This window comes from Miscanthus floridulus, chromosome 18, assembly GCF_019320115.1.
Source record: "Miscanthus floridulus cultivar M001 chromosome 18, ASM1932011v1, whole genome shotgun sequence".
Taxonomy (NCBI): domain Eukaryota; kingdom Viridiplantae; phylum Streptophyta; class Magnoliopsida; order Poales; family Poaceae; genus Miscanthus; species Miscanthus floridulus.
The window spans coordinates 54,596,768-54,666,933 of NC_089597.1; the positions used below are offsets into that span (position 1 = coordinate 54,596,768).

The window sequence follows — 70,166 nt, forward strand, 5'->3', positions numbered from 1 at the left end:
TGCAAATCGATCTAGGTCACCATTAGGATCAAGATTGAGAGAAAAAAAAGATATTTCCTTACCAAACAAGGAGATAGAAGGGCTGGGGCACACAAATTGATGACCAACAGATCGGCGCAAGAGGCAATGGCGGAGCGGCGAGCTAGGGCGTGAGGTGGCCGACGTGGTGCTAAGCAGGTGCAGTGGCACGCGAGACGGCGGTGCTGCGAGATGAGCAGGCGCGGGGCTCGGTGGCGCGCGAAGCCGGGGCACGTAGTGCGGCTGGGGGCTCGGCTGGAGCGCTGGCGGCGTGTGGCTGGCGACTGCTCGGGCTAGGTCACAGCGGCGGCTTGGGTTAGGTCAAGGAAGAAGAACACGAAGGCTTGAATATATACTCCCCCAAACGCGATAGAAAAGGAAACTGAAAAGAGTCCTGAAGTCGCGCGAGATCCATAGACCGGACGCTCCGGTGGTAGCGACCGGACGCTACCACCCAGCGTCCGGTCGATTCCAGAGAGGTCCAAATCCTCTGGAATCGGGACCGGACGTGTCCGGTGGTCCATGACCAGACGCAGGCAGGGTCCGGTCAGTACAACTTGATCTTCCTCCGATTGACCGGACGCTGAACCCTTTCTGACCGGACGCACAGACGCAGCGTCCGGTCACTCCTTCAACAGCAGTTCTCCTCCTATGAACTGACCGGACGCTGGACAGCAGTGTCCGGTGCAGCGTCCGGTGCACCTTTTCCAGCAAATCTTCAAACTTCCTTCGTGCTGCCTGTTCCCAATCAAGTCCCAACTTGAAAAAGATCCAAATAAACACCAATTGGGACTGATGTGAGTGACCTCTCTCAAACCCTCATATTTTTCAAAATATTTTGCCTTAGGCTATAATTCTTTTTAAGAAAATAGGCAACAAGAGAGCAAATGGAACAAAACGACAAAACAACATTCATGCATATGTAATACTTGAAAGTAAATCTAGTTGATTGTCAAGTTTGATCCAAGGTTAAGCTTCTTCACACGCTTTTCGGCGGTTATCTTAACCATGTTAGACAAGCCCTATATGCATTTCCACAAATTAAACATGTTGTATATTACAATGAATGCAAGGGACAACACAAGCTTAATTTTTAGTGAAGTTACTAAAATCAAGTACATTGAGCTTGTTCTGCAATCTACAAAATGTAGCCTCATCTAGCGGTTTAGTGAAGATATCCGCTAATTGATCTTCGGATCTTACACCTTCTAGTGATATATCATTTTTAGCTACATGATCTCTTAGAAAGTGATGGCGGATATCTATATGCTTGGTGCGAGAGTGTTGAACCGGATTATTAGCAAGTTTTACCGCACTTTCATTGTCGCACAAAAGAGGTACTTTCTCTAGAACTACTCCATAGTCTAGTAAAGTTTGTTTCATGTATAATATTTGTGCACAACAAGCACCCGTGGCAATGTATTCCGCTTCGGCGGTGGACAAAGCCACACTATTTTGTTTCTTGGAGGACCAAGATACAAGTGATCTACCAAGCAAATGGCACCCTCCGGATGTGCTCTTTCTATTAACTTTGCATCCGGCGTAATCTGAATCGGAATAGCCAATTAATTCAAATAAAGCTCCTTTGGGATACCAAAGGCCAATGCTTGGCGTGTGCTTAAGATACCTAAGGATTCTTTTTACGGCAATTAAATGTGTTTCCTTAGGACTAGCTTGAAACCTAGCACACATACACACACTAAACATGATGTCGGGCCTAGATGCGGTTAAATATAACAAGCTACCAATCATAGAATGGTAGAGAGTTTGATCAACCGAGTTACCTCCCTCATCTAGGTCGAGATGTCCATTGGTAGGCATTGGGGTCTTGATTGGCTTACATTCATCCATCTTGAATCTCTTGAGAAGATCTTTTATGTATTTCTCTTGAGAGATGAAGATGCCTTCTTTCATTTGCTTGACTTGAAAACCAAGAAAGAATGTAAGCTCACCAATCATTGACATCTCAAACTTCTTAGACATCAATTTACCAAATTCTTTGCATGAGTCTTCATTTGATGATCCAAAGATAATATCATCAACATATACTTGACAAATGAAGATATGCCCATCAAGCTTCTTGGTGAATAGTGTGGTGTCGACCTTCCCAATGGTGAAGCCCTTCTCAATAAGGAAATCCCGAAGGCGCTCATACCAAGCTCTTGGGGCTTGCTTAAGCCCATATAGTGCCTTGGACAACCTATAAACATGATTAGGATATCTAGGGTCTTCAAACCCGGGAGGTTGATCAACATAGACTAGTTCATTAATAAAGCCATTTAAGAATGCACTTTTCACATCCATTTGATATAGTTTCATTTCATGATGTGATGCATATGCAAGAAGGATACGGATGGCTTCTAATCTTGCAACCGGTGCAAAGGTTTCTCCAAAATCTAAACCTTCAACTTGAGAGAACCCCTTTGCCACTAGTCTTGCCTTGTTCCTCACAACAACACCTTGATCATCTTGCTTGTTGCGGAACACCCACTTTGTTCCAATCACTCTTGCACCTTTTGGTCGCTCTTCAAGATTCCATACTTCATTGTGAGTGAAGTTGTTCAACTCTTCATGCATGGCATTGATCCAATCCGGATCTTTTAGAGCTTCTTCTACCTTGGTAGGCTCATAGCAAGAGACAAAAGAGTGATGAGCAATAAATGAGGTAAGTTTTTGAGATCTAGTCATCACCCCCTTTATTGGACTCCCTATGATGAGATCTTGTGGATGATCTTGTAGGAGAGGTGTATTTCTTCTATTGACCACTTGAGGAGGAGGTTGTGGAGCATCAACATCTTGTGCTTGTACCACCATTTGCTCATGGGAGATATGAGTATCTTCATTTTCTACTCTCCCAACTTTATCACCATCTTGTGGTACATTTGATGAAGAGGGTTGGTTAATGACTTGTATATCATCTTCATCATCTTTTGGCTTGATGTCTCCCATCGGAATATTCTTCATAGCCTCCCTCAATGGTTCATCACCTACATCATCAAGATTCTTATATGCTCCTTGGGAGCCGTTAGATTCATCAAATTCCACATCATATGTTTCTTCAACCAAGCCGGTGGCATGATTAAATACTCTATATGCTTTGGACTTCAATGAGTAACCAACAAGAAAACCTATATCACAACACCTTTGAAACTTCCCTAGGTGTTGCCGCTTCTTGTAGATGTAGCACTTGCAACCAAACACCCTAAAGAAGGAGACGTCCGGCTTCTTCCTATTGAGCAACTCATATGGTGTCTTGACAAGGAACTTTTGAAGAAATAGGCGGTTGGATGCATAACATGCGGTGTTGATTGCTTCCGCCCATAGAGCTTCGGGGGTGTTGTACTCATCTAGCATTGTCCTTGCAAGAGTGATCAAAGTCTGGTTCTTTCTCTCAACTACACCATTTTGTTGAGGAGTATAGGTTGCGGAGATTTCATGTTTGATTCCAACTTCATCACAATAAGCTTCTATGTTTGTGTTGTCAAACTCTTTGCCATTGTCACTTCTTATCTTCTTGAGCTTCACTTCAAATTCATTTTGAGCTCTCTTGGCAAACTTTTTGAAACAAGATGCAACTTTGGATTTGTCATGAAGGAAGAACACCCATGTATATCTTGAATAGTCATCCACAATCACAAGACAATAGAGATTTCCTCCCAAACTCTTGTATGTTGTTGGTCCAAATAAATCCATGTGTAGGAGTTCTAGCACTCTTGTGGTTGACATGAAAGCTTTGGTTGGATGAGTGTTTGCAACTTGCTTGCCGGCTTGACATGCACTACAAAGTTTGTCCTTCTCAAACTTCACATCCTTCAATCCTCTCACCAAATCATTCTTCATAAGCTTCTTGAGTGAGCTCATCCCAACATGAGCAAGCCTTCTATGCCATAGCCACCCAAGTGTTGTTTTGGTGAATAGGCAAGTCTTCAAGTTTGCATCTTCGGAGGTAAAGTCAACTAGATATAAATTGTTGTATCTAAATCCATTGAATATCACTTGATTGTCATCTACCTTAGATACAACCACCTCCTTCTCAGTGAACAAGCATTGGAAGCCAAGATCACACAATTGTCCAACGGATAGCAAGTTGAAACTCAATGAAGCAACATAGAGCACATTTGAGATGGAATGATCATTTGATATTACCACTTTGCCCAATCCTTTGACCTTGCCCTTTGAATTATCTCCAAATGTTATTTTCTCTTGTCTATCTACCTCTTCATCTAGTGAGGTGAACATACGAGGATCACCGGTCATATGTTGAGTGCAACCACTATCAATAACCCAATGACTTCCACCGGTCTTGTAGTTCACCTACACACAAGAGATTCAAGCTTTAGGGATCCAAGCTTGTTGAGGGCCCTTCACCTTCTCAACAAGTGACTTAGCCACCCAAATTTTCTTAGGCCTACTCTTGTTGGGGGGACCTAAGAACATGACTTTCATTTTTCCACTCAAATCTTTTCTAAGCATGTAGTGAGCATTGAAAGCAAAGGGTCTAGCATGCTTGGGCAAGGGTTGTGGTGGTGGAGTTTGACACTCATGAGCAAAATGGCCTTCTTGTCCACATTCAAAACATTTCTTTGGCTTTGGCTTTGGCTTTGATTATTGGTGTTGAGCTTGAGCCTTCTTCTTCTCTACACTTGCCATATATCCAATGCCACTTCTATCCACCTTCATGACGGTATTCATGAGTAGCTCACTTTGGAGATGCTTGCCTCTAGCAAACTTGCTCAATCCCACCTTGAGATGCTCTTTCTCCATCTTGAGCTTCTTGTTCTCTTCCTTGAGAATATCATTGTTCTTCTCCTCCTTGAGTTTCTTGATTTCTTCTTTTAACTTCTCATTCTCAAGAATCACCTCTTTGTCATGATCAAGAGTTTCTAGCACAATGGTGTTGTGACTCTTCATCTCTTCAAGATCTTTCATGAGCTTCTCATTGTTACTCTTGAGCTTGACATACTCATTATAGTCATTGCATTCAACCACTTGCTTGCCCTTGCTACTAGATCCATGCTCAATGCTTTCATCAATTAAATCATCACATGAGGTAGCTATATCAATCTTAACAACATGGTTAGTAGCATCATGTGGCTCATTTGGTAAGAATTCTTGTGCAATAATAAGGGTATCATAATTGATCTTTAGAGTTGCATATTCATCTTTTAGCTTATTGTGACTAGTGATAAGCTCATTGTGTACCCACTCAAGTTTATCATTTTTATCTTTAAGCTCTTTCTTAGAAGAATTGAGCTCCTTGAGTTTGGATGATATAGAATCATTTGTTTCCTTTAGCTCATCATTAGCCTTTTCTAATGTATCACACTTAGCTAAGAGTGAATCATTTTTAGCATCAAGTTTTTCATTTGTAGCTCTACTTTTTCTAATGATCTTAGTGTATTTTCTTAGTATTTTGACAAGATCATCATATGTAGGTGAGTCATCATCATCGCTATCACTATCATCATCACTAGCATGTTCATCATCACTACTATCATCACTCTTAGTTACCTTGCGTTCACCTTTGGCCATAAGGCATATGTGTGTAGAGGATGATGGCGATGGTGGCGATGAAGATGCAAGATCAATAGCAATGGCGGCCACCTTTTCATCGTCACTATCATCATCGGATGATCCACTTGATGAATCAATGTCCGTGAGCCAATCACCGACAATATAGGCCTTGCCACCCTTCTTCTTCTTGTAGAACTCCCTCTTTTTGCCATCTCTCTTCTTGTATGGCTTGTTCTTCTTCTTTTCATCTTCATCACTTGAATCATCTTTCTTGCCCTTGTTCTTGAACTTGTCTTTCTTGGGCTTTGTGCATTGATGAGCTAGATGACCAAGTTCACCACAATTGTAGCAATCCATCTCAGAGATTGGCTTTCTTCTTGAGCTAGTGAAGAACTTCTTCTTCTTGCCATCAAACTTGATGCCACTCTTGTTTAGCCTTTTTAGCATCTTGGTGGTCTTTTTCACCATGAGGGCAAGGCTTTCTTCATCATCTTCATCACTTGAGCTCTCATACTCAAGTCTTGCTTTGCCCTTGTCTTGGCTAGCTTTGAATGCTAAGTCCTTCTCTTTCTTCTTTGTAGAGGATGAGCCATCTTGTGGTGTGATGTGCATGTACATCTCATGAGCATTGATCTTTCCCAAGATTTGTGTCGGTGTAGTGGCGGAAAGATCACCTTGATGTAGCACGGTCACAATGTGCCCATATTTGTCAATGGGGAGGACACTCAAGATTTTTCTCACAACGTCGAATGGTGACATTTGAGTGAGTCCAAGCCCATTGACTTCCTCTACAAGAACATTTAATCGAGAATACATCTCATTAGCACTTTCTTTGGGAAATATCTCAAAAGAATTTAGCTTTTTAATCACAAGATGATAGCATTCCTCACGCTCACTCTTGGTTCCCTCATGGAGTGCACAAATGTCCGACCATAGTGCATGAGCGTCTTTGTGGTTCCTTACACGATTAAACACATCTTTGCAAAGGCCTCTAAAGATGGTGTTGCGAGCCTTTGCATTCCATTTTTCATAATTCACTTCATCGCCTTGAAGTTGTGCGGCATTCCTAGGTGCTGGGAACCCTTGAGAGGCGGCTTTAAGAATTCCAACATCTAGAGCTTCTAAGTAAGCCTCCATGCGGATTTTCCAATATGGAAAATCATCTCCCTCAAAGATAGAAGGAGGTCCATCCCCATGAGACATCTTGCTCTAAGCGATTAAGCTTAAAAACGTGAGCACGAGGCTCTGATACCAATTGAAAGGATCAAGATGCCCAAGAGGGGGGGTGAATTGGGCTAATTCTAAATTCTCTTGCAATAATCAAATCCTACGGATAGCCCAATTAACCCCTTGTGCCTAGAAAAGTGTTTATATCAAACTAATGCACAACAACCTCGCAACCTAAGTTCCAAACTTACTCTAGCAAGCAATTCTATGGATGTAAAAACAAGTATTGAATTGCTCAAGATAAATGCTCAAAGTAAGTGCTCAAAGTAAATAGAGAGAGAAAAGAACACGGCGGTGTTTTGCCGAGGTATCGGAGAGTCGCCACTCCCCACTAGTCCTCGTTGGAGCACCCACGCAAGGGTGTAGCCCCCCCTTGATCCACGCAAGGATCAAGTGCTCTCTACGGGTTGATTCTTCGACACTCCGTCGCGGCGAATCACCCAAAACCGCTCACAACTTGAGTTGGGTCACCCACAAGCTCCGCCGGGTGAACACCAAACTCCCAATCACCACCAAGCCGTCTAGGTGATGGCGATCACCAAGAGTAACAAGCACGAACTCTCACATGACCACGCGAAGCCTAATGAGAAGATGGATGCACACTTTGCTACTCTTGATTTGCTAGTGAGGCTACTCTCTTGGATTCTCAAATCACAAACACCTCACTAGGACCTTGCTCTTCTTGGCACTCACAAACGTGTTTCTCAGCTGTTGGAATGAGCAAAAGATACTCCACTCGTGAGTGGAGCCTCTATTTATAAGCCAGCCTGAAAAACGAACTGTTATGAGCCTCTGCGGGACGACCGGACGCTCCGATCGCTATGACCGGACGCTCCGGTCAGTTTAACCCGCGAACAGTTTTCAAGTGATGACCGGACGCTGTCAGGGTCCGGTCAGTACCGACCGGACGTGTCCGGTCGCTCTTGGATGCTTATTGTAAACGACCGGACGCTGGATACTCAGGGTTCGGTCACACTGACCGGACGCGTTCGGTCACTTTTTCCCAAGTCTGGACCCTTGCTGGAGTCGACCGGACGCTGGCCCTCAGTGTCCGGTCACATGACCTCCTAGCGTCCGGTCACACCAGACTTGATCTTCACGGTCAAATGAACTGACCGGACCCTGCGGCCAGCGTCCGGTCGCACCGGAGCCAGCGTCCGGTCAGTGTTTGACCCTCCATTCACTTCCAACTTCCGAACATATGTGAATGAAGTTTGCTCCAAAAGATCTTAGGCATTCATAGGAGCTACCTAGAGCTAGTTTAAACAAGTGTGCACCACACCTAACTCACTACACTTAACTAGGTCAAGCTACCCGTTCATACCCCCCTTCATAGTACAGCCAAAGGAAAAACAAAGTCCTAAACTACTCTAAGTGTCTCTCCAACTCCAATTGACACTTAGAACTAGTTATCCTTAACCTTGTCGTCCATCCTTTGAAAATCGAAACGATTTCCATCGTAGGGGCATGACAACCTCGATTGCCCAATCGATCTCCATTACCATGACCTAACTTAATTGTCTCTGCAAAACACACGTTAGTCATAGTAATTTTGTATTGACATTAATCACCGAAATCCAACTAGGGGCCTAGATGCTTTCAGAGGTCATTGAACACCCTCCCCTCCTCAATTACCATGTTAGGACCAGCCTCAGGAGCTTCTAGGAGCTCATCATCATGTCCTTCTACAAACGCCAGATCAGAATGAGCAAGATCACTGAACTCATGAACTCTAGGATCACGACGGTCGGGAAAGATACGCCTCATCATCTCAACATCACTCTCCGTCAGCTCTCCAACAGGACGATCATCATCAGAATCAAGAGCCCTAGCTATCTCATATGGCTCTGAATCATTCATAATTTCAACATTATTGGAGCCACGAAATCCATCTCCAAAGTGCACTTGCGTAGCAACATGGGGCACATCCATATTCTCATGAATGTCTCCTGCAACGTCATTACATAAATGAGAAAAGAATGAAAGAAATAGATGTAATGAACGGAATAAGCTCCCAAAAACCATGCGGTTAAGACACTTACTCGGATGATTCTGTGTCAAAGGGATCTCATAAGGAGGATCTGCCACGAAAACATGAGTATGACAACCATCTCCAAATAACGCATTGGGGGTAGATTGAGCATCAGGAACCGTAGGCGCAATCTGCACATGCAGGTAAGGTTCCAGAACGGGAGGGTCGATGTGTGCCGGATGATCCATTGCTGGGGTAAACCCATGAGGGATTGGATCAACTAATACCCGACGAACAACCACGTCCAAACATTGCAGCTGGCTCTTCATAGCCGATCTCACATAGTTGTCCCACTGATCCGCACAACCAATTGAGATCATTCGCCTGAAGATGTTCGGAGGACAACCTAGGTGCAGTACACCATCAACTGCAATGTCATCATCTCCAAAGCAATGCAGCTCCTCCCGAGCCCTTGCAACCATCTCACTAAATGAAGGCCTATCATTGAATAGCACAGGCACACTTTGCATGTCAAGAAACTCAACATATCCATAACGATCGCTTTCAACCGTGCCTCCATGATATATAGTCACTAGGTTGTCCATCTATTTCAAAAACGTAACGAAACACATGTCCTTTAGTCCAAATTAGACGATAGATAGTACCTAACAAGTACTTTCTAACTACAAACTAAGTAATCATGATAATAACTACGTATATATTTATAGTGTACTCACTAAATAGCTAGATCATATATAGTTAACTACAAATATAACTACATATCTAAGTAGCTATCTAACTATATCTATTTACCAATGTATCTATGTTTCTATCTATCTACATATATATCTCACTAAATCAACTAACTAAGTCATCACAGTATAACTAGTAAATAACAAACACCAACTAAATAGGTACATTGCATATTCATATTTTTTACCTTTCCGGGTGGACGGACGATGGGCGTAGGTCAAGGCGAAGATCCGGGCCTACGGTGGCGCGGCCAACGACAGAGGTGGTGCGCGGCGGTCGCGGGGTGCCCGGCGCTTCGCGTGGCGAGACCGGCTCGACGGGCGCGGGAGGCGGGGCGAGGCGAGGGCAGCGGTGGACGTCGGCAAGGCGCGGCGAGACCAGCTCGACGGGCGCGGGAGGCGGGACGAGGCGAGGGCGGCGGTGGACGTCGGCAAGGCGGGGCGAGGCCGGCGGTGGAGGGGGCAAGGCGGGGCGAGGCCGAGGCCACCGGTGGAGACAAAGGCGAGGACGGCGGTGGAGGGCGTGGCGGCTCAATGCTGCAACCAACCAATAGGCAACAACGCGAGGGCATGGCGGCGCGATGTGGGCTCGGGCGAGGGAGCGGCGGTGGCGCGGCGTGGGCTCGGCCGCCGGAGCAATAGCGGCGCGGGTAGGCGGAGCAGCAGCGGCGCGGGCAGGCGCGCGTGGCGCGGCGTGGCGCGGTGGCGCGGGCGGGCGTGGGCGCGGGCACGGCGGTGGAGCGGCGACGGCGCAGGCAGGGGCGGCTAGGGCGAGATGGAGAAGAAGAATGGCGGCAGGTAGATATTTAGGGGGCTCGACGCCAGTCACTCTGGCGCCGAGCCCCTGGCAGGCCATTTCCCCGTGCCCAGGACCTCGGCGCCAGTGACCGTGGCTCCGAGCTCGGCGCCAGTCACTCTAGCGCCGAGCCAAGGGTCCATTTCCGGAATTCTTTCCGCCAGGGGTCTATTTGAGAGAAACTTTCGAAAAAAGGGCCAAATAGTAAAAAATTCGGCGCCTTGCGTGCCTAGCGTGCCGACCTCCGTGCCGTGCCGCGGGGGACTGATCACGCCCAACGTGCCCACTGCCACTAGATACCGTGGGTGACACTGGCCTGACTAGTGGGGGCGCTCGTGGGCCGTGGTACCAAATAGTGGCCCACGAAGAAAAGAATAGAGTTGATACTTTGTTAAGTTGCACGTGATGCTAAACGACATATACATGATCCTTGATCCGGACGAATTCGGGCCTCGGAAATCTTTGAAACGGAGGCAATTACGGTAAGGGGCTGTTTGGATTTTTTTTAAAAAATTGAAATCTACTTAATAAATTAGGTTATTTGGTTTGGAATTTGACATTCCAGCATTTTTCAGAGTTTATATATAAGGCTATCTCAAATTCATGAGGTAGAAGATGGAAATTGATTCTATCATCATTCTATGTTTCTACTTTGCAATTTATAACATATTCTTCAACTCGCCCCCTACGGTAGAAATGCAACACATAGGTATATCTCTCGTATAATGAATAATAATATACAAATATAATCAATATACAACCATATTATCTTAATTATTATGTGTCTAAACTATAATTATCAAAATGAATTCAATTCCAAGGATCCAAACGGGACAAGTAATTTCCAATGTTGACTATTTATGTTTAGTAAGTACTCCCTCTATAAACTCTCTACGAGATCTTATTAATAGTTGTAGCATCAAAGTCGTTAAGAAATTGTTTTGAATACAAATCCAATGGTAAGAATTCTATGGCATACTAGTTCATCAACCTTATTTGCTCATGCTGGAGTGACAGATTTAAGTGACACACATTAAAAGGTTCACGAAGGAATTCGATGTGAGCTAATCAAAAATTGTTTTCTTTTCATATATATATATACCATGCATGTAAGTTTTATCCGGTATGATAAACTTTATTTACTACTTACTTTGTATTATTTTCCATTCCATTCATATTTTTCCCATTTTCGCGGCACTTATATGTGTCATTTTGACATGTGTTTAGCACAAAACTTAGCACGGATTTTGTTGGGTCTTGCAATAAACTATTGCATCTATCAAGACTTCATTAATCTAGACTTTGGCTCCACAAATTAAGTCTAGATGTTTAAACTCGTAAGAAAAGTTCCTCCTCCGCATGTTATGCTGAGCGGTGTGCTGGATGTATAGACGGTACGATGACGGAGCCGGAATAAACACAAATGGGAAGGTGGCGTCGTAATTACTCGTGGTCTATCCGAGGCATCATGCTCACGCGAGACGGAGTCGATATAAGAAGGAGCACCTCAGGCGATAGGGACTATTGGATTTATTATTATTTTTTTGCTTAAACAATGGAGACTTTTGGACGGGGGAGTTTGTCTCAAGTATTTTGTATCAAAGCAAACACAGGTAGAGCCCGTTTGAATCCCTAGAAACTAGTTATGTGCTAAAAGTTTGTTGAAAATATGTTTGAATCCTCAACTAATAAGCTCAGCTAATGTCTTACCTACCACCCAACTATCAGTTAGCTATTAATAAAATTTTCTATCTAACATAGCTAACAATTACAAAGTACTCCATCCATTCTAAATTATAAGACATTTCAAAGTTTTTTTGAGAGCCAAAGTATTTTAAGTTTGACTAAAATTACAGAGAGAATTACAAAGATTTATAACATCAAATATATATACTATAAAAAATATATAATTAATAAAGAATCTAACGATACTTATTTGGTATCATAAATGTTATTATTTTATTATATAAATTTAGTTAAATTTAAGATGTTTTGACTCTAAAAAAATTAGAATAACTTATAATTGGGGACGGAGGAAGTGAGTATTAACAGATTTCTCTAACGCAGGGAACAGTTAGCCGGTGGATCAAGCTGACCTAGCTGTATCGACTAATTGCCTAGATACAAAGATTTTTTTTTTCGCTAACTGCTCGCTCCAAAGGCTGTGCATGCACACATCCCAATAGGCCCATGGCCAACAAAAAGAACACGTTGCGAAATCGTGCAGCGGCCAGCTGAAAACCCACTCGCGGCAGGCCGGCAGCGGCGCACGCACGTCCGGGTCAGGCGGAATCCACCTCATCACGTGGACTCGGCAGAATCTCCGTGCGCGGCGCGGTCCAAGATTCTGACCAACCCCGCTCCCAAACCCACATCGAATTTACGCACCTTCACCCAATGGCAAAGGGCCCCACATACATCGGTGCCCCACACGTCAGTGTCTCTCTACAGCTGCACGGCTCGACCCACCGTACGAGCCAAAAGCACCAGCCGCCCTCTTGGTGGGGGCGCCACTAGAGCCGCCAACTAAGACACAGATCCGACGGCCGAGATGCCGTGATTACCCTGCAAAGCCCTAATTAGATTCCCCTTCCCTGCCTAAACCTCCCATTTCGCCGTCCGTGACGCGAGAGACCTCTTCGCATCCCAACGCGGCGCGGCGCTTTTGGGGGCGGAAGCGACACGGGCGCCGGGCGCGGGTGGTGGTGCTAGCAGGCAGCAGCAGGCGACGCTAGGCGAGAGCCCGAGCCGGAGCAGGCCACCATGTGCGGCATCCTCGCCGTCCTCGGCGTCGCCGACGCCTCCCTCGCCAAGCGCTCCCGCATCATTGAGCTCTCGCGCAGGTATGGCGCGGCACCCCACTGTCTCGCCGTCCCATCTCCATCTGTGCCTTTTATGTGGCTTAAACGCGGCCCCGCCCCGCCCCCGCGCCCTGGCCCCGGGCGGGTTATTGGCTTATTGCGGCCGTTTGAGGAGAGGGCGGAGGAAATTTGGTGGCGGGTTGGGATAGTAGAGTACATACAGCACCTTTGGGCAAACGGGATATCTCTGGTTTTTCGAACCCTCTAGTCCACTTGTCGTTTCAATTTATATTAACACCTGTAAAGGACCAGCGATATGTGGTCAGCTTTTGCAAAACGTAGTATCTGTCTCCGAGAATTTAGGAATGAGCTGTGGTGAATGATAGATGCTTAATTTTTCCGAGGGCCCCTGTAGCGCGACAGGGCGTGTCTATGTCGTGAGAGAAATTGGGAGGACCAGATTTTCAAAATGCAACTGGTATCTGCCTACATAGATGTATTTCTGTGAGGTTACAGTCCTTCAAGTGTTCACTTCGAAATGAATATGTGTTTATTCAACAATAGTAATGGGTGTGTACATGCACGTTTCATCTGCAGAAAATGCATGTTGATGGCTTTAAATGTAAATTGTTTGAATTTGAGTAAAATGTAGCATGTATAGATACACTTGATGTCCAGCAACAGGCTTCTGGGGTTTATCTAGCTAGTGCTTGTGGTGGCAAGCGTGGAGGTTTTGGTTCACGATTCCTCTTGTGGAGATTATGATTTCAAACACAAAACATCTCCTTCTAATTGCAAATATAAATTATTGTAAACTTGCGTACATAAATTACAAATTTAGAGGATATGGCTGGGTTGCCTAAAATTTTCTTTGTCAACGATTTATATGACTCATTTAGCAAGTTAGAAGAGGAGTAAAAGAGAAAAGTTGCCTAGAAGTTCCACAGTTGGCCTATGATTAGAGAAAAACTGAGAAGCAGCAGTTTATAGAGGCAATTACTGTGCAGCTTTGGTCCTGCTTCTGTAAGCACACAATTGTAGAGTTACCCTTTTTGAATTTGACTTAATCTTCTTTTAGACTAAATAGCTGTTGATTGTAGAACACAAATTAGTGCCATCTTACTGAAATCTGAAATGAGAGCCAGATGTCTCTTTACTTCAGTGAATATAATTTCTTTGTGCCTTTTTTTTGTGGCAGAGCGTTCTTAGGAATTACAGGGTGCTTGTTATAAGTTTGTTATACACATGCACCCCACTGAAATGAACTTCATAATTTTGTAGGTTACGGCACCGAGGGCCTGATTGGAGCGGTTTGCACTGTCATCAGGATTGCTACCTTGCACACCAGCGGTTGGCTATTATTGATCCTACATCTGGAGACCAGCCGTTGTACAATGAGGACAAAACAGTTGTTGTAACGGTCTGTATCTGGACTAGAAATACAATTTCACTGTATCCACTCATTTCTTTATGCTAACTGCAGAGTTTGCAACAAATTGTTTAATTGTTCTGCCTTTGGTAACTGTCATTTGTTTCCAAAAGTCTGTCATGCCCATAAATAGTGATCAAAGGAATCGATCAAAGGATCCCAATGCCGTGAAAGAGAAACTTCCCAGATCTAGGGAGGCTTAGCAAATGCCCTCATTGAGCTGAGTGCAACTTAATGTGGCATGATATTAACCCACCAGAAGTCTTGATTTAATTAAATCAACTAGAGGAAATATGCTTTTATTTTTGTATAGTTACTTCACCATTTTATCTTCTGGTTGTCATTTCCAGGTGAACGGAGAGATCTATAACCATGAAGAATTGAAAGCTAAGTTGAAAACTCATGAATTCCAAACTGGCAGTGATTGTGAAGTTATAGCCCATCTTGTAAGTTGCATATCTATACCCATTTAACAGTGGCATAGCTTTTACCAACAATTTCATTATCCATCAAAGCATCACCCTCTGTTATAAAGTTATTTAATCTTGGCATTGAGACCTTTTAATATTTCCTTTACACAGTACGAAGAATATGGGGAAGAATTTGTGGATATGTTGGATGGAATGTTCTCCTTTGTTCTTCTTGATACACGTGATAAAAGCTTCATGGCAGCTCGTGATGCTATTGGCATCTGCCCTTTATACATGGGATGGGGTCTTGATGGTATGTAAAGCAAATCAGCTGATTGTTTTGTCCTTCCGAAGAAAATCAGGCATGAATTATGTTTTTGATTCATTTCACAAATAAAACTTCTAGGATCAGTTTCATAAAACTACTACTTGAGGCATCCATTTCATAACTCACAACAATTTGCATGAGCCTTCTATTTCTGTGACTGGCAGGTGGGTCCAATGAAGGTTTGTGAAACTGAGGGCACAAGTAGTAGTTGTACCATGAAACTGATCTTAAAGTTGTAGTTCTTTGATAGTTTGATGCAATTAGTTGTAATTTTGTGAAATGAATTCTATGCTTTTCCTTCTCAAACATAATGTTCTGGAATTTGTCAATGGCTTGCTTTGGTAACTACTGTTGCAGTGGTCAATCATCCTTGAAGTTATGGTCCACATTCGTAACGGGAAATGTCCAGTTACTGCCTAGAACCTCCTGGCATGTTCTCTAGTTCCTGTTAGAGAGATACCACACAGAACACTTAATTTAAGTTTGAATGCTGATCTCTTAGTAAACTGAAATATAGAAACTCCGTTAGCAAGCCCTTAGGCAACGATGAACTGTGTTGTTCGTGCTGGTATGAGCCTACTTTCTTCATGCAAGAAAGATGACAGACTGGCTCTTTTGGAAGTTCTGGTTTTGATTACCAGTCTGGCAGCAGGTTTCTCCTGAATCTGATGTAGAACCATGTTAAAGTTCATTCTGTCATCCAAAAGCAACAGCAGGTAAAATGACTATTATGTCATTTAGGGGGCTATGTACTTATTTGGATAAGTGTTCATTCCTCTGATATTTGATATGTCTGGAACTTTCCTTTTCTTCATCTTGGAAAATATGCAGTGTGGTGTTGACACCAACTCAATTCGTAACTATTTGTCTTTTCTGGATTCAGATTAGCTGCTACTTGAGATTAATTCATAGTGTGCTATGTTATCAGGATCAGTTTGGTTTGCTTCAGAGATGAAGGCTTTGAGCGATGATTGTGAACGCTTCATAACCTTCCCCCCTGGGCATCTCTACTCCAGCAAAACAGGTTGAATTATCTAGCAGACTGTCTCATCCTGCACATAAACCCGAATAGAGTTTTCAGATCCTGAAGCAAAACTGCAAAAGTGCAATCTAAGCTTTTTGTATCCTTCCTAGGTGGTCTAAGGAGATGGTACAACCCACCATGGTTTTCAGAGACGATCCCTTCGACCCCTTACAATGCTCTCTTCCTCCGGGAGATGTTTGAGAAGGCATGTGTCTTTCCTAATACCATGTACTACTTTCATACCCGTTGATACATAAAATATAGTTGATATCTATCTGTTCACTCGTCTTTTTCTCTGTCTCCTTGTTTTTTTACATCTTTTGACACATAGTAATAATGCATTTGATATATTTATGTATGCAATATTTGTTGTCAGGATAACTATTTGAATTTTGTTTCGTCACTTCATGCTTATATTCTATGTTAATGCCTCTGATTAGGTAATGCCTAATTGCTTATCCATGTATTAGTTGATTTTGTTGTGCAATGGGAATTCCAGTTGCTGTGTTGTGCTGTAGTCAAAATGATGATTCGACGTGTTCATTTCTGCACTAACAGTACGATTTTATATAGCTGACATGTTCAATGTCTGTTTGTTTTTCTAAATTATTTTGATTACTGATATTATCTTTCACTTCTGCAGGCTGTTATTAAGAGGCTGATGACTGATGTGCCATTTGGTGTGCTTTTATCTGGTGGACTTGATTCTTCTTTGGTTGCATCTGTTGCTTCACAGCACTTAAACGAAACAAAGGTTGTCAGGCAGTGGGGAAATAAATTGCATACATTCTGTATAGGCTTGAAGGTAAGTTTCTTGTTTACCGTCATTACAGAGCATCGTGTTCACTTCAGCCATCATTCCAGTTCTAACTTGTTTTCTTGTTGCTATGAGTATTTTGACAAAATAAGGAATATCTACTGGGAGTGATATAAGCAGTGGGGACAATGTGATGAAATTCTTCTGTTTTTGTCCTTTGTAGGGTTCTCCTGATCTTAAAGCTGCTAAGGAAGTTGCAGATTACCTCGACACTGTACATCATGAGTTCCACTTCACAGTGCAGGTTCTCAATTTGATTTTCTGTACACTACAGGGAAAAAAACCTTTTAAATTGTATATTTATTGTTTTAAAAAAATACCAGGAGGGGATTGATGCCTTGGAGGAAGTCATCTACCATGTTGAGACATATGATGTTACAACAATCAGAGCGAGTACCCCAATGTTTTTGATGTCACGCAAAATCAAATCTTTGGGGGTGAAGATGGTTATTTCTGGAGAAGGTTCAGATGAAATTTTTGGTGGTTACCTTTATTTTCACAAGGCACCAAACAAGAAAGAATTCCATGAGGAAACATGTCGGAAGGTAAAGATATTTTTTACTGGTGATGTTATGACCAAAGTTTTGGCCAATCATTTAAAGCAGAGTAGCACATGCATGTTGTCTCTTTCATTTCAGCTGCTTAGTCATTCAATCTTGCTCACAAGATCTCTTTTGAATGCTCTTTAGATAAAAGCACTACATCTGTATGATTGCTTGAGAGCTAACAAATCAACTTCTGCCTGGGGTGTTGAGGCTCGTGTTCCATTCCTTGACAAAAGTTTCATCAATGTAGCAATGGACATTGATCCTGAATGGAAAATGGTATGTTGCCATGTGTTACAATAATATCAAGATATCTAATTTCACTGTAATTCATTTCTTTGATTCTAACCAGCATGATTCCTTTCTTGTGACTATTGCCTTGTAAAATTTTAGATAAACCGTGACCTCGGTCGAATTGAGAAATGGGTTATCCGTAATGCATTTGATGACGAGGAGCGGCCCTATTTACCTAAGGTTGGAGAAGTTGCTCTTGATATTTTTGCAATGTTACTTGAATACTTTCTAAATCCCATATGCTCTAACTTATATAGGTTCTATTTTCTGCAAATAGCACATTCTTTACAGGCAAAAGGAACAGTTCAGTGATGGTGTCGGGTATAGTTGGATCGATGGATTGAAGGACCATGCCAACCAACATGTATGCCATATTTTCTTTGTTGAACCTCTCAGGAAGTTGGTCCTTGTTGAACGTGCAGTTGATGTTTATTATTGCATTTCAGGTCACAGATTCCATGATGTTGAATGCTAGCTTTGTTTACCCAGAGAACACACCCACAACAAAAGAAGGGTACTACTACAGAATGATATTTGAGAAATTCTTCCCCAAGGTTTGTAAGATATACATTGCACCTGTAAAGCTATTTTGGTCTGCGTTAAAAAAAAACCTTTGGTCTGTAATAATCCATGCCTTGCCAAAAAAAAATATACCTTGCTGTTTGGGTCTGGAATAATCTTCACCATGAAATAATTCTTTTGATTATTACAGCCTGCAGCAAGGTCGACTGTTCCTGGAGGCCCTAGTGTGGCATGCAGCACCGCCAAAGCTGTTGAATGGGACGCATCCTGGTCCAAGAACCTTGATCCATCTGGGCGTGCTGCTCTGGGTGTTCACGATGCTGCGTATGAAGATACTCCAGGGGAAGCTCCTGCCTCTGCTGATCCGGTCTCAGACAAGGGCCTTCGTCCAGCTATTGGTGAAAGCCTAGTGACACCCGTTGCTTCAGCCACAGCTGTCTAACCTTCTGTTTACACACAGCAATGCTCGAACAGCAAAGGTTGTGCATTACTTGTTTCAGTTTCCTTCAGATCATGTTGTTTGTTCCATCAGCAAGCAATGGAGACATGCTTGTGCTCCATGCTTGTCTGCATCATGTTTGTTTTTTTTATTATGGACTGAAAAGACAACACAGCTTTGTAAATGTTCGTCACTGTGACCAATTTCCTTTGGTTGTTTATGTGATTTGCAGATTGCAGTGGTTAGTATATCTTCCAGACTCCAACACTTGGGATTGTTTGTGACGTGTGCGCACATTTATCTTTTCTTTTCTTCAATCAAGGTTTACATTTCCTAATCTGGAGCGGTGATAGAAAACTACCCAAGAACAGAACCTAAGTAGAATATGAACTTTTCCGTAGATAGAAGTATCAATACTATGGATGAATAGTCTAAAAAAAATACTATGGATGAATACCCATCACCTTGCAGGAGTGAATGCATGCACATCTAGAAAAAAAAAGACACTTTATCGAAAATCCTTTTTTGCTTATTTTTTCCCCCACGCTTCGCTAGCCCTACCAGTTTGTATAACAAAGTCAACACTAGAGCAAACGACGCGCATCGTGCTCTAATTTCTGTACTTTAAGTTTGTGACACATGAATTTCTTTTTCGCCCACCTGGACTATCTTGAAGCTTTTTTTTTTACGATATTTATTTTACTGATGATCCCTGAAGAAGGCCAAGGGATTGGGTGATGTAAATTCTGTAGCATATTGTGGGTCTTGTTTGGCTTGCTGAAACTTACTGAAAAATACTGTTCTTACATAGAAAAATATTGTTTCGGCTTAAAAAAAAAAAAAACACGCCGAACCCGCCATTTTCTGGTAAGCCGAACGGGGCCGTGGTCGACTGGTCGTCATCGTCAATCAAAAGATGCACGGGCCAGATCTGACAACCCTAGCAAAGCAAGCCCGTCAATTTCCATCCCCTTCGCCCGCGCAACCGCCGCGCCATGTCTCGAAGCGGGGCAATGTCATCCACCGCCTCCCCGCGCGCGCGGCTTTCGCCGCCGGCGCCCGCCTCCCACCCGCCGCGGAAACGCGGCCGCTCTCCGTCGGCTCCTGGAAGCACGGCGTCGTGGCGCGCGTCCGCCGAGAACACCGTGCCCCTCGACCACCGCCGCCGCTGGCACAACCCGGAGCGTGCCCCTGGTCGCGTCTGGCAGCGGTTCCGCGCGCCCCAGCCTGCCTTGCCCTCCTCCAGGCTTTGGGTTTGCTCGGAGGACGCCTCGAAGTGCTCCTCCTCCGGAGGTATTCGTCGTGCTTAGTTATCTGACATCGCTTAAATTTAGCAGAAAATAGTTCCCAGTTGCCTTTGCTCACCATATGTTTGTCTATATGCCTGAGTATGCTCGCGGTGTTGCTTTCTTACTTTTTTTTTTTTTTAAAAAAAGAGCTTTTCTTACTATATGTTAAGTGTTGCTCCTAGGAACTGACTAGGGCATTGTCCACTTAGTGCAAGTAAGAAAATTTGTTTGTGTCAGTGTTTTTTTTTAGAACATGCACCCCCCACCCCCCGTGAATATTGTGATTGTTGTCGGACCTTTGCCATGCATCTGTATTGTCTATTTCATGTGGAATGTTCTTGTGAGCTGGACGCAATTCTTTCATGGTTGATTCAGTGCTCGTGCTTTGTTTTTCTAGATGCCTGCACTATCATGTCATACAACATCTTGGCTGATTACAATGCCCAGAATCATCCTGACCTTTATTTGGATGTCCCCTGGGATGCATTGAGATGGGATTCCAGGAGGCGACTTATTATCCGTGAAATTAGGCACTGGGATCCTGACTTAGTGTGTCTTCAAGTAAGAATCCAGTCTCAATGCTAATGATGACATTCTCGCACTGTACTATGTAACGCTTCGTTATTTGGAAGCTAGGAGGTGGATAGGTTTCAGGATATTGCTGCAGGAATGAAGAGCAGAGGGTATGAAGGTATATTTCAGGTACATCACTTCCTTCACAAAGACATTTTCTTTCAAATATTTCTGTGTTTCAGTTCTTAAGTGACAGTTTGTGATCATCAGAGGCGAACTGGAGATACTAGAGATGGATGTGCCATGTTTTGGAAGTCAAAACGGTATGGATGATGCATTGACCTTTATTATATTGATTGATCTGAATAAAATGGTATTTTCATTTCATCTTTGTTTCCAAATGTAGGTTACATCTGCTTGAGGAAGATAGTATTGACTTTAGTGAATTCAATCTGCGAAATAATGTTGCTCAAATATGTGTTTTTGAGGTACCTGAAGTAGCACTAGTTAGTTCAATGGATAATTCCATATGATTGTACATTTTAAACAAAATCATAGAAAAAAACCATGTGTATTATAAATTACAGAAACTGTCCACTAATTACCGTAAGCTGTAAAATCTGGTAGTATTTTTGTAGCTCTCTTCATCCATTTACAGCTAAGTAACCATTGTTTCATTGCTGGTATATTGAACATTATTTTCTGAATGCTTCTTACCTATTTATTTTTCAGCTTAACGGAGCACACAAATTTGTACTTGGGAATATTCATGTTTTGTTTAATCCAAAGCGGGGTGATATAAAACTGGGCCAGGTATTAATTTCAGCCTCGTTTATTGCCGTGTGTATTCTTTGTACATATATCTATTCTTATGGACATGGCCTATTGCGAATAGAATTTATATTTTTGACAATTAGCTACTTTCTGTTTCACCACCATAGAACTTTATCCAATTTATTGTTCTCCATTTTGATTCTGCCTGCAGATTCGCATGCTACTTGAGAAGGCAAATGCTCTTGCTGAAAAATGGGATAAAATTCCTATCGTGCTTGCTGGTGATTTCAACAGCACACCTGATGTATACCTTTATTGCTTCTTGACACATGATTTTTTACTTATAGAACAAAATTATGTGTAGCAAGTTTCTTGTTATACAACTGCAATGCTAACATAGCAATATTCAGAAGTGATATACTATAAAATAGTTATGTGTCCATGGTAGTGCGGTGCCACTAGGCCATCTTAAGTTTGTTATGATATCTAATTTGAAGAATGTGGGAGCCTTTTTGATATGTTACTGACATTTTTTATTTCTTCTGTTATTTCTTTTTCTTATTTTATGAGAGCAGAGCGCTATCTACAAGTTCTTGTCGACAATGAAGGTAGAGTGATGCCTTAGAACTTCTTGAGGAAATTATAGTTATCCCTAGTTATTACAAAATTTAACCGACAGTGCACATTGCGTTTGTTTTTTGTGTAACCAGCTGAACATTTCTTTGCATGATAGAAGGCAGTTATCTGGACTTGATAGCTCTGAATTTGGCCTGTATGAGCTTTGTAGGTCAGCAGTCTTTCTTGTCAGATCACTATTAACCTAGTGCATGTCTTCTTTTCCTCTACTGAAGACTTATCCTGATATTTCTCATAGTCTGCTCAAGTATCAATGGACTGATGAAGAAGTGAGAAATGCAACAGGGTGTTCAAATGTCATGGTGGCTGAACATCCATTGAAGCTCAGTAGTTCATATGCCATGTTAAAGGTACATGGAACTTCAATTGGGAGAACGACGACTTTTGACATTTAGATTACGGCTTCAAATGAAACTACTGCCTATTATTCTAGGGAAATTCAAACAATAGGGGTCTTCATGGTGAACCCTTGGCGACTTCCTATCACAAGAAGTTTCTTGGAACTGTTGATTATCTGTGGTATGCTTTTAAATGTTTGCCTGATTCTTGTTGTATGTATACACAATGTGACAGATTCTTTGTTGAAGGCACACTCGTGGAATTGAATGCTCCAGAGTTTTGGACACGTTACCTATAGGTGTTTTGAGGAGAACGAGGGGTCTTCCAACCAGGGTAATACCCCATCTGTTTTGCTCCGTAGTAATTTAAATAAATACTTCTGTGGAACAACAGCTTAATCTTAATCTTAATCTTTGGTGATCCTGAAATGTGGATCTTTTTATGTACTATATCTGTAACTGCTAATTTGTGCCATAAATCTTTTTCAGGAAATTGGCAGTGATCATTTGCCCATTGTTGCTGAATTCGCTTTCCCGGAATCAGGTGAGGATGATTCTGGTGAAGAAGATGAATCGGAGCAAGATGACGAGTCTGATAAAGAAATGAGCAAAGCGCAGCACTTATTTTTCTCCTCAGATAGTTCCGTTGAAGTGACTGAGTGATTCAGTATTAAGTTGGTCAAAAAGGTTTAAGTTATTCAAGAAGAGGGAGTACGGTGCACCAGGGACTACATTGCATCTTTCGTGGCCCATAAACAGATCGTCTCTGGCTTCAGTGCACAATGAATTTCTCGATACCTTGTCCGTGTACGGCACAGGATCCTGCTGTGCACAGAATCAAGTACCACATTGAGCAGAATCAAGCAAGTACGGGCAGCTGTGTGAAATGCAAGATTGCAACGAAGTAGTCTGTACGAAGAAGAAAAGGCAATTTTGTGACGTATTTACTCCGTGTCAGATGGTTATAACTATATAATTTTTTAAATAACTGGCAAATGGCCCTGTCCCATTTTCCATAAAAATGTACTTATAAAACACTATGGTACACCCATAAAGGGTTACAACCTAAGATCTATAACTATATTATGTTTACTGTTTGTACTTTGTTCATTCCATCGGTATGCTAGGTTAAAAAATGTACCTAGGAGCATACTATGTTTCTAGGTACCAGTAATTGTGATATGTTTGCTAGAACCAAGGGGTCTTTCTGCGGAAACCTTCATGAGCAATTGCCTTTTTTTTTTAATGTTTTTCCGCTTATCACAGATAGCGAAAAGTGTGGGTTCCTATTTTTGACATCCAAATAATTTAGGTGGGTTTATGGGTGATGCTGGAGATACTGTAAGATTTTATGTTTTTTTACAACGCATACTGGGAGCTTTATTAATTAAAGACAGTTACATCATTTAGTACAAACTCAACAATAAAGCTAGGGGGCTCATCGTCCCAAATACAATTTGTCTTGGTTTGTATAGCTCGCCTTGCCAACTTATGTGCAACATGGTTTACATCTCTGTTACAATGCTCAATAGAAATATCATGAAAACCACTCCAAATAGTGCTACATTTTTCCTTCCACCCATTAATTCTAGTTATTACTATGTCAATCAAATGCCGAAAATAATCACTCCGATCTGATCTGCACCCACTAGCGCTGACAATCCCAAATATTTGTCATTCAACATTTCTGTCGTGGTGTTAAGAATTTTGCACACCTCCAGCTTACATCAACATCTGTATTACTTGAGAAAAAAAATGCTAGACTTAGCCTCACTGATCTTCTGTCCTGACTCCTGAGCCTGCGCAATAGCGTGTCAAGATGTCCGATAGACCGTCCGCGTTCTTTTTATCAGCTTGCATAAGAATGAGCGAATCGTTTTCCCGGTAGTTACTAGACGTTATGTTTTAGTACACGAGTCTCTGGCTCTTTGCCGGAAGCTAAGAAACAGTCCGTCGGTGGGCCTGCCGTTCTAGTACAATCAGTCCCCGGAATGAGAGGCCATACATGGATTTTCAAGATAGGGAGGCAGCCAATCACAGCCAAGCATATGGCCACGTGTGCACTCACCACTCAGGGCGAGAGGACACAACAGGGCACGGGCGAGACCTACGTGCACAATAACCGTTCCACTTTGGTCCATAGCAGCGCATAGCCAGCACACCACAAAGAGAGCGAGAGGCCGAGAAGCGCTTTAGCCGTAGCGATAAGAGTGAGCTGGTGCACCGGCATGGCGGCCACGGCGTACTCCGTGGCGCTCCTCGGCGGCGCACGCCTGCCGGCCGCCCCGTGCTCCGCCCTCCTCCCTCGGCGCAGCGTCTGCCAGCTTCGCCTCCAAGGTAATAACTAGCTGGCTCAGCCGGTTTTGTTCGTCACAGCAGATTGCTCATCTGACGTCGTTTTAGAGGATTATTCACCCGTGCTTTGGCGATTCTCGCGGCGTTGCAGATGCACAGCTCTCCCTGCTCCGTGTGAAGGCCGCGTCCGAGGACACATCGGCCTCCGGCGACGAGCTCATCGAGGACCTCAAAGCAAAGGTACATGCCAATTGCCGGCCGTCCACATATCTGGCATGTATCTATTGGCCATCAGGCAATGCGCGCATGCCTTCTTAACCTCACCCCTGCTGTGCTTTATTTGACTTTTGACTTGCAGTGGGACGCCGTTGAGGACAAGCCCACCGTCCTCTTGTATGGCGGCGGCGCCATCGTCGCCCTCTGGCTGACGTCCGTGGTCGTCGGCGCCATCAACGCCGTGCCGCTGGTATGTAGTTGTAGTGTCCGTGTCCGTGAGGGAACACCTGGCTATTATTCAACGGCAGCGCTGACGCCCGGACGTCCGATGGATCGGGCCCTTCGTACCGCGCCTCGCCCTCTCGCACAGGATCACGTTCGAGATCGAAACCGCCCTTCCTTCGCTCCCCGCGCACGGAACCCGCCCGCCCCCCGCGCACGGAACGGATCGAATAGAACGGGTTTCCCATTCGCCCCAACCTCGCCCGCCCCCAACGCACTCCCATCATAAAACTGTTTGCAACATCAAACAAAGCACAATGCAAGGTGAAACATCAGAACAAGTCTACTGCAACATCAGAACAAGAGCGACTGCAACAACACAACAAAGCTACTGCAATACGAGATGCAACATCAGAAAAAATACTAATGCAACAAAGAAAAATTACTTGTTGTAACAACAAACCAAAGCTACTGCAACAACAGAAACAAAAGCGCAATGTGAGATGCAACATCCGAAAAAAGACTAATGTAACAAAGAAAAATTACTTGTTGTAACAGCAAACCAAAGCTATTGCAACAACAGGAAATAAAAGCGCACGCGAGATACAACATCAGGAAAAAAGACTAATGCAACAAATAAAAAAACTTGTTGCAACAGCGAAACAACACTACTGCAACAACAGAAAAAAAACGCAATGCGAGATGCAACCTTAGAAAAAAAGACTAATGCAACAAAGAAATATTGCTTGTTGCAACAGCAAAACGACGCTATTGCAACAACATAAACAAAAGGCTCAATGTTAGATGCAACATCAGAAAAAAAAACTAATGCAACAAAGAAATATTGCTTGTTGCAATAGCAAAGCAAGCCTACTTCAACAGAGCTCACCGAAACCCTAGCCACCGCCGCGTCCCTCAGATCCAGATCCAGAGGAGGAGTAGGAGGAGGAGAGCTCAAATCCAGATGAGGAGAAAGGAGATAGAGGAGGAAGGCTCAGATCCAGAAAAGGACCCACCTACCTCGCCGGAAGCCACCGCTGTCGCCCTCCTCTCCGATTGCATGGAGGTCACGGAGCAAGGGAGGGATGTAGGGAGGGAGGGAGGGAGGGGCGGCTCGCCGGAAGCCACCGCCGCCGCCACCCTCCTCGGGTCATGAAGGGAGGGTGGGAGGGAGGGAGGGAGGGAGGGGCGGCTCGCCGGAAGCCGCCGCCGTCGCGACATGGAGGTCACGGAGGGAGGGAGGGGCGGCGGCGCACGAGCAGAGCGAGAGAGTGGATGAGCCGGGAGGAGGAGAGGGTGAGAAAAACGAGAGAAGTAAAGCGCGCGGACACGGGATGGGGATGGGGAGGGCATCGAGTGGGCGGATAAGACGAGACGCCGATCGAATCGTTTTTTGACGCGTGTCCAAAAACGTCGGACGTTCGAGTAGGAGCATTACCGATTATTCAAATTCCAGTCCAACGCTCTAAATTGCGTTAATCGGCCGTGGTGTTCTTGAGCAGCTCCCCAAGATCCTGGAGCTTGTTGGGCTCGGCTACACCGGCTGGTTCGTGTACCGCTACCTCCTCTTCAAGGTAACCGAGTGCTAGAGAGAGCGTGCATATAAAATTGTTTTGCACTTTGTCTTAATCTTGTTCAGATTTCTTAGCTGTTTTATCTTGAACTTGTGCGTGCATCTCTACGTGTTATACAAAGAAGCTCTCTTACAAAAATGTCTTTGGTTCTTCTTTTACTCCAATTACAGGAAAGCAGGAAAGAGTTGGCCGCCGACATTGAGACCTTGAAGAAAAAGATAGCTGGAACAGAATAAACTCTCATGGAAAGCTTTAGAGGGTCCTTTCTTCTTTGGAAAGATATCTAATCGGAGAACCGTACCAATGCAACTACTTGAGTACTACTGCCCACCATGTGTTGTGTGCTGTATATCTTCTGTATACAAAGGAAGCTTCGTTTGTTGTGTAGAAGCATTGTAGTTTAAATGTATCGTATTACCTATCTGCTAAATTCTTCTTTTGATTTAGCAAATAGTGTGTGTAATCTATATCAGTATTAAAAACCTTATTCGTTAAGATAAATAATATATATAATTACAACATAAACAAATATCCCCTTCATTCAAAATTCCAAATTCTAGGTCACCTTAGTTTTGTTCTAAGTCAAAATCCTTCAATGTTGACCAAGTTTTTAGAAAAAAAAATACATTAATATCTACAAGTTCAAATAAATTATCAAGATATATTTCATGAAAAATTTAATAAAGCTAGTTTTTAGTTACATGGTACAGACATAGATGCCCATCATAAATATGCAAGCACACTCAACTCTATGAACACACACAAAAACCCTATTGATATGAGCACATTCAAAATACTAAGTCAGTGAAGTCACCACATGTCCGTTTTTGTCAATGGGCACATTTTCTACTACCAAAAGAATAGCTCTGATAACTTTTTTGAGGGAAGCTCTGTTAAATTTTGACAATAAGAAAAATGCAAACACTCGTGCAAAGTGGAGGAGGCTTCGTTTGAGCAAAGTGGAGGAGGCTTCGTTTGAGAACTATTGCTCGTGTGAGCTCTGTTTGTTGTGTACTGCATATATGTGTACAGAGTTATCTTTGTTGTCTAGTAAAATGATGTAGTTTGTTGTAGTTTAAAAAAATATGTAGTTTGTTGTCTAGTAACGATGTAGTTTAAATATATTAAATATATTGTACTACTTACTATTAAATTCTTCTTTTGAATTAGCAAATTTGCGAGTACTTTTGTACATACATAAATAAGAAAGTTAAATAAATAGTGTTTGTAATCTATACATTTACAAAAAATCTAATCTTTGATAGGTGACAAAAAATGGTGATCTGTAATAAAAAAGTGGCAAATCATATTTCATGATATTGTAACGCTTAAGCAATTTTGACCAAATTTAGCAACTGCTATTTTGGGACATGCCTATCTAAAACTCATGTTTTTGAAGGCTTTCGACGCTCAAGTACTCTCTCTGTCCACAAAAGAATGCAATTCTAGATGTATTGTTGGTTATCGTGTCTAAACTTTAATCAAATATATAGGTAAAAGTATTAATATTTATGACACCAAATACATATAGTATGAAAATATATCTCATGACAAATATAATAATACTTATTTGATATTATAAGTATTATTTTTTTATTTATAGTTAGTCAAAGTCAAGATACTTTAACATGGTACTTTGTTAGAATTACATTCTTATGTGGATGGAGTGAGTAATTTGTAGGGTCCAAACACTATGAAATATGATCGACAGGCATTAGTATAATTTAGCTGTTTCTTGACACTTGGTTTTTGGTCCATGGGATTAAAAAATTAAGGATTTAGATGTGACTTGTGGCTTTAAGTGATGCTCATAGATCAACGACACATATTAATGAAAACAAATTTGCTATATCACACCTGGGTGAAATCATTTCACCCACATCCAAATTTTTAATTGCCAAGTTCCCCTTCTTCTCTACCTGTTGCGAGCTCTAGTGATGTTTTAGGGTGGGTGGGTGGGTGGGTCGTGGGTGATGTAGGGGAGAGGGGGTTAGCGTTTGGAGGAGTTATACATGTTTTCGATAGACCTAAAGGGAGCTTCAAGATGAGCGGTGGTGGCGATTGAGATTAAGATGGCTGGCTGACGAAGCGGTAGTGTGAACACATTAAGCCCCTAAATTTGGTTTTAGTGATTGATGAACATATGCCTATATGAATGATTGATGAACACACTATATAACAGACGTGTATTTTACAAGGGGGTAATTACTATTATTAGTGATATTTATGGCTACATGGTATTCTTGGCCATGGATTTCAGATTCTATATATACATTGGACCAAAGGATATGCACAAAGGTTAGGACACTATCGTATCTAAGTGCAAACTTGATCTCTGTAAGTAGTACATATAGGTCATTGATTTTCTTCGACCATTCGATTTAAGAGGGGTTGAGATGCTTGATCTAGTTGTTGATTTAACGGTGCTATGCTTTCAGTGGTAGACGACGTCCCTATTGACAGCGAGATGCCTGTGGTGACTTTGTGAATCTCGAGATCAGTCAGCTCAGTCATTCGGAGGTGCTCATAGGGATAGGGTTTGCGTACGAGTAAATGTTTACTGTATAATTAAAAAAGAAGAAGAGATGCACATGCGTTACGGCAAAAAAGAAGATCCTAAGGGAAAAAATACAAAGAAGATCCAAGGAAAAAAACAATCTCTTTAAAAAAAAAAGGGAAAAATACAACTATCCTCCCGGTTTTGGCCAACTCAACTGTTGGTTCGGTCCAGTGGGCTACCTCGACACAGGCCAACTAGATCGTTCAGACCTCAGACTCAGCCTGTCTCCGAAAGTCCGAATCAGTCCGTGGTCCAACCATCGCATCGCATCGCATCGCAATCTCCTTGCCTGCTCCAGAATGTTCCCCTCCAGCTCCGCCTCCACCACGGAGCCCCGCTTCCTCCGCCCCTTACACCGCCACTTCCACCGCCATCGCACCCCGCCGCGCCATGGCGGCAGCATCGGCGGGCGGCCCAAGCGACCCGCCGCCGACGCAGCAGCAGTCTTCTCCCACCAAGGCGGTGCGCGTGGTGGTGAAGGGCCGCGTGCAGGGCGTCTTCTTCCGGGACTGGACCGTGGAGACGGCGCGCTCCCTGGGGCTCGCTGGGTGGGTCCGCAACCGCCGTGACGGCACCGTGGAGGCGCTGCTCTCAGGGGACCCCGACAAGGTCGACGAGATGGTGTCCCGGCGGATCCCCGTGGGCCCGCCCGCCGCCGTCGTCACCGCCGTCGTGTCCTCCCCCGCCGAACCGGTCGCCCCCGACGAGGGCTTCCACCGCAAGCCCACCGCCTGACTGGTGGGCTGGTTCGTCGGCCATCCGTGCGGCGTGGTCATTGGCGAACGGCGCCACTCGCCTGTGGTAATCAATCTGCGGAAGAACACGTACGTTCTTTTCCTGGAGATTGTTAGTGCTAATTTACGGCGTTGAGTCAAATAATCTCAATCACGACGAGGAGCTGCTTCGATGAGTGGACCAGGATGGTGACTGCTTGATGCATGCACTCGGTTCTTGTGATCATGTCTTATGCAGCCCTGTGAACTGTGGTGTTTCTGACAAATATGCCGTGCCTGTAATTATCTGTTCTGTTCCGAGAGAGAACGGTTGTGGATGGCGCATTGGCGCATAGATTTGCTTTCAATATTTCTATGGATTGATTCAAAAAGGAAAAACTATGGAGATTGTCAGTGTCCACGCTACAGTTCATGAGAGATGTGAGAGGATCATCGATGTCCGTGTTGCATCTCTTGTTGGTGATGCAACAAATGAATTTGACTCCAACTTAATCCGGTGACTACAATTTAGGAGATATATCGGAAGGATGTTGTGTAGGGTGTTTGGATACTAATAAAAAAAATAAATTACATAATCCGTCAGTACTCTAAGAGACAAAATTTTTAAGCCTAATTAATACGTTGTTGGCATATGTTTACTGTAGCACCACGTTGTCGAATCATGAACTAATTAGACTTAAAAGTTTCGTCTCGTAAATTAGTCACAAACTATGCAATTAGTTTTGTAATTAGTCTATATTTAGTACTTTATATATGTGTCCAAATATTCGATGAAACAACCAAATTTAGGAAGGTAACCAAACACATTGATTAAACTACTCGCTCCGTCCCGGTATATTTACACGTTTGGAGTTAAAAAATTTTCGGCCTGAACCAGCAGCGGACGCGTGCAGCAACGGCAGGAACCATCCGAGCAGTGCAGCCCTAGACAGTCATCCAGTCATCCGTATGCGACAGCCTATAGCCGCACAGCGCTAGCGTGTCCGACCAAAAAAAAATAAAAAAAGAACTAAAAAACAAAAGGAAAAAAATCAATGGAGGCTCCATTGGGCCATCTAGATGCCCGGGGCCGCGTGACCCATCCTGCAATAATAAAATAAAAAAGGGCTGCCGTCTGTGTGAAATGACGCTTCCCGTACTGGAGAACTCTCTTGCTTCTCCAGAGTCATCAGTCCACCATCACAAGCGGCTGAGACGTTTAGTTGCATGCCGAATCGGTGCCGCCAGAAAGCATGTAACACTGTAGTGTACTGTATTATTTTGTTTGTATTTGATAATAATTATTTAATTGTTGACTAATTAGGCTTAAAATGTTCATCTCGCAAAGTACAACCAAACTGTGCAATTAGTTTTTGATTTCGTCAACATTTAGTACTCCATGCATGTACCGCAAGTTTAATGTGATGGGGAATCTTCTTTTTGTATAGTGCCAAAGTTTGGATTTTGGTGGAACTAAACATGGCCGTATTTTGGTAATTTTCCATCTGTCTTGGTTGTCGTACCCAATTATAGAAATACAGATATTTTGGGATGGAGGGAGTAGACACCTAGAGGATATTTTCCTAAATGTCATGATTTATTGTGTTTAGCTTATTTTTAAAACTCATGTAGAAATAGAGTCGTTAAATACTTGGCTAAATGTTTGGCAAATTAGATTCAATTTTAGTGAAACCTATAATGCAATTGTCAATCTTTGTCTATTTTTTTTCACATAGAATTTTCTCTCTTGTCACTAACTCATGTTTCCATATTCATTTCAAAGGTTTTTTTTACAACACATTTCAAAGGTTGATGTACTTGATTTGCGTAGCTTAGGACTTAAGAGATCAAGCTAATAGCTACCACAAGAGAAGCAATATCTCACCCAAGTAATCTCCAGCGTCTTCTTAACACTACTTGGTGTACATTGTGTGCCTTCCTAACACTACTTGGTGTACATTGTGGGTGTAAGTAATCTCCTAACACTACTTGGTGTGTGTAAGTAATCTCCGGTGTCTTCCTAACAGTATTTGGTGTACATTGTGTGTGTAAGTAATCTTCAATGTCTTCCTAACACTACTTGGTATACATTTTGTGGGTATACTACTTGCGGTGTTTTTTTTTTTTCTGAACACTTGTCTGAAATCTTACCCATAGGAAACTATCACCCAGAGCTACTGTAAAATTTATAACTTGTATAAACTACATGCATTTGAAGAAATGAACTAAAGGGTCTCTTGAATACAAGCCATTAGTATAGCATACCAAGACTGACCTTGCAATAATATAATCCAAACCAAAGAAACAATACAACCTGAAAAGGAACAAGAAGGCCATTAGCTTAGTAATAATGAAGAGGTGATGTTTATAGGCACAAAGCACTACAAAATGTTGCATATATAAATATTTGTATCTCCAGTAAGGATGGATTTTTTTTGGCCAAGACTCACAAGAACATGGGTTTTTTTTAGACAAGATTGAGGATATGCATGATTATGGTGTGTGCACTGATGCTATGGAGATAGCCCTTGATGCAGGACTCATGTTGAAGATGTACATGCAAATGAAAATAATGCACATCGACGTAGAAAATGACACAAGCTGAAAGGCAAGAAATATATGCAGCATTGCTTGCGAGAAGTAACCATGGAAAAGGGACACTGCGAACATAGATAAATAATACCACATTTTTAAAAGAATGTAAAACAAAACAGCCCACAAAATTTATTGAGCCGGGCTTGGGCTTGCCGGGTGGGTCCGCAACCGCCGCAACGGCACCGTAGCCCATCACACCCTCTGCCACGGGCCGCGAGCGCGACCCAGCCGAACAGGGTCACTAAATTTATTGGGCCTGGCTTGGGCTGTCCTACTAGGGCAGGCCTTGGCTTTCCAGAATCTCCCAGTTCCAGCAGTTCGTTGCTTCGGCCGTCTCGTCTCGTTCCTCTCCAAGTCTCCAGTCTCCACGGCCCGCTGCTTCCACAAGTCCACAACCGTACCACCACCACCACCGCGGCCATGGCCTCCTCAGACGATCCCGACGCCTCCACGCCACCAGCCGCGCCGCAGCTGGAGCCCGCACGGAAGGCGGTCCGCGTGGTGGTGAAGGGCCGCGTCACGGGGGTGGGGTTCCGCGACTGGACGGCGTCCACGGCCGAGTCGCTCGGCCTCGCCGGTTGGGTCCGCAACCGCCGCGACGGCAGCGTGGAGGCCCTCCTCTCCGGCGACCCCGCGAAGATCGAAGACATGATAACCCGCCGCCTCCCTGTCGGCCCCCCACCCGCCACCGTCACCGCCGTCGTCCCGTCCCCGGCCGAGCCCGTCGATCCGTCCGCCGGGTTCGAGATCAAGTTCACCGTCTGATCCGCCCATCCCGCGACAGGGTCGCGTCTCGCCGCGCGTCCTATTATGTACTACTACTAGATCAGAGGCGACAGTGCACTGTAGTTTGTTTACCTGAAAAACTCTGCTTGGGGGAATTCGTGTCAGATTGTGTGTGCAAACCTGTTTCCTACTACTAAGTCTGATTATTAATAATCTGTAAGCTATGCCAGGATTGGAGATCGAATTGTTTCTGGCACCGAGAAATGTGTTGCATAATTTGCCTTGACAACTTTCAAAGACTGTTGTCTGAACAATCTCTGTGTTTATCCGTAGACCCTAATGTACAATCAGATTCCTATATGTATTAACGTCAAGGTTCAACATGTGCCTCATGCTTGCTTCCTAGTTACAAATATATATAGTTGATTTGTAATTTTTAGCTGTGCCAAGTCTCAGGACCAGACCAGATAGCTTCTACCAGACTGCCATTGACAAAGCTGTCAACTGTCATTTGACCATTGACAATGAGCCTGTTCGCCAGTTGGTTTCTGGCCTGATAAGCTCGGCTGGTGCTGATTTGTTGTGAGAGGAAAACACTGTTGGCTAGTTGATAAGCCCTGACTGAAACCAACAAAGAAACATGCTGATTATGAGGTTGCTTGCCTGAACAACCTCCCTGCATTCCTTGATCTACCTGCAATATTATGAGGATTTTAATCCAGATGCTCACATACATATAGTAAAGACTTGGAGCTTCTGACAACCTTCATAAAACTAATACCGTCTCCAACAAGGAATTCATGTGGGCACCCAAACCTAAAATGGGTAGTAAAAGACCTAAAATCAGCCTCCAATAGAGTATCTATACGGGAGACCTATTTTGGGTTGTCTGAAAGGCACAACCCAAATATGGCCATCCTCTCTCCTGGAAACCCATTTGCAGAAATGATTCTCTTTTGGGTCTTGTTGTTAGAGAAGATGCCGAATAGGTATTGAACATTTTGCCTGTAATGCTACTCAAAGGATAAATTAATCTTGTATTTTGGGTGGTGTTGTTGGAGAATTACTACTGGTAGTACCTTCTTTCTACCTGCGCATAGCTGAAAGGGTACGCTGCTCAAACCTTCTCTTGCAGCTCCACAATTGCCTTGCCGCCTTCTTCCTCCTCTTCCTTGTGGAGCTGCACAGGCTTGAACCTGAACCGCTTGGCGCAAATGGCGTAGTACAGCAGGTTCATGACCTGCAGCATCGTGACGACCCAGTAAAAGTAGTCCAGCCTGCCGTGGTTTATGTTGTCCGGCAGCCAGTTGGCGCCGCCGGGCCCCGCGCTCCAGTGGTGCACGACGTCCACCAGCAGCGTGCTCGCGTAGCTCCCCAGCGAGATGGAGAGCCAGAAGAGCGCCGTCGCCGTGCTGCGCATGCTCTCGGGCGCCTGGTCGTACATGAACTCGAGGTGCCCCACGGAGGTGAAGGCCTCGGCCACGCCGTGCAGCGCGTACTGCGGCACCAGCCAGTAGGCCGACAGCGGGGACGTGCCGGCGTCCGTGGCGCCGGCCGCCACCGCCGCGGCGTCCCTCCGGTGCCGCTCCACGAAGCCGGCCACCAGGGTGGCGAGCACGCTGATGGCGAAGCCGACGCCCATGCGGTGGAGGAAGGAGATGCCGCGGTCCAGCCCCGTGAAGCGGCGCGCCACGCGGACGAGCGCGCGGTCGTAGATGAAGAGGGTGAGGAGCATGGCGAGCAGCCCGAAGACGGTCATGGACCCCGCGGGGATCTGGAACGTGGACAGGCCCGGCGCCAGGCGGCGGTCCATGGTGCTCGCCTGCTGCAGGGAGAAGGTGTGCTGCGTCGATGACCCCGTGATCACCAGGATGCCCGCCGCCCAGATGGGCGCCATGCGGATCACCGACTTGAGCTCCTCCACGCGGTGCACGGTGCTCAGGCGCCACGGGTTCGGGACAGGGACGTCCGTCAGCGTGACCAGGTCGCCGTCGGTGACGATCGCCGCGCGGTCAAAGAAGCTGCATGCCCGGGGAACGGTCTCAGTTGAGCTCAAATTTGGAGTGACAGTTTAGTATCGAAATTCGAATTTATGTTATGGGCGAAACATAAATTTGGAGTGATATGGTTGAAATTAAATTTGTAGTGACAATTACAATTAACCGAGACTGCAATCACGCTTGTTCCTTCAGGAAACAAACGTGGACCCGTGCGTTGTGATCTTTTTCTCTCATCAGTGTTAAAGTCAAGACCGGACAACACGAGAAATTGTACCGTTGCGGGCTTGCAGCATGGCACGATGTCCATTTTTGGCGCCACTTGACATGGCCTTGTGATTAGATCTGCCCTGTCCGTGATCCTTTCTTGGCAATTTCTTATGCTCTATCGGCTAAAGATTGTGGGTTGTCGCCAGTCGATGCAGTGCACGGCAGTGGAAGAACAGAGCAAGGCAGCGGACGCAGGTACGTACCTGAGCTGATCCGTGTGCACAAGCTTGCCGTACATGGAGATGGGCGCGTCGAGCTCGTCGTTCTCGTACAGCCTCGCGGGGTCGACGTCCGCCGCCGGCAGCCGCCGCTTCTTGACAGCGGCGACGACCACCTGCGCTAGCCGCGTGAACGGGCTCCCCGCGGGCTCCAGCCTCCGGTACATCGGGTACCCGGCCACGAAGGCGGCGACGGAGACGCCCATGCAGAAGGCCGGCACGCCGAGGCCCCAGCCCCAGCCCACGTTGTCCTGCACGTACACCACCGCCGTGACGGCCAGCAGCATGGACGCGCCGTTGCAGAAGTAGTACCAGTTGAAGAAGCCCCAGCTCCGCACGCGCTCCGCCGCCCGCGACTCGTCGAACTGGTCCGCCCCGAACGCCACGATGCAGGGGCGGTACCCGCCGGCGCCCACCGCGTTCAGGAGCAGGGACACGTACAGCACCGCCAGCTGCCACGGCGCGGCCTCCTGGCACGTCACCGCGCCGCCCGGCTTGCACGACGGCGGGCGGAACCGCGGCAGCGCCGCTGACACCGTCAGGAGCGCCATGCCCTGTGCGCCATCCATCCGGCAACGTCAGTGATCATTCATTCGCAGCCTCAGTTCACCACCGGCCCACGTATGCTGTATGCATTGCTTGGCAATTGGCACGTACGACTTGGTAGACGACGGAGGCGGCGGCGATGGTCCAGAAGCGGCCGATGCAGGCGTCGGCGAGGAAGGCGCCGATCAGGGGCGTCGCGGCGGAGGTGCCGCCGAAGTTGGTGAGCGTGGTGGCGGCCTTCGCCAGCGGCATGTGCAGCTGCGTGGTGAGGTACGTCAGCATGTTGGTCGAGAAGCCCACCACGGCGAGCTTCTCCGCCACCTCGTTGGCTGCGGGTGTAAGTGCAAACGCAAAAAATCAAACCAATTGAGATTAAGACCACCAGAAAACACAATTGCTGTTGATTAGTAAACTCTCTTACCGAAGATGAAGGGCATTGTTCTAAGACCACCCTTCTCCCTGCCCGTCATCTTGCTCGTTTCCTCCGTGGCCATGGCCGCCTCCTTCTCCGTTCGTGGTGGTGGAGGCGAAGCGCTCTTGTGCAGTTCTGCACAGCCACAACTGTGCCTAGCGTACGTAGCAGCCATGGCCATCTCCACTCCACTTATTTATAACGTAAAACAGAGACCATACCACTCCGCTACACTATACATTAATTATTTGGGTTCTCTATATCTATATGCACTTTTTTAGTATTAGGCTTAATCCCCATAAGTGAGAAATACTAAAGTTATTACAGAACACAAATGATTACAATAAAAACAATCTATATCTATATACACATACATTACTCTATTATTACTACTTTATAATTATAATCTAATATTAAAAGGAGAAAATTTCTTTCTCCGCCTCTCGGGCAGTCACTTTCTCCCGGTTCATCTATTCCTTTACTTCCACGAGTGTAATAGTCATATCCGATTTTATTAAGAGTAGTAGTACATGACAAATCAGCACGATCTATGCTCATACTAATTAGAATAGCACGCGCCCAGTTTCGAAAGAGAATTCGAATCGAAGACGTATTTGAATGGATGGCACAAACTATATGCCTCGCTCTATAAAAGGGAAGTGTTTTCGGCCATATTGCCAACACCCCCTGGTATCTTCCCTATGGGTACAAATGGGTTTTCGTTTGTAAAACAAAGAAAACAATGAAGTGGTGAGATATAAAGCAAGGCTTGTGGCACAAGGTTTTACGCAAAGATCTGGAGTTGATTTCAACGAAACTTACTCTCTGGTAATGGGTGGAATAACATTCTGATATCAAATATCACTAGCAGTACAAAATCATCTATCTATGCAGTTGATGGACGTAGTGACCACATACTTGTATGGGTCATTGGATTATGAGATATACATGAAAGTCCCCCAGGGAATCAGTATACCAAATCCTAGGGCAAATCGCAACATGTGTTGTGTTAAGTTGCTGAAGTCATTATGGCTTGGAATAGTCGGGCCGAATATGGTACAATTGGTTAAGTGAATTCCTTACTCTTAAGAGATACACAAACAATGATAACTACTCGTGTACGTCTTCACTAAAAAATCGTCAACATGATTTTGCATTATTTTGATATAGGTTGATGATCTTAATATCATTGGCAACAAACCCGATATTAATGAAGTACAACATCATTTAAAGATGGAGATTGAAATGAAAGATTTGGGTCAAACCAAATTTTGTTTAGGTTTACAACTTGAGCATCTTCATTCTGGTATATTTGTATGCCAAGCTGCCTATGTCTAGAAAGTATTTGAGAAATTCAATATGGACAAGTCATATCCAACAAAAACCCTGATGGTAGTGAGATCTTTAGAAATTGAGAAAGATCCTTTTAAACCACAGGAGGAAGGAGAAGAAATATTGGGACCACATGTCCCATATCTTAGTGTCGTATGTATCTTGCTAATAGCATCCGACTAGATATTGCATTCGCAGTAAACTTTCTGGCAAGACATAGTGCTGCTCCTACCAGACATTATTGGGTAGGAGTTAAAACTATTTTGAAATATCTCAATGGCACAAGAGATCTTGAATTGTTTTACAGTAAAAATCAAGACCCACTTTTGTTGGGATATACAAATGTTCATTATTTATCAGATCCCCACAATGACAGATCGCAAACAGGCTTTGTATTCTTGCAAGGTGGAACAACAATATCTGAGAAGTTTTCAAAGTAGACGTTGGTGTCTACTTCCACCAATCATTCTGAGATAATTGCTTATATGAAGCATCATGCGAGTGCATATGGCTTCGCAGAATGATAAACCACATAATGCAATCATGTGGTATTGGTGCACTTGAGACACCAACCATTATCTTTGAGGATAATGCGGCTTGTGTTGTGCAGACGCAATCAGGTTATATTAAGAGAAACCTGACAAAACATATTACTCCAAAGTTATTCTATTCTCATTAGCTGCACAAGAATGGAGAAATTTAAATCTTGCAAACTAAGTCCGGTGATAATCTTGCGAATTTGTTCACAAGGTCTCTACCATCTCCACATTTCATAAATGTGTTGAAGGAATTGGTATGAAAAGGCGAGATTTGTAAGAATCAAGGGGAGAATCCCTCTAAATCATAATATGTATTCAAACGTCACATTGTACTCTTTTCTTTATACAAGTTTTACTCCTCTGGAGTTTTCTCATGTAACGTTTTTAATGAGGCGATGTCAACATATATATAGTGAATGCCATATTATCTAATTTTCTCTACAGGGTTTTAGAAGATAACAGTATACTTTGGTTTTTTTTCCATGGGATTTTCTAAAGCTTCAAGATGATGAATGATGAACAAATAATGATGTCTACAAGGAACCAATTGATCAAGAGGAATGTTAAGATTTACTATATAGTGATAAATTAATCCACATCATTAGCAACTGCTAATGACGGCTCCGTAGGCACACAGAGAGGCGTCGGTGACTTGTGTCACTTGACAAAACAACTGCCTGTTCTAGACATGTATATATATACAATTACTGGTGTACTGTTCATCAGATTAATACATCCGTCGCTTTTCATCCACTTTTACTCGCTTACACTTACATTCAAGCACTCAACACTAGCAATGTAGCATACGTGATAGGACAAACAAAGCCAGCAAAGGCACATCGTGACAAAAGTGATGGTACCCGTGTGACAAGTACTGACCGTCTGTATGCGTACGATTTCCGTTCTAAAGTCTCCTTTCTTCGCGACCTCTTTTCACATTTCCGAAAGAGGTAGATGAGTTCGGCAGTATCTGATCGCATCGGGGCCAGATCTCCACCACAACTTCATACTAATTTTACAGGATTTCGCACGAAACTAATCTAGTCAACTGACCAGTCACGTTATTAAGTAATGTATCGGATTGTAAAACTGATTTGTCTAGGAATATTTGGCCCTTTATTTTCCGTTGATTGAAAGGACATGCACACGGAACGGAATCATGGACAGGCAGACAGGCAGGACGCTGCGGAAGACGGTGTCGACGTGTCGTGCATTCGCTCAAGGATTGCACGCCCGTGGACGGCAACGGATCGCGCGTCTCCGCCGTCCTTTGGGAGAGAACGCACATCAGTGGACACCGAGCAGCCGGCTGGCCTCACAGCACAGGAGATCGACCCGCGGATCGATCGGGCCGGTGCATGCGCACGTCGTCTTCCCACGCGAGAAAGCGCCCGTTTCGGCGGAGTCCGGCGAGCTGGAACCAGGTGCAGGAATCGACCTACTCCAGCACAGCCAGCACTGCACGTGGACGGGATGGAACAGACAAACAGTCAACAGTGTGTGCATTGGGCGGTCGTACCAGAATCTTGTAGCTTCCTCCTCATCCGCACAGGGCGACCGACGGCGGCCTTGCCCGGTTGCCCCGAGTGGTTGAGGCTGCAAAGCATTTGGATGCCATGGGCGTGTTCGGTTCACTTCAACCAATACAAGCAGCATATGTTTGTTTGTCGTCTAAGTCTGGCTAGAATTCGGTGTGTTTGATTGCCTGATTTAGATTGTATAGAGTTTGATTGCCTGATTTAAATTGCATAGAATCACCTCTTCCTTCAACGGTAAGTTTACCACCTTTGAGGACTTTAGTCGAACAGGTGGTGGGCATGCTCGTCTACGCAGCGGTGGGTACTGCGAGCACCTTGGCCGGCGAGCATGGCAACGAGGAGGAGTAGGCCTTGCCGGCCGGTGGGGTGGAGGAGGAGGAGGAGGTTCGCCGGCCGGTGGGATGGAGAAGGAGGAGGAGCACGGCTCGCCAGCCAGATCTTCTGGAGGTGTCAGGGCGGCCCCCTTCATGCTGCCAGGCCCCTCCGGTACCCCGGCGTAGGCGTCGGAGCAACTGGCCCCGGGACAGCCACGCGGCACCTCCATGGCCATCTCCCCTCCGCAGGACGGGCACCTCGCGCCGCTCTTGTCCACGACGTAGTCGCCGCAGCTGGCGCCGCCATTCCTGTCACCGTAGATGAAGAAGTGCTCCTCCTGCTGCGCGTGCAGCACGGTGGACGACGGGCCACGGGAGATGTTGGCGGCAGCCGTGAACGCGCGAAGCTTCTCGACACTGTCGGAGACGTTGGTGATGCTAGCATTCCTGGTCGCGCCGTCGAACGGTAGCGAAACGTGGGGCGAGACGAGGAGGGAGTGGAGGAACTCGATGGCTTCCCCGCTGGCCTCCGCGAACAACACCCGCCGCAAGTTGGGGTCGACAACGAGCTTCGGGCGATACGCGGTGGCAGCGGCGGCGGGTGGAGCTGTGGTGGCCGGCATGAAGGAGGCGGCGGGATGCAGGTGGAGTGGTGGCCGGCGCGTGAGCGGCGGGATGCGAGTGGCAGTGCCGGTCCATGATTTTAAGGGCATGTGCCGATCTCGTGGCAACGGAATCTTATAATATATAGATATTAATTTTATTTGTAAAATAAAAACAAATTTAATAACATATTTTTAATTTAACATGTCTGATAATTATTAAGAAACAATATAGATTAAACAATATATTTGTAGATGTAGGATAACTATCGAGGAATAATGTAGATTAAAAAATAATATATTCATTTTCTTTTCTCACCCATAACAAATGTTTTTTAGATAATATTCTAAAATTCTAACATCTAAATTAGAAGAAAAATATGACAATATGGATACAAAGTACTAGAAGTCTGGGATACTATATAAATAATTAATTTGGATTAAAAATAAAAAAATACCTTGGACCTAAACAACTTATCGGCGATCGTAATTCGTAAGAAGCCAAGAATCAAGATGTCATCGTCGTGGAGCCCTTCCTAGTCTCCGTCCTCGTACGCCGTGTCCGTGTCTCCGGTAGTCTAGCTTTTCGCGGCGACGCGGCTCGCCAGCTCCACGTGTGTATGGTGTATGTCGCGAACTCATGATCAGAGTGTGATGTGTGCAGCATGACTCCTCGCCTCCTCTCTACCCGAGGGCCGTGGGGAAAGAAAACTAGGAAAGAAATACCGATATTATCCTTTTGGGTCGCCTGGCCAGTTCTATGTCTCTCTTCTCATTAGTTTACTAATGTCTAATGGACTATAGGACTGGGGGTTTGTATACTTAGCATTGGGTCCCTCCTCCGCTTGACCCCTCGACCGTCGCACCTCGTGCCCTACCCTTAGGGCGGGCACTGGCGGGTGGGAGTGAGCGGACTCGTGCTCGCTCTAACACAAACCAGGCTCCACGAAAACGGAGCTCCCTCACGTTTCCAGCAAGCCATCCCTGGAGGAGCTTTTTTTTTTTTTGGCTTAGCTAAGCGTGGCTAGAAAGCCAAAGGCAACCAAACAACTAGAGGTTGCATGCGGGAAGCCGGCTAGGGCTAAGCCATCCAACCAAACCCACCCTATGTACTCCGTACGTTTTAAAATAAGTGTCGTTCTCATTTCCTAAAAGGTCAAGCACTTTTAACTATGAAACTTTAACTATATATATACAAGAAAATATTAATATTTATAATACATATTTAGTATCATTAGATAGACTACTGAATCTATTTTCGTAATAAATTTATTTGGAGATATAAATGTTGAAAATATTTTCTATAAATCTTGTCAAACTTAAGAAAGTGTAACCGGCATGAATATGATAGTGATACTTATTTTGTGATGGAGGGAATAGTGGGGAATGTTCGTCTATATTGTACTAGTAGTATATCCTATATATATCGTACGGAAATGCAGATACGATCTAGAATCCGAACTGTGCGATCTAGCGCTTCACTCTCGTACACAAAAGAATGTAATCCTCGTTTTTCGAGAAATCAAACAGTTTGAATTTTGACTGAAATTATATAAAAGATATTAACATTCTGGATACAAAATAAGTATCATTAGATTAATTATATAATATATTTTTACAATAAATTTATTTGAAGATATAAATGGTAATATTATTTACTATAAATTTAATTAATTTTGAACTAATTTGACAGACACAAATCCTATAATTACATTCTTTTGTAAACGGAGAAAGTACCTGGGAGTACATTACAGGTCACTTGCCAGTGTTGCTGCCAATTGTGCGGTCAGATGGCAATCCAGGAACCTGTGGCATGCAGTGCAGCAACCCATCCGTGAGGAAAACCCACACCTGTTTTGGACAGGAGGCGTCTGTGCCCCGGAAGCATGCATGCGAGACAGATCGAGTGAGTGACCTGCATCAGATCGCAGGCTGATGATACTCTGATGTGCAAACGCCAGATGCCATGCACTAGCTACTAGACAGCTATCACTACTCCAAGTTTAGGTCGCAATTCTGCTTTCCTGACCGCAATGTGCCAATGTGGTTATGTGGGGCGTTGGTTCCCAACAGGACGGCCAAGCGCAAAAGCTACTACTACTGCACGAGGCTGGACATATACAAAAAGATGGCACCAAATCAGCCAGCCATCACCACCACGGCGACAAAGAAACCGGTCAATCGAATCAGCAGCAAGATCCGGTGATTCGGGCACCGCCCTCCCCCACCACATATATGAGATAGGAGTATCCCCACTTCAGCCTTTAGCCGACGCAGGTCCGGTCCTGAGGGTCCGGTCGTGAGATTTTTTTAGACCTACAACGAAATTACAACTTTGGGCCTTTTTATATATTTATATAAACACATAATACTACTACTAGTACTATTCATTGGTAGTATATAAATATTCATATAAAATATTTTATACACATATTAAATTACCTCAAAATTTTCTATTTGCTTAAGAAACTTATGAAGAGCCCCTCTTTGTGATTGTATCAAATCATCTATTCGCTTTTTCTTCTTTCTTTTACTTTCTTGATCGATAACATGGTACTATTCAAATTTAGAATAACAATTAGTTAAAGATTAAACTATTATATAAAAAGAAAATTCACTATTAGGGATCGTAGTCACTGGACATGGATTCGTACCTGGTTGCTGTCGCCCTTGCCCAATACGGTAAGAGATCACGAGCGGACGCTTGTCGTCGGCAATTTTCCATTGCAGCAAAGCAAGGAAAAGATTTTTATTCTTTGACGGTCACATCAGGTAAGGATTACACGAACAGATGCAGATCGGTGTGTGGTGGAGCGGTGATGCACCTAGTTGCAGAGTAGGCCTAAGGGTGCATAGATCCAGGCCTAGACCTACATGATAAGGCAACAGGCAACAGTTGCCGCCGCCGATGCTGACTCGCAGTAGAAGACGAAGCGTATAGTCACGAGGACCGATGAGGAGACGAGTCGATGTGTCTGCATGGCTGCACCCTACCGTCCTGCGTACGTATAGGCTGAGATACGCATCATACGCTGAATAGTACTGGACTACCTAGGGAGGGGCCTATTAGGTCTTTGGGCCTGGGATGGTTGCCCCTCTCGCCCCGCCCTAGGGCCGAGGCTGAGCCAATGATGGGACTGATTACCTCAGCTCACTCATTGAATTGCATGATTGGCTCGATGCGTGCTTGGACCAACAACCGTTGCCGTTGCCGCAGTGCGCTCAGTTGCTCACTGGTCAATGGTTAGTCAGTACTTGTAGACCAGCCTCCGTCGTCTTCCTCGCATCGCGTCACAAGGCACCTCGTATCCCTATAGCCAAATCAATGCCGCACACACACTACCCCAGATCACGACAATACTGCCGGTTCCAAACACCCCATCATTGCCGGATTTTGAACCGGCACAACCATATTGGTAGTGATGAGGGTTAGCTATCACTGTCGGTTCCTACAAACCGACAGTGTTCTTCAGCTTCACTATCGGTTCTTTACTAAAACCGGCAGAATTTAGGTCCACTAACACTGCCAGTTCATGAGACCACCCAGCAGTGTAACCGCGAACATCACTATCGGTTTATGATTCAACCGGCAGGGTTATCGTAAGAATCACTGCCGGTTGTGATAAGAACCGGCCCGACAGTGTAGCCGCGAACATCACTATCGGTTTATGATTCAACCGACAGTGTTATCGTAAGAATCACTGCCGGTCGTGATAAGAACCGGCAGTGATAGCTAATCTAACGCTACCAGTTTGGTGCTCAAGGCGGTAGTGCCATCATGACCATCACTGGCGGTTTATTGCTAACCGACAGTGATAGTTATAACAACACTGCCGGTTTGCTGCTAACCGGCAGTGATGTCCCATTCGTATTTTATTGTTTTATAATTTATTTTAATTTATATTTTTTCGTGGAATTGGGCTTTGCTTTATATACACTACGTAGACGACAAGTCCATCAATATTAAACATTACAAATGTTACGGTTATATGTTCTTATCAAAATCTCGATCCCTTAAAATGAAAAAGAAATGTTCCCCGACTACACGGATTGTGCAATGCTTCTCGGACTTCTTACAATAATCTAGCGAGCCGCTCTGGGCCATACTGGTCCTTCAACTTCACGGATTGTGCGATGGAAAATACTCCATCTTTTTCCAATACCTCGGCTAAGATGAATTTTGCCAGCTCCTATTGCAGTGCGGTGATCTCCATGTCTAACAGCCTTTCGTGGTTATATTTCTTGCGCTGTCATTCAAAAAAGATGATATCCAAAGAGGAATCAGTAAATCATTTTGTTGAATTATTAACAGACATAAATAGAATGGGGATTATACACACCAACTTATCTGCTTCTTCTGATTTCCCGCTGATGTAGCGAAGCATTGCCCACATTACATAAAACCCGCATTCATTGTTTCCCGTCGGCTGTTTTAGGTACTTCCCCTCCATTTCGACAACCTTGAATGGGACCTGCGTCCCACCGATATGTCTTCTTCAGACACTATGCAACATTAAAAGGAGAAACATTAGAAAACGGTATGTCTGATTATAAAATAATATGTTATTAGGATCACTTACTAATTCAGCACTGCCACCGGTGCATCCAGATGATGAAATAGTTTTTTCTTTGAGTCCCACACCTTGATCAGATTTTTAGCAAGATTGACACAAATGAAGACGAAATGGTTGCTGCAATCACAGAATCCTAATTATCGAATGATCTTAATGAAAAAAGAAGCATAAAATTAAAAGTCGAGAACACATACTCGCAGTTGTAGGCTAGAAGTATGTGTGTTTTGTTCTTCATCTTGAATTCATCAAAAACAACAATCAATCTCACTTTCAGGTCTTCCACGTCACATCCATGGAGGCCTAAACATGTCTTCTCATTGACTCGCAAGGGGTCCAAGAAGCCTATGTTATCCCATTTGCTTTTTAGTATGTAAAATTTTGCTATACACCTACATAAAATTATGGGAAGTGCTCAAAAGTTAACAATTTATGTCCTGAGAGAGTAGTTAAATCTAATATCGTACGTGTAGGGTACTTACATAGTCCACAACGTCAACATTTGTGTATCGAGAGAGCATTTCTGGTATAGCTGGAACAAGCACTCCCACTCAACATCGAACTTCTCTTCTTCAGGATAATGAAAAACATGTGGCGAACGGATAATAACCTCAAAACAAAAGTCCTCCATCTCTGTTGCTTGAGCCATGTAATATTCATGCAACTGGCGCATATATGTTGTCAAATTTTTATACTCATGACCGGGAACCAAAAGATTGCTCATTTCATACTTCATTGCCGGTGTTCCCGTCCCTTGTACATCATAATAGATGTTCACGGCCTCTTCCATTATTAATTCGGGGTTGTCTTCGACGTACTTCTGTATCTTCCTTAAATCTTCATTGTGTACTTCGTCGGCTCTTGTTGTAGCGTAGTGATTCTATGTTTGCCTTTCGAATTCAAACTTCAACAAAAACGGAGGCAGTGAGGCACATAAATTGAAGAAACTAACACAATCTTCCTTCAAGATGTGTGCTATAAATTTTTCTTTCATCAAGTTTGTAACGCTGCCACTGAACGACCTTTTTCTTTTTTGTTGGTCCACTTTGGGAGCATTAGCGACCGAATCTAAGGACCTTTTCTGCGACTGCGAGGATGCCTTTGATCTTGTTTTGGGCTGAGGTGGAGAAGGAGGAGGATGACGACAAGAATTCTGTTTTCCCTAGGCTGATGAAGATGGAGGAGGAGGAGTCTTCTCTTTTCTTGGGGCTGATGAAGATGGAGTTAGACGAGGAGGAATAGAATGAGACCTCTGTCTTCTCGGGGGTGATGGCAAGGGATGAGGAGGGGAGTGATCTCTATTGGGAGATGGTGAGTGATCATCATGGGTGGGCGAAGACTCGTAGTCGTCCTCATCATTAGAGGACAATTGGTGGTCAAGCTTAATGAAGCGCTTGCGCTAGGCCACTTGAGAGCCCTTATTATGACCAAGTTTCGACCTATCTTCCGCTATGGGGTACTCAATGTGTATCTTGTTATACTTCTTATGAAGTATTTTGTCAATGGTGACATGAGCATACCCCTGTGGAATTGGGTGGCCATTAATGGTCATGTCTCCCGTAGTCCAGGCCTAGCCAAGCGCCACCTTGTCCTTTGTCCATTCTTGATGGATGTACAACTTGATATTGACGGGTTCAGTGATGCTGTCCACCGGATGAGGCACATTCGCATATTCTTCGTTGAGCGGGGTCGATCCGCAGCTGCTGCGACCCCTAAACTGTGGGCTAAAGGCAGTAGGAGTAGGGTTTTGTGGTACTCCTGACCCCTTGGACAACAAAATTTGCTGGACTCATGCTTCAACAGTCGTCTCAATCCATGTGTCCATTCTTTCTTCCATCTTTTTTAGTCGCCTCAAATACTCTGCCTCCTGATCCGCTCTACCCCTTGACCGGCTCTGATAAGTGTTAGATTCTTGGGGGAATGCTAGTTTTCAAGGAACAACACCGGTTCCTCTAGTGCGACTAGGGTGCTCCTTGGTTCCGAGTGCTTGGGTGAGCACGTCTTTCTCCCTATTAGAAGTGTGAGTCCCTTGCCTAACCTCCTCAGTTACCTAGGAGATCCTCTAGATGAGTTCACTCATGGGTTGATTTATGGAGCTAAAGCTCCCGTCCTCTACGTGACTTACATTCCTCCTCATACAGTATATTACCGATCTTGGCTCCCAATCGGTGGTCTCAACCTGAATGCCTTCCTTAGCAAGGCGATCATCTTTTCAAGTTCTGCTTCAAATTCTGGCATGTTTTTGGCGTAGCCACGAGAGCCGAGATGATGAGGATTCATCGCTTTCTGCGAGTTCTCCTTATTCTTCCTGCTCAGTTCTAAGTACTCCTTGGATAACCTATATTCCTTGAAATCCTGCTAGAAGTCCTTCTGCTTGCTAAATTGTCCACCATCAAAACCTGGCTCTTTATTTTGGAGGACAAAATTCTTGTACATTGTCCCCTTGAAATTCTTGAAGCATGTCCCCATGATTTCTTTTGCTTTTTTCTTGACTAACTCCTTGTCATACTCCATTGGTAAAGTGAAATACTCTGGGATCTTGATATCCCATATGTAATCCTTCTTACTTTCGGGAACCCTCCACGGGTCATCATCTTTCCCAATCCACTTCTTGTACCTAATCAGGATGAAGTCCCTTACAAGTAACCTGATGATAGTCTTGTATTTGGTCAAAGCTATAGGCAGTGAGAGTGGATCCCCGAATTCATCGAACTCAGTGATGTGCCAGTGTGCATTCCTACCAATATGAATCTTTGACATGCCTCACTTGGATCTGGCCTTCCTGCTACCCAAACCTCTACCTCCTCGGCCAGCGGAGGCTCCTGCTAGAGACACCAAGTAAGCTACGACCCTCTCAATTGATTAGCGTGTGTGGCTACATAGTCACATGATACCAAAGTTACCTGGCTATCTTGGTCATTTTAACCCAGATTGAGCAGGTCAGACAGGGTCCATGGCTACTCGTTCTCACCGTCTATTCCTTGAAATCCTGCTAGAAGTCCTTCTGCTTGCTAAATTGTCCACCATCAAAACCTGGCTCTTTATTTTGGAGGACAAAATTCTTGTACATTGTCCCCTTGAAATTCTTGAAGCATGTCCCCATGATTTCTTTTGCTTTTTTCTTGACTAACTCCTTGTCATACTCCATTGGTAAAGTGAAATACTCTGGGATCTTGATATCCCATATGTAATCCTTCTTACTTTCGGGAACCCTCCACGGGTCATCATCTTTCCCAATCCACTTCTTGTACCTAATCGGGATGAAGTCCCTTACAAGTAACCTGATGATAGTCTTGTATTTGGTCAAAGCTATAGGCAGTGAGAGTGGATCCCCGAATTCATCGAACTCAGTGATGTGCCAGTATGCATTCCTACCAATATGAATCTTTGACATGCCTCGCTTGGATCTGGCCTTCCTGCTACCCAAACCTCTACCTCCTCGGCCAGCGAAGGCTCCTGCTAGAGACACCAAGTAAGCTACGACCCTCTCAATTGATTAGCGCGTGTGGCTACATAGTCACATGATACCAAAGTTACCTGGCCATCTTGGTCATTTTGACCCAGATTGAGCAGGTTAGACAGGGTCCATGGCTACTCGTTCTCACCGTCCTGATTGACACCGTCACCGTTTGTCGGATCATGCGGCTCTCCCGTCCTAGCGATATCTGCCGCTTCTTGTTGCTGATCTGTTCTTCGGCGACGGGGTAACAGGCGACGACGAGTCATGGCTGTGACACGATCATGGTTAGTTTTGGCTGTGGACAACTACTAATAGCATATGTTCATATTATATATATATAATATGTTTAATGCAAAGTCTAATAATAAGTCTACATACAACAAAGTCAAATAATAGCATATGTTTACCTAGAACAAATTCATTGTTTGATTGACCACATACAACAAAGTCCACCTACTATTCTATAAATCTAAGCCTACATCAACTTCCAAATAAGAAAAGCAATGACCATAGCCATAAATAAAAGCATGACATCTTTCCAAGACCAAGGAGCAATTCTTCTAATCTTCACATCTCCGGCGGGTGGCTTCTCTTCAATCTCTAGTGCCAGCGGATGGCCATGATTTGCATTCATTGGACCATAGTAGGCTGGTTGCCCATGGTTTGCAAGGTAGGACGGATGACTATAGTAGGCCCTCAAAGTTTTTACAGTGGTTCAAGCCTAAGACACGAACTTGAGCACCTTTCAGGCTTGGGAAGCACTATCTAGTTATAGGCATCCTTTTAGATATGAACTGCATAGACTTGTTGAGGCTGGGCTAGTGAGCTCCAATTTATAGTCTTTTGGCATGTGGTAAGTGGTAATGGTAACTCACTGAACAAGAGTTATTATTCAAGTTATATGGCCAAACTAAATCTATTTAATGTTCTTTATCCTTGACATGATAAAAAAATACCTCAATAATGGGACTGTTTATTATTCGGAGATCAATGTGGTTTAGTAATCATACTTGCTAGCATGCAACATCGAATGTCATTACTTTTTTACTGTGCACACATAAATATTTTAAGGAGGACCAACATTATAGTCCACTCCGATGCTATCAAAGTTAGTTGAATAGTATCTAGCCATTTCCAATAAATACATGGGCATTTCTAATAGATTAAGACAATTAATAACAACTTGGAAACATGGTCATGTGCCAAGTTCTCTCTGTATCATAAAAAGAAAAACACCTATTTTCATGATTTTGATCCCTGGTTATCAGAATGGGTTATATAACTGGTGAGAAATTTGAATCGCCATAAGTGAACGTGATTCGGAACAGCAACTACAATGAAAAATCTAGTTCCGCTGTCTGCTAACCCACCAAGCAGTTGGTGCATTCCCAAAGCGTGCTCTTGGATGGAGCAGGTTGTGGCATCATAGGACCGATGTGTGGTGCTCCTTCCTAGCTACTGGGCTACAACGCACACTCACTAATCGTGACTGTGGAATCTACAACAACTTATGATTATATCAAAAAGATAGCACACATGTCTATAGCCTTAGTAATAGTTACTACAACTTATGATTATATCATCATTGCACATGACCATATCCTTAGTCCAATTAATATATTAAGTCATCATAACCTTAGTCTAAGTGCCATCATAAATGAGAGAAAACACTAAGATTAAATATAGTTATCATCGGCACTGAAATCATAGGAAATGGACAGTGCTAAGAAGTAAGAAGACACCATTGGCAATGGATCAATGCTCAGATTAAAAACAACCATCATAAGCATAGACATGTGCTTGGTATAGAGAAATCCTCAGAATATAATCAATCGTCATTGGCATGGACATGTGCTCAGATTTATATAACAAACATATTTCAACAATGGACATGTGCTCAGTATAACAATTTTCATTAACAAATTCAACTCGAGCTTGAGCAATCACTGAGAGGCCTCATAAAGATGGTGGGGCATTTCATCAAATACAAAGACGGTAGTGAGCCACACACTCACCGTGGGGGGGGGGGGTGGGAAAGCAGCTGTCCGCGCGCTCTTGAAGGCCTTGGCGGTGGGAGTGCAGACTTGGAGGAGGAGGGGCACGACCGGTGTCGTGGACGAGGAACAAGGGCACGGACGGCGTGGTACTCTGGCATGGGGCAGTCGATGGTGTGGGGCGGTGCTACGGCGTGCGGTGGTGCATGGGCATTGGCATCGAAGAAGAGGAGCGCGGGGCTGGGAACGACGGCACGGGGGCGGTGGATGGGTGCGCGGAGAACGGTGGTGCCCGTCGACGTGGGGTGGTGCTCCGGTGGCGCGGGGGGAGGGATTGGCGTGGGGTTGAAATAAATTTGGAAGATTTCAACCTGTGCCTTGCTATATACCAATGAGCTTCATCATTGCCGGTTCTAATAATAAACCGACAGTGATGAGGATTTTTTAGAACCGACAGTGATGAGGAACCATCACTGCCGGGTCACTCCTCAAACCGGTAGTAATGGGAGTTTAGCAGTTAAGGGTTAAGTAGTATAACTTTTTCTTTCCTTTCGAATTCCTCCGACTGGCTCAACGGTTAAGACTCCACAACTTGGCCCCTAAGACTCGTGTTCGAGTCCCAGATGGCCCAAATCTTTTGTTTCAATTTTATAAATTATTAAATGACTTTGAGAAATTATTCATCACTGTCAGTTGTAAGTCTAAACCGATAGTGATGAGAAAATATCACTGTCGGGTCAATCCTCAAACCGGCAGTGATGTTGGTGTAGCAGTTAGGGGTTAAGTAGAATAACTTTTCCATTTCTTTCGAATACCTCTGACTGGCTCAATGGTTAAGACCCCGCAACTTAGCCCCCGAGACCCGTGTTTGAATCCCAGGCGGCCCAATTTTTTTTGCGTTGGCTATGATAGAACCGACTATGAATGAGGCCTTTTGTGTCGGTTCAAGCAACCGACTGTGATAGAACCTATCACTACCGGTTTTAAAACCAAAACTAGTAGTGAAGGGCCCTGCCGCCATTGCAAGCTTTTAGTAAAAAAATATTAAAAAAATTACTGTCGGTTTGGAGCCTGCCATCACAGCGCTATCATTGCCGGTTTTAAAACCAAAACCGGCAGTGAAGGGCCCTACCGCCACGCGGCCTTTTAGTAAGAAAATATAAAAAAAATCACTGTCTCGCAGCTTTTTTATAAAACATATAAAAAAATTCCTGAGCCTAGGATTTGAACCTAAGTCTTGGGGTTCTTAGTTTGGAGCCTTAACCAGTACACTAGAATAGGGATTACATTAGAATTAGTTGTTCTTTTTCTTTTATCCCGTCGTAATACACTACTAAATAATAAATGCAAAATCAAAAAAGTTTGGCCCGCCTAGGATTCGTGCGTGGGTCTCAGAGTACAGAGTGCACGTCCTTAACTGCTAAGCTAGGATAGGGAGTTCAGTTAGTTTGCTTTTCTTTATTTATTTATTAATAGAAATAATGTAGTTAGTTTATATTCTAAAATAACACAAAAATTTGTGTCTTGATTATTTAATTCTATAATAATTAATTAATGGTCTATAATTATCAAATAATAGTGTTTGTGAACATCATCTCAATATTTGATTATATAGTCAATAATTAAATTATAGAGATGCGCACAAAATATAATTCAGATATTCAGTGCGAATTACTGATACAACGTCTGCATGATAATTACATAGTTAACAATAATCTAACTATCTTTAGGTGCATCAACAATGAGGGCCTCATTGTGATCAAGCCATACGTAAGCAGGTTCGTCACCCTCTTGAAGGATAGGTAGGGGTACGTTCGCCTCAAATGGAAGAATTTCCTGTAGCCCCTGTAGTCTTCTTCGTACGTCACTCCATCGGCACTGATAATCTTCATTTTCCCTTCTAGGACTACTTTTAGCCTTCCTTTTGTCTTGTTGTCCCTTGCATAGAAGACTTGCATAACATCTCTTGCAAGGACGAAGGGGTTGTCTCTGTATGCGGTCTTAGTGAGATCAACGGTAGTGAACCCTTCACTGTCAGTGTTGATTTCCTCGAGCCGGACCCACTGGCAGCGAAAAAGTGATGCCTTCAATGGACCATAGGCTAGCTCCCATATCTCCTCTATGAAACCATAGTATGTCGCCTGCATGTTGCCGTTTTCGTCGTGAGCATCAAAATGAACACCACAATTTTGGTATGTGCTCTTTCCATCTTGCTTTTTGTGTAAAATGTGAATCCATTGATCTCATACCCTTGGTACTTAAGATATGTACTCGAAGGTCCCTTGGCTAAGTCATCTAGTTGATTACCCAACTTTATTCCAAGTAAGCGACGTTGCAACCAGTTGACAAATTCCTCCTTACATTTTTTATCCAGCCAAGCCTATGACCTGCTCGGATATAGAGTTTGCAGCGATTACCTATGCTCATCAATGTATGGCATCACACCCTCAGCTTGCTAGAGAACAACGAACTATGTCTATCTGAAAGAAACATGGTTATCTACTGGAACAGATTTCTCCGTGATCGTTCCTTTGCCATGTAGTCTTCCCTCGTGACGAGATTCTAGAACTCCGACCCTTTTGATGTCCAGATAATATGTGTAGAACTCAATGGCCTCCTCTGTTGACCATCCTTCAACCATGCCCCCTTCTAGCCTGAATCTGTTCCTAACATACCTTCGAAAAACATTCATCAATCTTTTGAAAGGGAACATCTGATGTAGGTACATTGGGCCAAGGGCTCTAATTTGGTCAACAAGATGAATGAGCAGATGCAATGAGATATCAAAGTAAGTTGGCAGGAAATGCATCTCAAGCCTAACGAGAGTTTTGGCTATGTCTCGCTGCAGCTGCTCTAGCATGGACACATCAATGACCTTTTTTGAGACCGCGTTGAAGAACGAGCAAAGCTTTATGATTAGGGCGCGGACCTTTGGGGGGAGGATACCACGTAGGGCAATAGGGAGCAGCTAAGTCATAATGACATGATAGTCATGGGCCTTCATAGGGCTATAATTGAACTTGAGTTCTCTCATGTTCACTAGCCTCTTCGGGTTCGCACAGTAGCCCATTGGGACTTTGAGTTCATTGAAGAAAGAAATAAGCGCACACTTTTCTTCCTTCTTCAATGTCCATGACACAACTGGAAGTTTGAACTGACCATTCTCTAGCTCCACGGGATGCAGCTCCTTCATGATTCCCAAGTGTTGCATGTCCAGGCGTGTGGCTAGTGAATCCTTTGATGTCCCTCCGGTGTCTATCAAGGTGTTAAGAGTGTTAGCGCACACATTTTTAGTGATGTGCATGTGATCAAGACAGTGGTGTACATTCAAATGGCCAATAAGGTAGTTTCTAGAAAATTGATTTTTTCTTCTAAACGCTCCCATCAGGCGCTGCTACTGCATTGTCCCCCCTTCCCAAGGACAACCTCCAGTTTGTTGAGTTCTTGAAGTATCACAGGCCCATCTCGATATTTTAGAGCTAAGCGTTTCTCAATAGTACCATTGAAATCTTTTCTGTTCTTGCAGTAAGGGTGATCCTTAGGTTGGAACCTATATTGTCCCATATAAACTATCTTTGAGTTATTTGGTAGATTTACCGCATTGGTGTCGTCCAAGCACTCGACACATCCAGTATAGCCTTTTGTCTTCTCTTCGGACAATGAACCTCGACCTAGTAGGTCGGTGATTGTAGCAATAAGTACTCCCTTGATCGTGACATGTTTATTTTTGTACTCATCCCAAACATCTGACACACCCTTTTCAAACATCTCCACTAGTTCATCAATCACTGGTTCCAAAAACACATCAATGTCATTCCTAGGTTGTCTTGGCCCTTAGATTAGTAGTGGCATCTGGATGTACGACCGCTTCATACAGACCCAAGGTGGAAGGTTGTATATACAGAGCGTCACTGGCCAGGTGCTATGATTGCTTCTAACCTGGTAGAAAGGATTCATCCCATCTGTGCTCAAAGCAAACCAAAGGTGCCTTACCTCTCCACTGATGTTCTTATAGAACATAGTATTGATAGTCCTCCAGTCATGCCCAGCGGCGAGGTGTCTCATCATTGTATCTTTCTTATGCTCTTCGCCATGCCAGCGCAACTACTTGGCTGACTTTGCACATGCAAACAACCTATGCATCCGAGGAACTATAGGGAAATACCAAACGACCTTTACGGGACCTCCTCTGGTCTTGGTACCCTCATCTGACGGCCCTTCCTTGTACCGTGGAGCTTCACACTTGGGGCACTTATCCAAGTCTTTGTATTGTTCTCCATGGTACAATATGCAATCATTGGAACACATGTGGATTTTTTCAACCTCGAGACGAATGGGGCAGATCATTTGTTTGGCCAAGTATGTCTTTTTTGGCAACTCATTTTTTTCTGGGAGCATTTTTGTTATTATACCTAACAACTGATCTAAGCTTTTATCGCTCAATCTGTTTGTTGATTTGAACTCTAACAATATGATGTCGACTTTCAGTTTGCTCATTAGATAATTCTTATACAATGGTGTTTTGCCATCTTGTCTTATTTTCTCTAGCTTTCTCAGCTGTCTTTCACTAAGACATCCGGTCTCTATATTACGTAGCAACTGAGAAATGCCATCGTTATCCTCGGTGTCATCAGCTAGCGTGTTCCTAAACACATTATTAACTGTGGCCATAGGTTCTGTATTAACACCGGGTTCCTCATCAGTATCGTGGATGGCTACATCAGGCATATCCACATCATTATCGTTTTCCTGCAGAACATTCACACCAACCTCACCATACATAGTCCATATCGTATAGTTTGGCATGAACCCCCTGGTAATCAAGTGCGATCGTATAGACTCAATTTGACAAAAGTTCCTTTGATTCTTGCAATCTTTGCATGGGCAGAAGACAGGGTTCCTATTCATAGCATGGGCTTTGGCATCGGTGATAAACTGGCTGACGCCATGCATGTACCGCTTGTCCGTTTAGGATAGATGCATCCACTCTCGATCCATCTCTGCACAAAAAAATACTAAGACAGTAATTACAAATAATTAATAAGAAATCGAGCTTCATGAACAACAATTGTAGCTCAAAAGTACCATTTTAGAAAACATTATTGTACACTAATTATTGAAAAATTGAAATTGGTAGCCCCGGCCCTATAAATTGAAAATCGTAGTAAAAAACAATTATTGTACAATAATGAAGAACATCTATTCTACTCTACTTCTAAGAACTAATTATAGTATCACATACTAACAATGATGATCTTGACCACCATGGAATAATTAGCTAGAAATTTAAATGTGTTCATAGACACCAACCTTTTGGATGATGTGGATTCACCACAATTAGAGCCTTGCACAAATGTCCAATTGGAAAAGTGCTATCTAAAATGAAGAAAGAACTAGAATGAGAATCATGCAATGTAGCCATCAAAACGAAGCTAATTAAGCAACAAAATCAAATGAGTGGATGCTTGTTACTAACCTTAAAGCAAAAAGATCAAGCCATTCTTCAAAATCCAAGCGCTAGCTTCACGGTGAAGAGCAGCCGCAACAATGGAGGGAAGGGTCCAAACGTGCGCCTCTGTTCTCGGGATGGAAGAGAGGACAGCTGCAGTCTTTTTGTGTTGTAGGCTTATCCCCGTCGGTTCTTGGCTAGAACTAACAATGATAGATCCTAATCACTGTCGGCTCTTGGCTTAAACCGGCAGTGATGAGTGGCCGCCAAAACACTACCGGTTCAAGCCACAAACCGACAATGATGTGGTCCTTCACTACCGGTTTTAGCCTAGTCCCAATCATTTTTTCATTTTCAAGCTCATAACCTGCAGTGAAGGTACATCACTGCCGGTTGTCACAAATCCGACAGTGATGAGGCCAGCAGTGATGTCCAAATCTGGCGTAGTGATAGTTGCCTGGCTCCATAGCTAGCTGCACAGCAGTGTCCAAGAAATGGACATGAGCTGTGTTCCTGCATCTTTGATGCTTCGTTCACCTTTCCATGCATTGGCTAGCCGTGGAAAAGCAGCGATCGAGAGCAAACATACAGTTAGGGGCAGGCAGAGTGGTCTGTAGGAGGAGGAGGAGAAGGGGAGCGTCCACGTATGCAGTATGTTATTCTCTGCTTAATGTTGGTCACATCTTTGTATTAGATATCATATGGAGATAGGTAGAACAGTGGGGTCAGCAATGCCGGGGTTTAAAAAGATTACCTTAAAAATAACAGAAGGGCTAGTGCCCAGACATCCAGCCTTAGGACGTGTCCAGACACAGCTCCTACACGACGCGCCTGCGTCACATCCTGCGCCCGCCCGCATCACGTGCCAGCGTCTAAAACCACGCCCATCCCACGTTCGCACGCCACGGTGGCATTTGCCAGCCTCAGGCGCCCGCACGTGAACCACGATGGCACCCCAGCAGCAGCACCAGGCGGTTGTGGCAGGCCGATGTTCGCCAGCCACCAGCGCCCATTCACCCGATCTACTTTTGAAACATACAAATGAAATATTGACAACATAAGTCTGAAACAGACGAAACACTTAAAACATGCTCTTAAACATGTGTGTATAACCATAGCAACATATGCAATGTCCATATCCACTTTTGCAACATTCATATGAAACAATTGCAACATAAGTCTGAAACACTTGAAACATGCATGTATAGCCATAGCAACATATTCAACATCCAAATGAAACACTTGAAACACATCTGAAACACCTAAAACACTTGAAAACATATGCCTGCAACATGCGTATATTGTCATTGCAACATATGCAACATCTCAGATATACTTTTGCAACATCTAGATGAAACACTTGAAACATAAGTCTGAAATGGCTGAAACATTTGAAAAACGGTGCTGCCGGCAGCCACGACCTACCTGGTGGGGAACTATGGTAGTCTACAAGCTCAGGTTAGGGGGATGTCGCTCTGCATGCTCATGCCCGTCGGCATGGCCCATCGCTCCTCCTGTGATTCTCCTGTGCTTGCTCGTGGTTCCGCTGTTGCTACTCCAGCGCCGCTGCTCGCTCGGTTGCAGTCGTCTTGTGCCATCCGCTCGCGGGGGATGGGGCACAGCGTGGCCGGCGATGGGGTGTGGCACAGTGGGGGGAAGGGCACGACGACGCGGCGGGAGACGGGCGTCGGTAGGAGAAGGGGGTGGGGGAACGAGCGGCCATGCCAGATTTTTTTTTGTTTTTGAGAGACACGGGGGCTAGTCCTGTGCAGGTCTTGAAGCCGCCTTTGGACTCGAGTTACAGGACGGACGTCCATGGTGTATCATTATCGTAACAATAATGATCAGGAAAAGTTAGGTTTAGTGTTGTTTTTAACAACAGCTTTGGTCTTGGAGATTGGTAGTAAGTAGCCTGGTAGAACTTGAGCAATCAGTAGCAAGGATATCTCAAGGACGACGAGTGATGACTGATGATCACTCGACGTGGAAAGATGTGTAGCTAGCAGCTCTCGCTACCTCCAGCCACAAACTTTTTTGTCTTTGTTTTTATCACTTCCACATAGAACAAAAGATGACCTAGAATAGATTCACTATATATAAAGAGCTGAGATGGCATTGTAAAAATACCCTAAAATTGTTTATTCATTGTGCTCTTTGCTAACCTTCTATTTTCGGGAAAGTTATATCATTTTCAAGGGTACCCATCTCCCCCCGCTCCCACCCTTCCTAAAAATTTGCTTCTCCTTCAGGCTCTTAATCAGCTTAATCTTGTCAACTTTGACGAGGTTAGTGTTCTGGCTGGAGGGTTAGGGTTCAATTTCGGGGCACCAAACTCCAAATGAGTCCTAGGGGGTGAAGTTAAGGGCGTTTCTAACAGTATGAGATAACATTAGCTCTAAGCTCATAAATATATAGGAAAGGGAGACCACGTACGATAAGCAATTTGAACATCGTGTTGTAAAAGAGGGATGCATCATGAAATGAGCAAGACTATCTTTTAAGTGCATACTAGTCTCTTGCTTTTTTCACTATTCAATAATTAAAAAATTGATTCAACTAGCTCTAAGCTAGACCATTGAAGACATCCTAAGTAGAGCTACCTTGGTGCATATGCACCATAGCAAAGAGGAGAAAATCACAAGCAAATGGTGCAAAAGAGATTAGAAAAAAATCTGCAAACCATAAGTAGGTCCAGGGACAAGTGGCTAATAAGGCAGTTTAATCCCAAAGCTAGGATGATTTTTATAGTCATTAATTATAGTATCGACTAAGCAAAATAGTAATATGGCATTGGAACTAAGAAAGACAGATTATGATAGAAGAGAATATAGTTGGTTGGGCAAAAATTTTTTTTGGAAGAAGCCATCCGTTGCAAATATGGTTTTCATGTATAGTGTCTATTTGACTTGGCAAGTATGAAACATCTCATAGTTTTTAGGTTGAGATTATCCTAAGGCAGCAGGCGCCGTATAGGATCAAGGTGGCAATGGCAATGACATGCGAAAGCAGAGAGATTGCTAGCCTAGTGCTCTATAAGGACTTAACTAGGCCATTCTCAGTGCAGATCTTGTGAATGTTTCAAACTCATCAAGTGATATGCCACATACTCCCTCCGTCCCTAAAAAAGAGTCGTGTCGATGTTTTGAGTTACCACCAACGAATAAATTTCTAGTATTGCGCATCTGGCTCGGATGGTGTGCTTAGAGGACACGAGGTTTATACTGGTTGTCCCTACGTCCAATTCATCGTTGCTGCTCGTGTTACTAGCACCGAAAGTTTGTAGTAGGGGTTACAAACAAGCGAGAGAGGGACAGGTCCCAAGTCTCTGGTGGAAAGAGTGAACGGGTGCCGAGATCTCGGTTGCTCCTCAGCCACGTGCTTGTGTTGTGTTCTTGTGTGTTTATCTGGCTTGAATCGGATTGGGGTGATTTGATCGGATGCCGCCTCGTTCATGGGACACCCTGCTTTACCTTTTATAGGCCAAGGGAAAGCACGGGTTACAGCGGAGGAAGAGAGAAGAACGAGAGAGGGAGGGAGAGAGAAGAAGTCCTTCAGGATCGCTAGGTCCTTCCTATCCCTCATGCGGGTCCCACCGACCATGTAGATGTCAATAGGGATGGCTCCACATCGCTGCCCTATCCATCACTGGCGCCATGCATTGGCGTCATCTACCAGTCATGGCACTCCACTCCATCCTAGGAGACGTCGTAGTGAACTGACATGCCTGTCAGTGTTCGTACGAGGGTTAGGCAGAATAGCACCGGTACGCCCGACGCTGTTCCTGATGTGAATCCTTGGGTATGGCCCGTCGTGGCCGTGGAATACATCGGGGCGTGCCGGTCTCCTCCCTGGTGTTAGAGCTTTGACCTAGGCCCATACACTTGGACCCAGAGCGGTTAGCGGCGACATGGGTCTCCATCGGGCGAGGCAAAGCCTGTGACCTCTAGGTCGGGAGAGGCGAAGCCCGTGGCCAGAGGCCGGGCAAGGTAGAGTGCAAAACCTGAGGGTCGGGCGAGGCGGAGCCTGCGGCCTTGGGATGGGCAAGGCAGAGCTCGTGGCCTTGGTGTTGGGCGAGACAGAGCAGAAACCCAAGGGTTGGGCGAGGCAGAGCCCGTGGCCTTCGGGTCGGGCAAGACGGAGCCCTCCCCCAGAGGCTAGGGGAGGCGAAGCACAAACCCAAGGGTCAGGCGAGGCAGAGCATAAACCCAATGGTCAGGCGAGGTGGAGCCCACGACCTTGGGGTCAGGCGAGGCAGAACCCTCCCCCAGAGGCTGGGTGAGGTGGAGCGCAAACCCAAGGGTCAGGCAAGGCGGAGCGCAAACCCAAGGGTCGAGCAAGGCGGAGTCCGCGGCCTTGGGGTTAGGCGAGGTGGAACGCAAACCCAAGGGTCGGCCGAGGCGGAGACCATGGTCTCAGGGTCGAGCGAGGTGGAGTCCTTCTCTAGAGGCTCCCCAGAGGTTGGTCGAGGTGGAGCCTGGGCACCTGGGAGTCGGTTGGAGCCATTGTCGCACTCTTGACCGCTCAGATGAATTAATGTTGATGACCATTAGCCTCTCCTCTTCAGATACCCTAGTATTGGTCCCTGGCAATAGCCCCCGAGCCTACAGAGGAGTAGGATACTCCTTCAGAGGCTTTTCTAAATGGGAGGACTCTGTGGGCCTTGGCCTTCTTTTGTCACCCATGGCGTGACCTGAGGACGGTGATTCCGTTTTGTTGAGATCAGACCCATCGGGGGTATAGCCGTGAGATCTGATAGGTCGGAAAAGGCCTTTCCTAATTTTGATCGCTATGGGGGTCTGTCGTTCTGTGATCGAGCATTCGGCCTTTGTGCGAGTCCAACTTTCCTCAAGCCCTCGCCCGTAGCAGGGGTCTAGTCGAGGATTGGCTCATCTTCGTGATTGTCTTCCCTTGAGTGTTTTTTCTGATAAAAATGGAGGGGCCGATCCATGTCATGATTTTCCTCTATGGACGAATCATGGTGCTCGATGAGCCATTAATGGGCTAGTCTGAGTGGGGCCCTGACATCCTGTTCACTAGGATCCAGCTTGGGTCAGCTGGTGATCGGCTCTAGATTCTCAGCGGTCAATCTATTTAGTTCTCAGGTCTGTTCAACCGGTCCCGAGGGCCCTCTGCCTTTCTTTGAGGCAAACCATGGATCAAATTCAACCGAGACTCGAACATGGGCTAGGATGCCCGTGGCGCTCGTGTGCTCAGGTACTGGTCGCTAGTGGGGCCATCCTTTTCTTCCCTTACTCTAAAGGTGGCCGGAGCGGTTGTTGAACCCATCGGTGGGCCAACCTTCAAGCTCCTAGGCCTAGATGGATCGTAGGAGCATCTTTAGCTCCATCTCCCTTTTACCTATGATGGGTCATGACCCGTTCGAGAAGGCAAAACATCTGGCAAGTTTTTTGAGCGAATGGACACAGGTTGCGTGTGAACACCTCATGGTGAGTCGTGGTGGTAGGTCATGGTAGGCGTAGAGATCTAGGCATGCGGTTGGTTTCCTCACACTCATCGCATCCTTGCCTCCGCATCTTCACCGCCGTTGAGCCCCCAGGTTCCATATGTTGCATCCTTGCCTCCACAGCCACGTCGCCACCACCGCCATTGCTTAGGTTTTTTGCCTCTGCATCTCCACCACCATTGAGCCCGCATCCATCCATCCCCACCTACAATGGAACCATGGTGCCATTCTGTGGGGGTATTAACCCCTATACCCTTACGGTTAGGCTTGGGCCGACCCGGATCAGGAGGTCCGGTCCACTGGAAGATGACGCGTGGCCCGACCAACCTTTTCAGAGTCCCACGCAAGGAGTCAAGGTAGATTTGGAGATCCTGGTTGGTTAGAATAGGAGTCCTTATCCGGCCACCTATGGCAATTGTAATTGGCTAGGATTAGTTTCTAGATCTGTAACCCTGCCCCCCGGACTATATAAGGCAGGCAGGGGACCCCTCTAAAAAACATCTCTCATTGACATACAGCAATACAATCAGACGCATGATGTAGGTATTATGCCTTCTTGGTGGCCAAACCTGGATAAAACCTCATGTTTGTCTTGCATCACCATCTTGTTTTGTGGCTTGCGCATCTGTCTACTGACAATCTACTATCTTGGGCATACCCCTAGGTAGACTTCCAACTATATTTCATCGACACATTCTAACATCACCTTCCAGCACATGGAGGGCCTTGCCCATCGTGGTCTTCTCCACACACGGACCTCGGCCAAGGAGTGTCTGCTGCCCGATGAGGAGGATTTATCATCACCGCCCGATGGACATGTGGTGTCGTTCGCCCACTTCCACGAGCATGGGTTCATGACCCCCGCCCACAAATTTCTTCGGAGGCTGCTGCCCTTCTACAAGATCAAGCTACAGCATCTCAACCCCAACGGGATCTAGCACATGGAGGCGTTCGTCATCCTGTGCGAGGGATTCCTAGGGATTGACCCCCACTTTGACTTGTGGAGGCATTTCTTCACCATCACCCTCTAGAAGAAGAGGGAAAAGAGCGGTAGGAGCTACACATGCCGATGGGGTGCGTCGGCATCCAACTCCAGAACAACCAGGTTGGCGAGTATCCATAGATGCGACTATCAATATCCAACAAGGGATGGCACTCGTAGTGGTTCTACCTCAAGAATGATGCCACCACCTCTCTGTCAGAGTTCATTAGGTGCCTGATTGAAGAGGCCTTGGAGCCATGGAGGAAGTGGGGCATCCAGGAGAAGGACAAGAAGAAGATCCGAGACCACATCACCACCATCCACATCCTAAAGGAGAACGGCCTAAAGGGGTTGGGCATCATCGGGGCTTACCATGCAAGGAGGGTGGCACCATTGATGACACGCATGCTCCTGCTATATGCGATGGCGCCCAAGGCATCGTTCGGTGGAATGGTGCTCGCCGAGGGGTGCTCCCCAACTTTGAGATTGTGCAATGCATCAAGGTGGCGATGGAGCCTCTATGGGACGATGTGGGTGCCGCCCTTGACTTCATCTACCCGGTAACGGGGCATCCTCTGATGCAGCCTGAGTTAGGCTACATCATCTTCATAAGTCCCCCTTTCTCCTGCCTTTTCTTCAATCAATTTCTCAACCCCTTGAGACTAACTATGAGAGGACTGGGACCAGCCGAGAGACCTCATTCTCATGGATCACCTAGCACCACTACCAAGGGATTTGGCCACGAGGATGGCGAATCACGTCGAGGGCGAGCGACTGAGGAAGGTGAAGGAGGACAAGAAGAGGAAGAAGCAGCGGAAGCTATAGGCATAGGAACGGGGGGAGGACACTGACAGTGATGATGATGACAACGATGGTGATGACAATGAGGTAGCTGACGACATCAAGTGGGACAACCTAGAGAATGAGGATGCGCTAACAGGCATTGGTTCATCCCTGCAAGCATCAGGACCCTTCCCTTTCCATAGTGGGGAGGCTACGTCTATGGAGTTGGCGGAGGTGGGCCATACCATCGACCTACCCTAGGAGCCAACAGAGGCGGGTGGCTTTGCCATCACGTTTGAGGTGCCAACGAAGGCAGGCGACCCCGTCATCATGCCTCAAGAGCCAAGGGGAGCGGGCCCCTCCGCCTAGGAGCAGGGGGCGGGCTCAAAATGGCCTCGTTCTAACGAGGCGAAGCGAGGGTCGGGGGTTCACCCCCAAACGCATATGCCGGCCAATGGCGCTGAGGTGAGCTATCGGTTCCTCTATTTTTTTCTGTTTTGGTCAGATTTCATCGTGAGTTATGCTTTTTGTCCCTTGCAGCGTTGGCAAGTTGCAAAATTCTTGGCGCCGGCGCCGAAGAAGAGCGTCAACCCCAAAAGAGGCAGTAGCCATTGGTTGGTGTCATGCCCATTTTGGGCGGGAGCGGTGCCAGTGTGACCACATTCGCTTAAGGGGCACCTTCAGAGGTCGTGGAGTAGCCGGTGACCGCCACGATATCACTACTGATGGTGGGGTGGATGGGGCTGCCGACCGCACTCGTGACGCCGACCATGGTGGGCATGAAGTAGCTGGTTGTGACCCTGCCAACGCCAGTGGAGGTGGCGGCGGTCATGATAGATGGGTCACAGCCGGGCATAACCACAATGGTGCCTGAGACATCAGCGCGACCTGTGCCATCGGTGGCCCAAGCAACAGTGCCTGGCATGGGTTGGCTAGAAGGAGACACAGCTGAGGGTCCTCGGGAGTCATGGTGCTGGGAGAGAGGTCGGCGTCCATGCCGCTAATCCCTTCCATCACCGGAGGGGGCGTCCCGTTGGGGACATCACTGCGAGAGGGGTTGGTGGCGCTTGGAGTCGGCGGGGAGTTGTCCCTGACCCTAACATTGGTGGAGAGTGGCTTGCCCACACGGGGCAAGCCCCTGCTCCGGTGGACAAATCCATAGGACCCAGCATCGACGCTCTTCACCATTGATGATGCCACCGAGAGCATGGAGCGGGAGAGCCTCGATGTAGGGATCGTGTCCATGCTTGAGGCCCTAAACCATGCCACGGGCTCGTTGCCCGATGTCATCGTTCCCTTCGAACGTGTATTGCTTCAACCTGCTTCTTTGCCTTTATCTTCCTTTTCTATTTTTTGTATCCTGATCATCGTCTTCCTGCAGTTCCTCATAGCTCGTAGCCGGGGGAAGTCTCAGTTCCTTCATCAATAGAAGGAGACCTAGGACCACCTCGTCGAGGAGGCATGACTACACAAGGAGGTGACCGCTCAGCTTGTTGCCGCCTAGTAGAGGGTGGCCGAGCTAACTACCCTCGCCAAGGAGGAGGCCAATCTTCAGTCATGAGTGGCTGAGGCCTATTAGGATGCTAACGAGACCTAGAAGGTGTTTGAGGCCCTATTGGCAAGGTCGCAGAAGGATGATGAAGAAGCCGCTAGGGACAGGAAGGAGCGGGATGAGCTGCTCTAGAGGGACGCCAAGACCCATCAGTGGATCCTTGACCTTCTGGGTGGGATTGAGAAGGAAAGGGATCTAAAGCTAGGGCCAAGGAGAAGCTCGTGGCCCTAGAGATGAGGGCAATCCTGGATGCTGCGATAGTTAGGAAGGAGCGAGACGAGCTACTCCAAACCGCAGAGAGGCTCCACTCGGAACATGGCATGGCTCGCAAGGAGTGCGACCAAGCTTTCCAAGAGCATGACCAGCCTGCCAAGAGCGTGATGATGCGTAGCAGAAGGTCAACTCCCTCTAGACCGAGCTCAAAAGCGCGACGACCTAGAAGCTAGAGGCTAAGAGCATTTCTACTAGGCTGGCCATGGACCTCGACGAGGTGAGGAGGAATCTATAGGTAGAGAATGATGAGCTCAGTATCCTGAGCGTCGCCCTTGGAGTGGTCTATGATGACCTTTAGGTGGTACGATCAAAGGGGACCAGCTCGCTCGTGGCTTGTGTCGTCGAGATCATGGCTCAAGTGCGCCAGCTCAAAAGGAGTGCCCTTCGCACCAGGGTCAATCAGTCCTTCATGATTGCTCATTCTCATTATGGGGACAACATCGATCTAGAGACGATGAGCCACGGCTATGTGCCTAGCTATGAATTCCATGAGCTGGAGGAGGTGGAAGCGGCGGTGGCTCCCTTTCTCAGGACTTGGCGGATAGGATAGAAGACATAGTTCTCCCCCAGAGGGCCTAGTTAGTTAGACTGGTTGGACCCCTGTGTTTTGTTCGAACAAGTCTGTTCTTTTATTTCGGTGTGAACAAGTTTGTTTTTTCTCCCGTTTTATGTGTGAAAAGGGGTTAATGCGTTCTGACCCTTCCATTTGTTAAGACCGTAGAGCTCGGGGCACGGGTGAACAAACTCTGATCACGTTGGTGAGCAAGAGTGCCGTAGCCACTAGTGTGTAGGTTTCTTGCAGTCCGACCAACCTTACTCAGTCGTTCATTTTTGCAAACATTGCCACTAGTTTTTTTAACATGAGGAAGGGGTCGGGCATGGTGATTGTCTTAGAAAGGTTATATATACCCTTATTAGCCCCCGAGTGAGACCCGACCCCTTGCCGTTGCTGGGTCGGGTGTCACTAAAGATCGAGGAGAGGATAGCGAAACTAGCAGGAAAAAACGTCTCTTGTTTTAGAAATGTTATTCTTAGTTTTTGCACATACCCCCTCCTTAGGATTTGAGACATCGTTCTATGACCATGCATTCAGTCTCCTTGTGAGTCGAACTTTCCTCAAGTCCTAGCGCATAGCGGGGGCCCGATTGAGGGTTGGCTCGTCTTTGTGATCGTCGCCCCATTCGTAGTTTTCACAATCGGAGGGGTTGAGCTAACGTCACTTGTCTCGATGGCTCGAGTGACGTGCTCGGTGAGCTCGCTAATGGGCATGTCCGAGTGGAATCTGGGTCTATTGTTCATGATGGGGTTAGCGTAGCCCTCATGTGGCATTCCACTGCTCCTTAACCCACCTCCCAATAGATGCCCGAGTCATTCTGGAGACCGACTTAGGTGGCGCACTGGCCTCCCCTCGATGGAGATTTAGTGGGCTTGGCTCGAGGTTAGGATTAAACGAAAAGGTCAAGATGATCCTGTCTACTTCTGAGCGGGTCAGACAAAGGCTATTGGGGCTCATCTACATTTTCTCCCCTAGCTCTATTCGACGTGAGGTGGCCTCGAGCCCTTCATGGGCCGACCTTCGAACCCCGGTCAGTTGGATTCCTAAGTTAGGGTTGGGTGGCTTGAGCCCCCAAGCCCAGTTGGGCTTGGCAGGGGTTGGCTGAATTTTATGCGTCACACCGTCCATGGTTTCCACAACTGGAGGGGTTGAGCTAATGAAACTTGCCTCGATGGCTCGAGTGTCGCGCTTAGCGAGCTCACTAATGAGCATGTTCAAGTGGAATCTAGGTCCGTCGTTCGCTAATGGGGTTAGCATAGCCCTCATGTGGCATTCCAGTGCTCCTTAACCTACCTCCTAACAGATGCTTGAGTCATTTTGGAGACCGACTCAGGTGGTCTGCTGGCCTATCCTCGGATGGAGATTCTGTGGGCTTGGCTCGAGATTAGGATAGATCGAGAAGGTCAATATGTCCCTGTCTGCTTCTAAGCGAGGTCAGGCAAGGGACACTAGGGCTCATCTACATTTTTCTCCCCTAGCTCTGTTTGACACGAGGCCGCCTCGAGCCTTTCATGGGCTGGCCTTTGAACCTCAGTCGATCGTCGCTCACATCGAATGAGACGACTACCGCTTTGTGACGCGATCTGAAGCGTTGTGATGCAATAATTGCATATACAATACTTGGATGTATGAGATGAATGTATGGATGAATGTATGAATGCACGCATGGGAATGGATGAATGAATGATCATGCACTGGAAAAGTAGAAGTGGGGGTTGATAAAGTTACCTCAATGGCTCAAGTGACGGGTTTAGGGAGCTCTTACCGGATACGTTCGAGTGAAATCTAGGTCCATCATTCATGATGGAGTCGGCCTAACCCACGTGGTGCATTCTACTACTCCCTACCCATCTCTCGGCAGCGGCCTGAGTCGTTCGATCGACTTTGGGCAACCTATCGGCCTCTCCTCGATGGAGATTCTACAAATGGCCCCCTCCAAACCCTTCTTGGGAAGGTGGAGGCTAAAGCTTGGAGTGTGGGCACAAAAACTCTGATCACACTGGTGAGCGAAAACACCATAGTCGTTGGGGTGTAGGTTTCTTATGGTCTGAACAGTTTTACTCAGAGTTTATTTTCGCACACCTTGTCTCTAGTTTTTAACGTGAGGAGGGGTCAGGCATAGAGAATGTCTACCAAATAGACACTCTTGTTGGCCCCCCGAGTGAGGCTCGACCCCTCGCCATTGCTGGGGTCAGGGGCTCGATAGCGAAATTAATAAGAGAAAACGTGCGTAAATTAAGAGTGAGCCGCTGGCATAGGACTTACCTCGATGGCACGAGTGATAGGTTCAGGGAGCTCTTACTGGATATGTTTGAGTGAAATCCAGGTCCATCATTCGTGATGGAGTCGGCATAACCCACATGGGGCATCCTACTGCTCCTTACCCATGTCTCGGCAGCGGCCTGAGCCGTTTGATCAACTTGGGTGACCCACTGGCATAGGGCTTTCCTATGGAGATAGAGGATGAGATCATCCCCCAAGAAATTAGTTAGGCAGATACGCCTGCCGCAAATTTGTATTCAGTGGACAAGCTGGACAATTTTTGGGTTTCATGGTCCACGAGAGAGGAATCAAAATTGGTCAAAAAAGTATGAAAGCAATTGATTAGGCAGTGTCCCCAACTACTAAAATAGAGTTACAATCTTTGCTCGGTAAGATTAATTTTATCAGGAGGTTTATTTCATATTTGTTGGAAAGAGTTATGTCGTTTTCTCCCTTGTTGAAGTTAAAAAAAGATCAAGAATTTAAGTGGTGTGACGTGCAACAAAAGGCGTTTGAGGAGATAAAAGAATACATGAAATGTCCACCTATACTGGTCCCTCCTCAGCAAGGTAAGCCATTTAAGTTGTACATATTGACCGATGACGAAACGATTGGATCGGCCTTGATGCAAGAGTTTGAAGGGAAAGAACGAGTTGTTTTCTATCTAAGTAGAAGGCTTTTGGATCCAGAAACAAGATATTCTCCCATCAAAAAGTTATGCTTGTGCTTATATTTGTCTTGCACTAAGTTGCGACATTACTTGTTATCGGTCGAGTGTATAGTTGTTTTCAAGGCTGATGTGATCAAGCATATGCTATCAATGCCAATTTAAATGGTAGAATGGGGAAGTGGATTCTTGTGTTGTCGGAATTTGACTTGAGGTATGAATTGGCTAAAGCAGTGAAAGGGCAAGTAATAGCCAAATTTGTCACCCAGCATCATAAGCCAAGTATTGGCTATGTAGAACCGGTACCTTGGGCGTTGTTTTTTGATGGGTCATCATGCAAGCAAGGTGATGGCATTGGAATTGTTATTATTTCACCTCGAGGGGCAAGTTTTGAGTTTGCTTTTCCAACTAAACTAATGATTACCAACGACCAAGCAGAATATGAAGCTATTCTTAAGGGGCTTCAACTTCTTCATGAAGTAAAGGCCGAGGCGATTGAAATATTTGGAGATTCATAGTTAGTTATTAATCAATTGATCGGCCTATATGAATGTAAAGAAGATGCTCTGAGGAGGTACCATGATGAGTGCCAAAGATTACTTAAGGAGTTTCTCATGTTTCACTTCAACATATTCCAAGAACATAGAATCAAGAGGCTAATTGCCTAGCTCAAAGTGCGTTAGGTTATCGAGTGTTTCAAGAGGTCTTAATTAGTGAAACCTTGAATAATGATTGTAGAGTTGAAATAGCCGATTACCTTAAGAATCCATCATAGACGGTTACCAGGAAGCTAAGGTATAAATCAACTAAGTATGTTTTGCTAGATGATCAGCTATATTACAAAACAGTCAATGGGGTGCTGCTCAAATGCTTAAATCAAGAAGAAGCTAAGGTGTTGATGGGTGAAGTACATGAAGGGATATGTGGAGCTCATCAATCGGCTTATAAGATGAAATGGATTATTCACATGGCTGAATATTTCTGGTCAATAATACTAGAAGACTATTTTGAATATTATAAAGGGTGTCAAGATTGTCAACATTTTA

General features: G+C 45.2%; 5 protein-coding genes and 1 pseudogene across 8 annotated transcripts; 5 read left to right on the forward strand and 1 right to left on the reverse strand.

Moving 5' to 3' along the window:
- Positions 1–12,837: 12,837 nt before the first annotated feature.
- On the forward strand, positions 12,838–19,266 carry LOC136520177 (asparagine synthetase [glutamine-hydrolyzing] 2-like). Of its 2 annotated transcripts, XM_066513616.1 has the most exons (15): positions 12,838–13,122; positions 14,362–14,500; positions 14,860–14,955; positions 15,091–15,232; positions 16,176–16,271; positions 16,382–16,476; positions 16,915–17,076; positions 17,252–17,332; positions 17,412–17,633; positions 17,778–17,912; positions 18,027–18,107; positions 18,205–18,291; positions 18,374–18,481; positions 18,640–18,928; positions 19,121–19,266. In XM_066513616.1, exons 1-14 carry the CDS (start codon positions 13,043–13,045, stop codon positions 18,889–18,891), a joined length of 1,776 nt encoding a protein of 591 aa, XP_066369713.1. In that variant the 5' UTR covers positions 12,838–13,042; the 3' UTR covers positions 18,892–18,928; positions 19,121–19,266. The 2 variants fall into 2 exon arrangements, with proteins under 2 accessions (XP_066369713.1, XP_066369714.1); XM_066513617.1 differs by lacking the exon at positions 19,121–19,266 and having other exon boundaries at positions 13,004–13,122; positions 18,640–19,114.
- Positions 19,267–19,804: 538 nt separating this feature from the next.
- LOC136520371 (carbon catabolite repressor protein 4 homolog 3-like) lies at positions 19,805–23,535 on the forward strand. Of its 2 annotated transcripts, XM_066513866.1 has the most exons (13): positions 19,810–20,181; positions 20,575–20,738; positions 20,814–20,879; positions 20,961–21,013; positions 21,097–21,178; positions 21,423–21,503; positions 21,676–21,768; positions 22,040–22,072; positions 22,175–22,251; positions 22,339–22,450; positions 22,534–22,619; positions 22,688–22,772; positions 22,928–23,535. In XM_066513866.1, exons 1-13 carry the CDS (start codon positions 19,884–19,886, stop codon positions 23,099–23,101), a joined length of 1,404 nt encoding a protein of 467 aa, XP_066369963.1. In that variant the 5' UTR covers positions 19,810–19,883; the 3' UTR covers positions 23,102–23,535. The 2 variants fall into 2 exon arrangements, with proteins under 2 accessions (XP_066369964.1, XP_066369963.1); XM_066513867.1 differs by lacking the exons at positions 22,534–22,619; positions 22,928–23,535 and having other exon boundaries at positions 19,805–20,181; positions 22,674–22,772.
- Positions 23,536–24,549: 1,014 nt separating this feature from the next.
- LOC136520373 (protein CURVATURE THYLAKOID 1A, chloroplastic-like) lies at positions 24,550–27,274 on the forward strand. Its single transcript, XM_066513868.1, has 5 exons — positions 24,550–24,775; positions 24,885–24,973; positions 25,092–25,199; positions 26,674–26,745; positions 26,916–27,274. Exons 1-5 carry the CDS (start codon positions 24,667–24,669, stop codon positions 26,979–26,981), a joined length of 444 nt encoding a protein of 147 aa, XP_066369965.1. The 5' UTR covers positions 24,550–24,666; the 3' UTR covers positions 26,982–27,274.
- A 2,330-nt stretch (positions 27,275–29,604) lies between these two features.
- On the forward strand, positions 29,605–30,557 carry LOC136522281 (uncharacterized; annotated as a pseudogene).
- A 2,387-nt stretch (positions 30,558–32,944) lies between these two features.
- LOC136521402 (uncharacterized) lies at positions 32,945–33,615 on the forward strand. Its single transcript, XM_066515137.1, has one exon. The coding sequence runs from the start codon at positions 33,034–33,036 to the stop codon at positions 33,376–33,378; it is 345 nt and encodes a 114-aa protein (XP_066371234.1). The 5' UTR covers positions 32,945–33,033; the 3' UTR covers positions 33,379–33,615.
- Positions 33,558–36,940, reverse strand: LOC136521401 (protein NRT1/ PTR FAMILY 3.1-like). Of its 2 annotated transcripts, XM_066515136.1 has the most exons (5): positions 36,792–36,940; positions 36,482–36,699; positions 35,810–36,378; positions 34,419–35,360; positions 33,558–34,033 (listed from the first exon to the last, which is right to left on the reverse strand). In XM_066515136.1, exons 1-4 carry the CDS (start codon positions 36,862–36,864, stop codon positions 34,457–34,459), a joined length of 1,764 nt encoding a protein of 587 aa, XP_066371233.1. In that variant the 5' UTR covers positions 36,865–36,940; the 3' UTR covers positions 33,558–34,033; positions 34,419–34,456. The 2 variants fall into 2 exon arrangements, with proteins under 2 accessions (XP_066371233.1, XP_066371232.1); XM_066515135.1 differs by lacking the exon at positions 33,558–34,033 and having other exon boundaries at positions 34,102–35,360.
- Positions 36,941–70,166: the final 33,226 nt, after the last annotated feature.

Bases quoted from the DNA above. Each gene is read 5' to 3' on its own strand.
- LOC136521401 (XM_066515136.1), bottom strand. From the start codon at position 36,864: ATGGCCACGGAGGAAACGAGCAAGATGACGGGCAGGGAGAAGGGTGGT. The intron at 36,700-36,791 runs GTAAGAGAGTTT...TTACACCCGCAG, and splicing joins AACAATGCCCTTCATCTTCG to CCAACGAGGTGGCGGAGAAG. The intron at 35,361-35,809 runs GTACGTACCTGC...CCGGGCATGCAG, and splicing joins GTGCACACGGATCAGCTCAG to CTTCTTTGACCGCGCGGCGA.
- LOC136520371 (XM_066513866.1), top strand. From the start codon at position 19,884: ATGTCTCGAAGCGGGGCAATGTCATCCACCGCCTCCCCGCGCGCGCGG. The intron at 21,179-21,422 runs GTACCTGAAGTA...TTTATTTTTCAG, and splicing joins CTCAAATATGTGTTTTTGAG to CTTAACGGAGCACACAAATT. The intron at 21,769-22,039 runs GTATACCTTTAT...TTATGAGAGCAG, and splicing joins ATTTCAACAGCACACCTGAT to AGCGCTATCTACAAGTTCTT.
- LOC136521402 (XM_066515137.1), top strand. From the start codon at position 33,034: ATGGCCTCCTCAGACGATCCCGACGCCTCCACGCCACCAGCCGCGCCG.
- LOC136520373 (XM_066513868.1), top strand. From the start codon at position 24,667: ATGGCGGCCACGGCGTACTCCGTGGCGCTCCTCGGCGGCGCACGCCTG. The intron at 25,200-26,673 runs GTATGTAGTTGT...GTTCTTGAGCAG, and splicing joins CCATCAACGCCGTGCCGCTG to CTCCCCAAGATCCTGGAGCT. The intron at 26,746-26,915 runs GTAACCGAGTGC...CTCCAATTACAG, and splicing joins ACCGCTACCTCCTCTTCAAG to GAAAGCAGGAAAGAGTTGGC.
- LOC136520177 (XM_066513616.1), top strand. From the start codon at position 13,043: ATGTGCGGCATCCTCGCCGTCCTCGGCGTCGCCGACGCCTCCCTCGCC. The intron at 14,501-14,859 runs GTCTGTATCTGG...TGTCATTTCCAG, and splicing joins ACAAAACAGTTGTTGTAACG to GTGAACGGAGAGATCTATAA. The intron at 15,233-16,175 runs GTATGTAAAGCA...CTATGTTATCAG, and splicing joins CATGGGATGGGGTCTTGATG to GATCAGTTTGGTTTGCTTCA.